The 60,059-nt window shown below is 40.7% G+C and overlaps 2 protein-coding genes across 2 annotated transcripts; both read left to right on the forward strand.

Moving 5' to 3' along the window:
• The first annotated feature begins 17,555 nt into the window (after positions 1–17,555).
• On the forward strand, positions 17,556–24,689 carry LOC308056229 (uncharacterized protein). The gene is made up of 5 exons (XM_080371249.1): positions 17,556–22,535; positions 22,691–22,801; positions 23,481–23,549; positions 23,838–23,978; positions 24,092–24,689. The coding sequence occupies exons 1-5, from the start codon at positions 22,464–22,466 to the stop codon at positions 24,185–24,187; spliced, it is 489 nt and encodes a 162-aa protein (XP_080227375.1). The 5' UTR covers positions 17,556–22,463; the 3' UTR covers positions 24,188–24,689.
• A 158-nt stretch (positions 24,690–24,847) lies between these two features.
• On the forward strand, positions 24,848–56,377 carry WDR36 (WD repeat domain 36). Its single transcript, XM_080371252.1, has 23 exons — positions 24,848–25,047; positions 26,192–26,219; positions 28,476–28,576; positions 29,063–29,180; positions 30,079–30,211; positions 31,875–31,929; positions 32,749–32,881; positions 34,425–34,600; positions 35,161–35,281; positions 37,245–37,310; positions 38,281–38,364; positions 39,823–39,977; positions 41,107–41,221; positions 42,498–42,660; positions 42,999–43,107; positions 43,522–43,601; positions 47,355–47,462; positions 48,584–48,681; positions 50,173–50,315; positions 50,966–51,082; positions 51,320–51,401; positions 53,701–53,888; positions 55,572–56,377. The coding sequence occupies exons 1-23, from the start codon at positions 24,901–24,903 to the stop codon at positions 55,719–55,721; spliced, it is 2,670 nt and encodes an 889-aa protein (XP_080227378.1). The 5' UTR covers positions 24,848–24,900; the 3' UTR covers positions 55,722–56,377.
• Positions 56,378–60,059: the final 3,682 nt, after the last annotated feature.

Genomic DNA, 60,059 nt, shown 5'->3' on the forward strand with positions numbered 1-60,059 from the left:
TTATAGCAGCTCATTCAAGAGGGGAAAAATTATCAAATCTTTGTATATTAATATTCTAAGAAAAGGTAATTGAGAAAGGAGAACACTTGTTCTGTGGGGGGAAAATGGCTTTGTCATAAAACAGAAAAAGCTTAAGTGTCCTGAGGCACCAGGTCACAAATCAACTCGATTAAATCTTTGCTTATGATGCAAAAGCCAGAATATGCCACTGTTGATACAATGTTGATGTTACAGGACTATATTGTGCATGAAATCATAGAAATGTTACCTTTATAGTATTGAGAAAAGAATGCCAAAACCGTTCTTCTCACTGCCTTCCTTAAGAGGAACAGCTCTTTTAAAATATCAAAAGGAGAGACTCTTGAGGTGGGTTGTGTTGCACAAATAGTTTGATGCATTTTAAAATTACTTAATAGCTGTAGGCATTTGCCAAGAACTTGTTTAAAATTTTGACTTATTTTCAAAAAAATTAAATTTGGAATCCAGAAAAATGTAACACCATTGTTTAAAAAGCACCCCCAGGAACCCTTAAGAAGAGGTAAAATAATGAAACCACAGTTGTCCTAACACAAGGTTTTGGGTGCTCTGGAGAGGTATGAGGGCACCACCGCCCGAGCACCATCCTGCGACAAATGCTCCTGCTTGGCCACAGCAAATGCAGTGCCATGTGAAGTGTAGCGGTCTTCTGCAACATGGAGAAGGCAGCAGCCTTTAGCCCTCCAGGTCTGGGGAGTTTCTGGTGAGAGTCTGATTAAATTTGCTGGCATTTTCATTTCAGAAACACACAGATGTGTTTGTTTCTTGTGTTTGTTGAATTCTTCTCTGCTGATGTGACTGTGTGCTCTCTCTCTCTCTCTGACTGACTCATGACTCTAGAAAGCAATATGCATCACATAGCTATGTTTTCAAAATTAGACTTTAGAGAAGCACTGACTCATCAGTGGGACAAATGTCCAAAGTTTTCTCAATGTATTAAAATATTTTCTTTTATACAGGCAAATTTTGAGCAAAATATGTCTGTGGTTTCTTCTGAATCAAACTCAGAATATGCTGGCACTCCTGCTGCGTTTCTTTGACCTGGAATTTTACTTGGGTTGGAATTTTTCTCTTTGGTTCAAGGCAAATATTTGCTTTTTCATAGTTGTACTCTGTATTACTAATTGCTGAAACCCATGAGACCTAAAAGACATCCTTCCTGATTCCCAGGTCCATCCCATGCACAGCTCAGAACAAACTGCACAGAATTACAGGTGGCCGGCTGCTGAGAAACTTCCAGCTTTTTCCCAAACTCAAAATACAAAGGTAATTATTTGCTCTCCATGCCACTGGCTGCCAATTGCCTACTGTCCAGCAAGGAGGTCATCTCGCTACACCATTGCTGCCTTCCCAGGCATATGCAACTTCTCATTTCTCTGTCTCAGTATTTCTCACTCCCTTCTCAGCCTGTTGCTTTGCTGATAACCACCCCAGGTTTTCTCCTCTCCCACCTCCCAAGCCTACCTGTGAAGTCCTCGTCCCTCTAACCCTACCTGCAACAGAGGTGGGAAAACAGGTCTACAGATCCTTCCTCCCTCCATACTTTGCCAGGTTTCCTGATGGGGAAGAATGGGAGATCGCGGGCAGAGTGGCATTTCACCCTTCTTTCACAGCAGCATAACACAAAACCATCAGGCCTCCCTGGTCTCTCTTACACTTGTGGAATAATATCCACATGCCTTTATGCCAGAAGGCAGAGAGGCAGGAGAACAGTCTGTTAGGGATGCTTTTCCCTTTGCCAGAAAAGGGAGATCCTGCACCTTCAAGTAACCTCAGATCCTCCGAGAAACACACAGCTCTCAAATACCAGTCTCCTCTGTACCTCAGGCGTTCTCTATTTTCAATGCGATTTTTTTTTTCTCCTAGTCAGTGAGGCAGGGTAATAGATTATAGGACTCGAGTCTAAATTCATGTCATCTGTATGTCCTAACAGAAGCTTTATTAGATGCTCCTACTGTCTCAAAACCTCACTCTCTCATTCTTCCCTCTCCTTCAGTGTATGATAATAATGTGGTTATTGAGATAAGAGCCTTGTAATGCCCCAAGAGAGCTCTGTGTTCATGTGATGTAAGTGTGCATGTCCTTTCCTATATACGGGGGGCGGGAGAAGGGGAGAGACAGAACCTCTGAACACGATGCTAAGAAAGCAGCACAATGATTCATCTCACCAAAACCACACGGCTTCTGACCACGGGGCTGAAAAAGCATGTGTGAATTTTTGAAATAATGTAACCACTGCGACAGCCTGACAAAGCAGAATGATGTGGGGCTGCTGCCCAAGCCTTTCAGTACAGAAGGTTCAAATTCTGAATTTGCCTTCATTCGCTGTGAAAAATTACTCAAAAAAGCCTACAACTTTTGAACTAAAGACATGTGGGGTGCAACACTGTTGGCTCCTTCATCACTGAAAAAGAAGCTTACCATCTGTCTCTGTGGTAGATGCCCCATCCCTGGAAACATTCAAGGTCAGGCTGGATGGGGCTCTGAGCAACCTGATCTAGTTGAAGATGTCCCTGCTCATTGCAGGGGGTTGGACCAGATGACCTTTAAAGGTCATTCCCAACTAGTCTATGATTCTAAGAAAAAAACATGGGGTTTGCACATGGCAATCTTCACACATAACTGATTAAAGGTAGACAACTCAGCTTCATATATTTTATTAAAGCCTAAGGCCTGGAGAAGTCTCAATTTACTGTGCTATGATGATCTCAAAGAAATGCTTAAAGAGTCTGTAAGACTCTTTTCTTATCAGATCAGGTCATGCTGTAACAAGTCTTTTCTATTTGAGAGAATGACAATAAGAAGTGTAATTTGTCAGCAAGGGACGCTATAGAAGTATACCACCAAGACATTTCCGTATGAGTTCTAGATTCAAGGGAGTGATAGCACCTTTTTTTTCTGAAGATGTATAGTCTGCATTTCAAAAAGGAGGTATCACACCCAGGGACAGAAGACTTTCAGGTACAGTTACATTGTTACACTGTTAGTGGCATCTTATCAGCTCTGTGCTGCTGCCAAACATAGTTAATATATTTAATATTTTCTTTCTTGTAAAATTTGAAGGTATTTTTCTATTATTCATAGGATTGCATTATAAATTGTTTGTTTAGCAGAACATATGAAAAATTGCGTGAACCTCCAAAATTTATGGAAGGTTGCATCAACAGCTGAAAAAAGAAATTATCTGAGTCCAAACATTAAGCCTAAGAGTATTTTGCTGCTCTTTGCTTCTCAAAGTGCACTTGTTTGCCAATTTCATAATAGAACCACCAATTCTCTTCACAGAACTGGCTCTAGTGTGCTCCCACAGCCAATAGTGAGACAGACCAGAGCAGAGGAGAGGATGTGTTGGAGAAGATCCAGGTGTTTGGTAGCCCTGTCTAGGCTCTTCACAGCACTGATATGAATTTCTGTTGTCAGAAATACAGAAGTCTGAACTTCTCAGATGGAAGGTGCCGTACCATTACAAAGCATTATTCAGTTTCTTGCTGTAAAGTATCAGAAATTTTCCCTCTTAATGTTTACATACTTAGAACTTTGTAAGGCTCTTGTTTCCAAGCATGACATTTATTGTAACAAGAATTGAATTAAATTTTATTCTAAATATTTTTAAAAATTGGCCTAAGAGTTGACTTACCAAGAGAGAAATGACTCATCATCATTACATTATTCAGGGGCCCATGATGCTGGTGCCATGGCGATCTGTGCTGCACCCAGACAATGGCTGGTATTTCCTTAAGTGTATTTCTTGTTAGTTTGATGAGATGTTGAATTGTATTGAGTTTTGTTAATGGCATGACTCACAAGTATGACTCAAAGAATTAAAAACTTTCACATGCACAAGATGGTAACATTAGTAACAGTCTTCTCATTATTTTTAATCTGTCTCATAGCCTTTCTGCAAAAAGATTCTTTCTTGTTTCTACTCTACTATTTTTTTCCTGAATTTGTCATGACACCATGTCCCAGTTGCCCACGTGTTATGTCTCATGAACATTTCTTCAGCTACCCTGAAGACACTAATTCCCACTTCCTTGTAGGCTCCTAGCTGTTCATCAGCATGGTGAGATCTGATATCTGATCACATCACATACCTGATCCCAGTTCAACACATGATTTTTCAGATCTTCCTCCAAATTGATTTCTTAATCAGTTCATTACAATCGCTTGCTGTGGTTCCAGCTGGGGTGCAGTTAACTTCCTTCTCCGCAGCGGGTGCAGCTGTGCTGTGGCTGTGCTGTGCGAGCAATGCTGACAGCACACGGGTGGGTTTGGCTGTGCCCGGGTGGTGTCTATACTCAGTCAGGGACTTCTCAGGGTCTCAGGCCCGGCCAGCGAGAGGGCTGGGGGGGCACAGGGAGCTGGGAGGGGACACAGCCGGGACAGCTGGCCCGAACTACCCAAAGGGATATTCCACACCGTGGGGCGTCATGCTGAGTATATAAACTGGGGGAAGAAGGAGGAAGGAGGGGACACGTGGCATTATGGTGTTTGTCTTTCCAAGTAACTGTTACAGTTACAGTGAATGAATTCCTCACTTTGCTTTGCTTGCATGCGCAGCTTTTGCTTTACATACTAAATTGTTCTTATATCAACCCTTGAGTTTGACATTCCTTTCCGATTCTCCTCCCCAGCCCTTCAGGTGAGGGGGGAGTGACCGAGCGGCTGCCTGGGGCTTGGTTACTGGCTGGGGTTAAAACACGACAACACTCTTGGAAGAAATGTCTTTAAAAATTTGTGTAGTGGGGTAATTTTAATTTGCTTTGGTTTGGGGATTTCTTGTTTGTTTGTTTTTAATGTAACCTTAAGGCCTCAATTAAATCTCTTAGGTAATTTGCCTGTTTCAGCCTGAAGTGAAAATTTTTCCAGCTTCTTCCCAGATATTGCTGCAGATTTTCTGCAGAAGTTCCATGAAGCTGACTTTCTCTCTTACAATATTAATCAAGCAGACCTGCCCTGCTAGGTAAAGAATAAAATGCAAGCACCTATGTTAGCCTCTGTATTCTTTCAGATACTGTGTTGAGTAAATTTAATTTTACATTTGTAGTTCTGACTAGTGCTTTTAAGATAACACAAACAAAATATTCTCCAGGCTCGCACAGAGTAGGAAAGCTCATAGACCAGCTATGTTGCTTCCCCCTGCTCATTTCCAGAAAGAAAGTGGTCTCTCGTTGACTTCCTCTTTTCCAGGCTACATTACATATATTACAATAGCTTTTCTTTTGTTACTTTCTGTGATATAAAATCTGCATTATCTATTCTTACGTTCTGTATAATTTTGCACTTGAGTTTCCACAGAAACCATATCCTATGTAACCATGATGTTAACAGTTGACTAGGAAACAGGGTTATCACATTTTCTTCTTTCTTGAAATTTGGGCCCTTGCTTCTCTGTTTCTCAAGTAGCTACATTGATTCTGGTCTACTAATCAGGCTAACTTTAAAATCAACTGTCTAACAACTGCTAGCAAATGATCAGGAGTATCCATCTTCAGAAAGGATGTTCAGAAGAAAAACCCACAAAGCAAGAGAACCAAGACTTTAGATTTGTTGATCCTGTAATCAAATAGGCTTCAAACTCCAGCTGCAGATTAATGCCCAGAACTGCTGTTGCTTCTAAACTTACGTTAAACATTGCCCCTGTTTGTCCTTTTGAAAAGTAGTTCCCACTGCACTTACTCCAGGTTAGCCTCCAAATACCACTAGGTCCTCAGTGAGAATAGCATAACTTTCTGTAGCCAAAGAAGGTCTTTGCTGGTCAATAAATACACTCACATAAATGTCTGGTAGGGAATATTAACAGCAATGCCTATTCCTTCTTTCACAGACTGTAGATTAGTATCTGTACATAGTTTGTGTTAAATTTTTTACTACACTGCTATGAATGTCTCTCCATCATTCAGCTTTTAGCCAAAGAAGCCAATGATTAAGCAGATCCAGAACTTGCACCTTAAGTGATAAATTAATGGTCAGTTCACATAAATGGAGGTAAATCATCCAAGGTTTGAAGAGCGTAAGGATGCTCTTGGTATTTCCTGTTGCTGAAGTATAGCTAATATTATGGTTATATGGTCCAAAAAACCCGCAGTGTGTCAGTCTGGCATTATGCCTATCCTAGGAAGCATCCCAAAAAGTGACATGGCAGTGCTGTTTCTAGAAGCCTGCTAGTAGTTTGTACGGATTCAGGCAGCTTTGCACAGGGTTGGCTTTCTGACTCTCACCTCCAATAACTTGGAGACCTCTGCATCAAATACCAGTGTAAGCAGCAATGTAATCACAGCTGTTTGGTTATGAACAGTCATGTCCAATGTAGCGTAGTGCTTTTCATGAAATAAGGATTTTTAAAAGTGTGCAATTCCTTCCCATTTAATTTTAATGCCAGCATCTGCAAAATGTTGAAATAATAAAAAAAAAATTAAAAGCTTTTTAGAGTTTTGTGTAGCTCTTCATTAGAATTAGAGATTTGAGTAAAGAGCTCAAGAGTACTTAGTGGTTTAAGCACATTTTCTCATGGCTTAACCAGCCTAAAAATTTGTTTGCCTGCCTGTCATCAGCAGCCTCTCTGCTCTTTCTTAACATGTTGCAGTTACTCTCTCCATCCCAGTTGGGTGGGCAGTACTACACTTCTAATCCTGTTCAGGCATGGGATTTCAATCCACTGGGATTCATTATTACCAGTCTGACATAACTCTCTCTGGTGTGTTTCCTAACATGATGGAAAGCAGCTGTTCCAAGAGTATATGGTGCAGTGTGCCAGCTCTGGGCAGTCTGGGAGCTACCTTTCTGGTTTCGTGATGACGCCACTCCTAATTCAGAGTTTCTGGGATCCCGATTTTGTACCATGAAGAGAACCAACAGATCTTGTGGTAGATAAAGCAGAAAGTCTGAGCAAGTTATAACAGGCCACTTACTGAATTATTTCCTGCTCGTGAATTTTCATATTGTTGAGAAAATATTCTAGCAATGGAATGCTTCAGTTGTTCCTCTGTCACTGTTTGAACAAGGGAAATTCCACATTGGTTTATGATGCAGGGACTGAAATTTTAGACATTGTAAATTGTTACCTCTTGAATCAATTTGTCAGAGAACTCACAAGGAGGGAAACAAATCTGGATTAGCTATAAAGATTAGCTATTAGTCTTAGACTTCTATAGAACTTACCACAAGATGCTCAAGTGCAGTATATTTACAGAAGGGGGAAAAATCTGCTGAATTAACATTTTATTTAAATGTGCTGTGTGTGGGTGCATTGATCAACATAAAACTAAAAGAACTTCCTAGAAGGAAATTTATAACAGGCCAAAATATAAAACACTTGCAAACATCATGGATATGTTATTTACTAAACCAAGTAAATGTGTATGGCAGATCAAGAAGGACTGTGAAGACAACACATGCATGCACACACAAAAGCAAATGGGTTCAACAGGGAGGGATGGTTATCTATTGTAAGACAAGGAATTTTTTAACACAGGAACCAAGCACAAATGGGAGACAGAGTAGCCAGTGAACTCTTGAGAAATTAAACACAAAACCACTATAAGGCAGACAAAGAGCAGAACAACTACCTAAAGACATAAAACCAAATAACAAACATATTTTCATTTATTCTGGAAACTGAAAACATGCCAAGGAAGCTGTGGCATTAACAGACAAAAAAAAAAAAAAAAAAAAAAAAAACCAAAAAAAAACCCAAAGACATAAAGGAACCCTCTAGTAAAAAATACCATAGCAGTTAAGTATTACATTGTTGTCTAATGCAGATTCATACACCAGAGACATTTTTGGCAGAGGGAAATTCTAGAGTTGGCTCAAAATAAAATTTCAGCTTACTCAAAGAACTTCTTTGAATGATAAACTGAACAGCAACGAATGGTCAGGTCCAGCTGGTATTCACCCAAGAGTTTGAAAGATGTGAAACAGCTGAGACAGCAGCAGCAGTGTGTGACTTTGGTCAAATAAGCCCTGGCACAGAAGGACTGGCAGGTCTCAAATGAGGCTCCAGGAGTGGACCAGAAATCTAAATACCAGTAAGTCTAATTACAGTGCCGGGTGAATTTTTAAGTGCAGTAATAAAGAAGAGAACCTGCAGATAGAAGAGATAAATGTTATATTGAGGAAGAAACAGCATGGCTTTTGTAAGAGGGATCATGCTTCACCAGTGTACTAGTTTACTCTGAAGCAAGCACGTATGTAAGGTGTGTCAGCTCATACAGAATAGTCAGATTTACAAAAAGGTTTTGACAAGGTCTCCTGTGAAAGTCTCTGAAAGATGTTCAGTTGTCATGGGAAAGTAAGTTTGATTAACAGCCAGCTAAATGTTGAGAAATAGATGCCAGGAGTAAAATGGGAAGTTTCAAAACAAAAGGACATATTCAGTAAGATGTCTCAGGAGTTCATGTTGACCCTTTCACACACAACCTAGAAAAAAGGGTTGAATGGTGAGATGATAAATTTTGCTAATGGTATAATAATAATAATTGACATTTTTCAGAGCAACTTCTGGCAACTAGTCTTATGCTTGTCTAAGGTTTGCACAGTACAGAGTGACAAAGTGCTAAAATGACAGGTAATATTCAGTAGTGATAAATGAAACATGATGTATATTTGAAGAAACTGCCCCATCTGTGTTTTCTAGGTTAGGTATAATTGTTCAGCTCACAGATGTTAGAGCCATTAGCTCAATATGCACAAGCATTCAAGAAGGCAAAAGAATACTGAGACCCATTAAGAAGCCAAGGTTTATGGATAAAGTTAATGTCTTTCAATAGCTCACCAGGTTTTAATCTAAAGCTTCCCCTCAGTGTTGTTGGCTGCAATATTATTGCTGCAGTACCATGAGTTGAAAAAGAACTGAAAACAAATTAAATATATGATTCTGCAATTGTAGATTCATGAACTGCATCATGGATACCAAGTCCAGTTCTGGTTCCCTCATCTGAAAAAAAGACAGATGGGAAAAGAGTGAAGGATGGAGTCTCTGTGAAAAGAGACTTAACAGCTCTTCTACCAGTAAGAGGCAACTGTGGGGGGTAATTGATGAAATTCCCAAGGGATGGGAAAAGGGTTGACTAAGGAGTGAATATGCACTGTTTCTCATAGCAAAAGGCACATGAAACTCTCAGGCATCAGATCTGAAACAGACAATGGAAATGTTTTTTCACAAAATGCATATCCAAGCTGTGGCACAAATGGCCTTAGGAGCCATGGAAACCAAACGAAGAATTAAATCAGGCAGGGCGTAGAGCAATTTGTGCAGGGTTGGTCAGCTGAGGGCTGCCAGATGTCACTGCCTGAAAGAAACCTCCAGCTGAAGAAGCCCTTGAACCACTACTGACTTTCAGAAACTGGCTTAATAAGTCTAGGCAGCACCCATTTTCTATATGAACTGTTTCTAGAACTCTTCTGCAATGTATTAATTACTTGGGACAGAATAATAGAGTAATTGCACTGTTATGGACCTCGATCTTGATTTTTCTGTTCGCCTGGGTCTATTTCAAGCTTGTGCCAGGCAAAGGTACCACCAGAAATTAGGTTTGGTCTTGGCATGAGGATAAACAAAAGGGTTCATCCAGGTAAGAAGTAAAGCAGCCCTCAATACAGTCAGTCCTCTAGGACTGTAGGAATAAGCTCAAAATTCAGAGATGGCCATATGAATTCAGTCCACTCCCTAAGAACATTATATACCATAATTTAAAAGTGTATAAACATAATTCATAAGAGGAGTGTTAGTGTCATAGAGCACTATCTTCCCACATAACTTCTGTTGACCATTCTGTTTCCCACACTCCTCACTGGTCTTGTTATATTAAACATTATCTTTCGGTTCAGACGATTCAAAAGCATTTATAATTTTGTCCTTGTAATTTCCAGTTCTGGAGGCACTTTCCTCCAATATCAAAGCTTCTTACATGTCTATGATAATAACGGAATTATTCTGAGTTGGAAGAGGAAAATGTCAAATCAGAGACCCATTTTAAAAATGATAAAATAAGAGTTAAAAACAAGATTCAGATGGGGGAAATATGGATCATTTCTAAAGCAAAGAGAAATGTTTATGAAATTTGTGGAAAACTCAAAATGTATTTCTTTTCTGCTAAGGAATTGAAACAGCTCTCCTTTAACATCCTTGCCATTGGAGGGAAGGAAAGTGATAAACATGCTACTTATTTTTAAAGAACCTTGGAAATTACCTTCTTTCTTTGGCCTCTGGTACTATCTTCACTTCATTTCAATTAAATTAAACATCTAGCCACAGCTTAAATTTTCATTTTTAGGAATGAAGCAAAAAATGCTATTAACCTGAGCATGATTCACCAGTGACAGGCTGCAGGAAAAAGAAAAAGCAAACAGTATAATGCATGTGTAAACTCAAAAGTCATTTTCAAAGGCAAATGAAACTGATAATCTCTCAGCTGCAAAGTTGAGTCTAGTTTCTGCCAAAGAAAAATGTTGACCGCAAATGATCAGAAGCCTAACTGACCTTTAAAAGTAGTTTGAACAAATTTTGGCTATTCAGTCCAAATAAAAGAGGGGAAAATAACATCACTCAAGAGTATAGAAAACATCTGCAAAGAGCAAAGGATTGGTGTGTTCTCTTTCTCCCAGGTAGGGAAGGTAATGATTAGTGGCCTTAAGCTATGCTATGGGTGGCGTAGCACAGACGTTAGAAACCATCATTTGATTAGTAGCACTACAGAAGCTCGTCTTGAACAGTCATGTTATTTTCATAGCTTGATGTAATCACACACATGCTGACAGCTCCTCTGTCAGAAATAGTTTAGGTATCATTGATTGTGCCTTGAGGAAGGGTTTAAAAGATCACTTTTTGACAGCTGTTCAGCTCCATGTATTTTTATGAGTAACGAAGTGTCACCATTGTTTATATTCCCTTCTTAAGTACATGGGTATACGCTTACTTCCCTCATTCAAACTGCTGACAGATTTGTAGGAACAGCTCCCTTTGCCTGTTGTAATCCCCACCAGTTGTAATTAATTTAGAACTTCACCCATTAAGATTTAATTTTTAGAAATAATCTTATTCCTTTATACTTGTCCTTAGTTATGATAAGTATCAGCTCCAGAGAGACCAAGGCAGAGTTCTTGCTGTAAATAGTACCATCAAAAGAGGGAAGATAGCCATATTACTACTCTTACTCACCATTGACTTTTCCTCTGCAGACAATTTCTATCCCAGCTCCTACATTAAAATCTCTTTGACAAAAGCTAACTGTCTTTTTTTCTAGGTAAGTATTTTATTCGCTACCAGGATTCAACAATGGGGAAAAAGGCTTTCTCAGAATGAGACAGCAGTCTCAAGACATTTTGCTGAAAATCACTCTTCTGGTAGGACAAATATTTACAGAGGGAGATTACCATGACCCCACTACCTAATAGCTTTCTTGGTTTGATTTTTTTTTTTTTTTTTTTTGGGGGGGGATGCTGAAGTTCATGTTGGTTTAATCAGAGATTTCCATATACTCCATGTTAAGCTGTGTTAAATACAGCTTCAGCTTTAGGCCTGTCCAGGGTTCTCCTCTGTTCCCCACAAATGTGCTTATCCTGCACTGGAAAACAGGGTTCCCTACAAGTGCGGTGGTGTTGCCTTGAGGACATACATGAGACAGTGACTACTGGAAGATCTGCGCTATTCGGTCTGTGGTTTCCTCTTTGTTGCTCACCTTTTCTTAACACGTAGTCAATAAAGACTAGGTGGGGTTGGCTCTCTTCTCTCCTTTTTGTGCTCATCCACCACTACAACAAAAAATCGGGATATTAGGGTAGAATAAAATAATCTGAGAGCGTGTGGCTGGAGCTTGTATGACACTTCTTTTGGTGGGCTAAAATGGTTATACAGAAGTTTATCTGTGGTTAGAAAACAGAGAGCTTTCTTTTTTCCTCTCACTTCTAACTCTGTTTTACTGTATTACTGAGATTTGTTTTACTTTATACTTAATTAGGAGGCTGAAAATACGTGTTTCTGCTGAAGGGCAAGTCTCAGTTTTCATTTTGACACTGTGATCTAATCAGACTTATGAAAAGTACTTCAGCAAATGAAACAGGCATAAGCATGGACTTTCTCATTCATGTGATGATTCTGTGTAGCCTTGATAATGCCAGCTTCATAGTGTGTGCTTAAAAAAAATCAGTCCTTGCCGTAGCTGCATGCGTTGTGATGATGCTACTGCAAGTAGCCAAGGGAGTTATGTTAAATCCAGCTCAGGAACCCTTCTGCAGCCACCTCAGGAACTGCAGTGTGACAACTTTATAAACCAGTGCTATAACTGTGTACTCAGCTGTGTCTTAGGGGCAAAGTCAACTTCAAAAAATTACTTTTAGGTCTTGGCTTATTGTTCTCTGTGGTAAACAACAAAAATAAAACAAAACACACAGGGACTACGTTTGACTATGACTGAAAGTGTAACAATAGGCTGCAGTAACACTGAGGTCACTATAGTCTGGATGGCTATACCCAAATAAGCTGTAAGTTAACAAATAAAAGAGTGTTTACATAGTAGCAATGCAAACAGCACTGAATACAAGTCATTTTACAGCCCATAGGAACAATGATCTTACAGGCTGCATACGTATGCATTGGACGTGGCATGTGTAAGCATCTTCCAGAAGATGTCATGGCAGTGCAAGTCTCCCAAGAGGACCAAGGCCTGTGATCTTGAAGCTTCTTCCCACTGTTTATGGAAGGTTTCATCCAATACTACTTCTTGATGGGGTTGTCTGTAAGGGACACCCATCAGGTTGTCCTTCCCTCTGGTTTTGACTTCCAGGCTCTCAACCAGCCACCCTCTACCCAAGTTTCATGCATTTGAGCCATTTGCTTTTACACAGAGTACATATTCAGCCATATATGTTGAGTATAGTAACATACTGCTTAGATGGTTAGTCAAACAGGACCAAAAAATAACATATTAACACCAGAAAACAAGCACTCAGTCACGAGGGAGTGGGAATGGCTTGTATATACTTCCTTACATTACTATTTCTGTTGATTTCCACTAGGTGTTAGCTTTATTCTGACACTTCCTAGAACACAATAGCTGTTATTACTATTGGAACAGGGCACTTGCCACTGATTTCATTTATACTGGTGACAGGGAGAAAGTGCACTATGTATTGGCATGGGTTTAACCCATGTATGGGTTAGATTCTTTTCTAAATTGAAAAGGTATGGCAAATTCACATAGAATTAAAGATAAAAAGGAAAACAATATCATGAAGAACCTTTTCCATTAATCATATATGTATCTTATGCTAAAACAACTTTTTGAAGAAATTAATGGATGCCTAATATTTTCAGTACAGTAACCTGAGCTATTTTATAATCTCAGTTATTTTAAGAACCCGCTTGGATTCCACTCCTAACAAAAATTAGAGTTCAAATGGTACGCTTTCTTTTGCAATCTCTGCACAAAAAGTTTTGGAAGATCTGTAATCAGAGTTATTTCATAATCTAGACTTGTTAGGGGCTATTTTTGTTCCTGTTTCTGACAAATGACAGCTTGAGAATGGTATGCTTTCTTTTGTAATGCCTTCCAGAGAAACTTTCTAAGATCTGACTGTCCTTTCAAATAGCGGATTTATCTGTTGAGTGGTGTTAGGAAGTGGAGTTGAACACAGTCGTTTGAGTGGCTGGGGTGTAAGATACCTTGCAATTTCTATAAGTATGGGGTCCTCAACATTTTTTTTCCCCTTCTGTGCAACTACAAAGCAAAAATATCATAAGAAACTTATCTGAAGTTATCTGTAAAAATGCAGTTAAGTCCTCTTCACTGAAGCAGGTTAATTCCCCATTCATTTTGATACCTGCAAGTAAGAAAGTACAAGTCTCCTTCAGAAATTGTTAACACATAGGGTGCAGAATTTAAACATTAGTTCTAGGAAAGTCAAACTTCTCATCTCAATTACTTTGAAAAACCTCATGAAGCAACATTGTTTCATGGACTTCACAGCCTCACAAATGAGCTGTCTTGTCCAGATCCAAGAGTTGTGATGCTCATACTTTCGTTTCTGATAAAACCAGCCATATCTGGAAAATGATGAAAGGCAATGTCTAGACTTTTTAAATTTCTGATTTATTTCCAGTATTTGGCATTGGATACTTGGATGTCTGTCCCAACAGAGGAATGGGAGAATGTCTAAAACTTTAACATGTGTGCTTTCTCTCCCATGCAGCTGCATTCAGGTCAGCAGTTGCTCAGGCATATACTTTTTTCTTCTAAGTTAAAAGCTAAAGGAAGGCTAAGAAATGATACCTTCAGTTAACTGCATTTACATCTAAAATATGAGTGGTGAAAAGTATTCCAGAAAATACTTGTTCATGCTGTGCAGTTTATCTGAAACATTTCTGTGTCAGTTACACAGCAAAATACCGTATATTTTTTCTAATTTGCTATGATAAGTAGTGTTTCATTGTATAAACATAACCTGCACACAATACAAGTGGTTTTGCCAAATTTTGTCAAAATTAACAAAGCATTTACCAAAACCATAACAAATACTCTCTCTGTCAGAAAGGTATAATCTATAACGGAATCCTTTCTAGACACCAGTGGAGGTTTTTAAGCGTTGGAAACAGATAAAGATCTCTGGTAACAGGGATTAATTTTACCTTCTCATTTCCTGCTTTGCCTGTGAATTTCTGACTCAATGTATTTTAAAATATTTGAAGAGGCTCAAAAAGCCAAGTTTACAAAGCTCAGTTTAGTGTGATCAGACACCCAACTCAGACAGCAGTGTTATATGCTTGCTCCTGAGAGAGTAATTCAGTTGCCTGGTATTAAGTATTACCTAAGGGCAGTCCACGAAACCAAGCTCCCTGTTTTAAAGCTCAGATTCCTTTAGATGTTTAATGCTGACTTGGAGGTGTGCTCAGAAGCGTGTTAGGGAAGCTGGGGTTAAAGCCGGCCACCAGCCCAAAACTGGAAAGAGGGGCTGAAGTTCTTCACTGGTCTTGAGGCAGCCTGGTTTATTAGGCTGACTCGAAAAGCAGTTGAACAGAGCTTGCTAATCAGGCCAGCACTGACGCTGGAGGAGTGCAGAGCGTGAAGAGGCAGCAGACAGTGTTTTAATGTGCTGTTCAGGTGGGGGCACCTGAGTGAGTAGGGTAAATACTTAGACCAAAAAAGGTTGGACACTTTGGCCCCCCTCAACTAGGACCTACTTTAGGGCTTAGGTAGGACTCATTCCTCTGTCCCATTCTTGACAGCCTGGGTGGATAGCTCAGGTGCTTTTCATCTCTCTGACAAAGTGAAGCATCAGGTTTTAGGTCTGTGTTGTAGTCCAGACTAAGATGACAACTACCAAAATCAGTCAAAAAGACATAAACTAGCATGTCACAAACTCAGAAGAATTCAGCATTTTCAGGGTGTGCAGAGTTTCAAAATGACTGAAACTGGCAGGGACATCTGAATAATATCTAGTCCAACCTCTCTGCTCCAGCATGGCCACCTGTGTCCTCTTACCCATGACTGTGTCCAGATGCCTTTTGAATATCTTCAAGTATCAGCTGCCTCCCCAGGGCCCAGGGTAAACATGACAAGAAAACTCACTATGCTGGTACTGCCCTTGGGTTACTATCCGTTATTGATTTTTCATGTAGGCAGTGATGAAGTTGCAATAAGAAGTCCAAAGGCGATCAAGAAAGACTTCAGTGCCTAGGGACAACTGGTTAAGGGATCAGAAGCCCAAGTGGCATTCTCCTTTAGCCTTCCCGTTGCATGGAATGATGAGGAAAGAAACAGGATAAACCCAGCAGATCAATACCTGGCTCCATGACTGGCGTCACCAGCAGAATGTTGGGCTTTTTGATCATGGGTCAGACCATGACGCCAGGCCTGCTGGCAACAGATGGGGAATGCCTGTCTCAAAGGGGAAAGGGATAAAACTAGGCTCACTTAGAGGTAAGTGTGGGGGTGGCACACCAATATTAGAGGGACAGTGTTCCAGAGAGGTCCTTTGATGTGCTCTACACTGTGCTGGAGTGCATTTGAAATGTCCCTGCACTAACGTGCGCAGCACCTTAGCCATCTCAGTGGAGACAGAGGACGGAGATCCACACAGCAGCAAAGGCATAAGGGTCGTTGATGTGTTAGAAAACACAGAAACACCTGAAAATAATCACATAGAAGTTAGGGCTTCTCCAGCTTTCTTAGCCTCACACAAGCTACAGGTTACTTTATCAATGTAATACTCAGGTGGCTTTTGGGCTATATGTATCTTGGAGCATGCTACCAGGCCAGCTAGTGAAAGAAGGACCAGCAGGAGGGGTGGGGGCATTCTGTCAGGAGGCAAAAGCTCCATTTCCAGGCTCCAGTCCTCCTGGGAGTGATGCTAAAGAAGTCATCACCTCTGGAGGAGAGGAAGCAGCTCCTCACACCGCTGCTCAGGGCTCCCGAGCAGGTGGGAAACACCACTGCCCTCCCCAGGTTCGGGACAGCCAGCCTGCCTCTCTCTGCTGTTGGGCTGGCGAGGGAAGGAGCCATGAGCACAGGAACAAATCAACAAACTGCTGTGCTTGCAGCACAGACATTCCTCCAGCTCTCCCAGGCTGACAAGTAGGGCAGTCCAAAACAGTGTCCTGTAAGGTAGACTATTAGAAGAAGCAAGGAGTCCCTGGCATTACTTGGGATGTTATTAACGAAGACTGATGGGTAGAGGGCTTCCTATAGGGAGTGAGTACCCCTGGGATATGCAACAGCTAAGCAGCAGCACTGAGGACTGCAGATCTGAGTGAAGGTACTTTAAACCGGGAGTGAAGTGAGAGTTAGACATCTGCTTGGTTCTAGTTAGCAGGAATTTCCTTTTGCTTTCCCTGAGGCTGTACTACAGCTGTCCATTACTCTACATGGCAATCTTTCCTGGCAAAATATAATTAAGCATTATTTACATAGAGCAGATTTTTGGCACTTTGCTCTTTTTGAGAGTAGAGGGAGACAAAATGTAGCTAAATGCCAGGTTCTTCCAATAAAAAGTAAAGCATATTGTAGCTGGGTATGAAATAGATCAAGTGATTCTGAAGAAGTTTAATTCTGATAATTTCTGCAGCCCTGAAAATACAACAGCATAATCCTGTTTTGATCTGAACCTTCCAGCACTGGCTAGACCTGCTCCAAACTTTTACCAAAACAGCACAAAGGCACAAGCTTGTCAACAGTGTGCTTCAGTCAGGAATAGCAAGATAAGAAACCGTTTTGTGGCAAGCTGTTTGTAATAAGCCTACATTGCTCCCTATAGTGAATGCAATATCTCAGTATTATTACTGGTTAGTTTAGAGTTTATCATCTCATTCAGTCACATGTGATTTAAATCATTTACTTTGGTGATACCTGTAAGAAAAAAATCTTATAAACTTATGTTTTTCTTTACAGTACTTTGATTATACTGATAATGTCAAATTCATGGTAGGTTTGTCTGGCTATGTTCCTGTTAAATAGTATGCAACTGAAATGTTTAGATACATTTTATAATATCACTGCATGAAGTTAAAGTAAGCTACAAAGTGCATGGAAGCTACAAAGTGCATGGAAGCGCAAGTATAGAATACTCATGGGAACTGAAAAGATGAGGAATAGAAGAAAACAAGGGAGAAGTTTAACAGCAGATAGACTCTTCTCTACCTAGGAAAGATAAAAACCTTAAAACTAAGCATTTAAGGGTGGACTTGGAAAATGGTCAGTACTGGATAAGAATAGAAGACTAAAAGATTCCATGACTGACATTGGAGATGTGAGGCAGAAGGTCCTTGGACAGATGAAATGGAGATGGCAAGAGAACGGGGGATGGCAGTGGGTAGGGCAGCGGGGACAACAGTGTTTAATCCAGAGACTGCGATCCCTTAATGGCCTTAATATTAACTGCAGGTGTGCTGAGTCCTTGCAGTCTTTCTTCTTTGGGCAATGAATCAGTGTGAATCCTCCTGGGAATGTGTATTTTCTTCCTTCTACCAGGTGATCTGCGCAGAGAATAGCAGATCCCCACTGCTACGATTAGTAGTCCTGGATGGAAAGGACCTCAGCTAAGAGTCTGGATCCTGCCAAATCAATGTGACTGTTAGTCTGGCTTCTGGTGCTGAAGCTTCTCTTCCTGATGGGTGTTCACTTTCCTAAAGAGCCAGGAAGATAATTTTAGAAACAAATAGTCCTGAGAATACTGTTAAGATCTGTATGAAGTTCTTGAAGGAAAGGATGTACCAGCTGTTGATGTTGTGGGACTTAGTGTTCAAACCTGAGGAGTTCTACATGCCACATAGAAGCCACCAGCGTTGGGAGTTTTGGGAGAAAGGTGTTCTGTATTCATCTCAGGATCCACATGCTTGAGTCCTGTTGATGTGCTGATGGTCTAGTCAGCAGCTACTCAAACTAATAACATCATAATAGCCTGTTAGATCAAAAGATTTTTAGATTATTTTTTTCCAATAATGTAGACTTACTGCTGTGTTTTGCTGACATGTCTTTTGATCTCTGGGGGAAGCTGAAGAGTAGTGAAGGCAATTGGCAGCTACACTCTCTCAGTGCTGTTTCTTTGGTTGCCAGCCACCAGTCAGCTTCAGGCGCTCCTTAGGGGGATATACACACCTCTTCCAAGTGGCATTTGAAGGTCATCACCAGCATTCTGCTGCTGCCTATGTGCAAGAAGGTAAGCTCCTAAACACATGTAGGGACAACCAGCCAGGCTTGAGTGTCTGGGACAAGGAAGAGCAGTGTCCAGGCATCAGATGGAAATGTGGAAAAAAATGTGGCCAACAGTCTGAATTTCCATTATGTTGGAAATTATGATACTCAAAAAAACCTTCTACATCATGTTCTGAAATAAAAATTTAACAAAAATGTGTTTAAAAATGTAAGGTCACCGAGCTTTTAACACGTTTTGTGCATGAAGGGTATCTCTAACATTATCTTCATCTTTGCTTAAGTACTGGTTTCTTGGTGGTGACATTCGCACACCCAAGCTGCTACAGGCAGGGTATTTTTGGTTAGCTGGCTGGGTACTGTCACCAGTGAGTAGATGGTGCTGGGCACCATAGAAGCATGCAGGGCCTTCTGCACCTGCAGAGGGACCAGCAGGGAACTCTTCAGCCTCGCTCGGCCTGATCCATGAGAATGGAAACCTGAGCAGTGTTTGTCCAGGCAGATGGAAGATTTCCTGCGCTTGTGCCTGCTGGGAGGGGTGGGCAGGTCACGGACAGGCTGTGTGCTTCTGCCTCACCCTGGGGCACCCTGTGCTGGGCACTGGGGCTGTGACATACACAGTGCATGTCCTCAGCCACCAGCATAGTTTCTTCCCACCTCCCCAGCTTCCCTCACGTAATCACTGTCTCCCCCCACCTCTCTTTTCCAAGTACAAATTTCATAATTTAAGAAATTCCCAAATCCTACATATCCAAAGTATAATTACGCTAAACATCCTGGATATGATGGCATTTCCGTAGCAATGTGGTATTTTAGGAAGGAATGTATTGCTCATGTATACAAAAAAAAACCCCAAGAACAAACCCATAAGGTTTGCTTTTCACCTACATATACCAAGGCTTAACAATCAAAAAGTGTCTCAGCAAATACAAGCAAACTGAAAAAATATATCACTAATAATATAATATTGATCAGGAATGTCTACCAAAGTCAGTGACTTCTTATTGGCTTCGAACTCTTCCTCCCACCGTGAGGGCTGGCAGCAATCCCACCGGCACAGATATTGTCTCAACCTGCAGCAAAACAGCAACAGCTATTTCTCAATCCTGTATTTTTGCTGCACAAGCACAGTCACAAAAGTGAGGTCATCAAGGCAACCAGGCAGCAGGGATTAGGGGAGAAAGTAGATGCACTATGGGTATAAAGCTCCATCAGAAAAATGCCTCTTGTCACGAGTTATTTCTTTTAACGGAAACCACTTCCAAATCCCTCAGATCTGGCCAACAGCTCAGGTCAAAAGCTGCTGTCAGAAGTGAGGCCTCAACATTCTTACGGATGAAGCAAAGTTAAGAGTTTTTAATTGCTATGGTTATAAAAATGGACAGATTTTTCTAAATTCCTCTTTTTTCCCCTTCCTGCCTCTCTGACACATATGTCAATAATTGAACCTGTATCTCTGAAGAAGTTAAAATAGAAAGCAAACTTTAAAACGTATTCATTGTAATTTGCCATTTCTGAGGTTGATGCTGGGTAGAAATTAGAGACTAGGAAAGTTGTTAATAGGTACTGTTTGTTCAGAGAACTCTTCACATACAAAAAAGTGATTGTAGTTAGTGAATGCTTTTTTTTTCTTAATAATCTTTCATTTGAACTTATTTACAAGCGTGTTTTGAATGTTCGATTGTTTCTATAGCCATGTCATTTCTGCTGCCTTTAAAAAACACATTTTTCATTTGCTGCTCTGATTATATTGCCAGTGTCTGATGCAACTTTGTTCTACTGCTAAATTCAGAGACACAACTTCAAAAGTAAAAACATGTGCATATTAACAGTGATAGGAAAGAATTTTGATCCAGTGTTATTTGCATTTAGAAAGTTGTACTCTTTACCTATACTCAGGATTACTATGTCCTGTTTAGTACGGACAAATAAACACCTCTCTTTAAGTATTCACCGATCTTAGAACTATTCACTTCCTCGGATCAGTATTACACTGAATTCATGTCAGGAATAGGCTTTTCATCAGTTATGCTGGTTTTCAGGAGTACAGTAAAACTCACCTGAAGTGTCTTCCTTTATGCAGGGGTGCACCTTTGAAATGAGAAACGCAAAGCTGCTTATTAACTTTATGTATCTTTATTAACTCACTAATTGTTATGAAGCCTGTCAGCAACTTGAAAAAGCTCTGGAGAAAGATAAAGAAGATGAAGGCACACAGCTTTGCAAATTAAGAAAACCCCAACAGCTTTTGGAATACGAGAACGAGACATTCTTTGGGAAACTGTGATGTTGCTGGTTTGTTAGGCGACACTGAGAGCGCGATGCGGGGAGGCACCCCGGTAACACCGTAAGCGCTAAGGGCTGCCCGAGCCCGGCTGTAGCGCGGTGCACCTGCTCCGCAACTGCAACCCAATCAGTCCAATAGCTTTTAAGGCGTCGAATTTAAAACGTCGGGTTTGACTGGAATTAGATTTCTATCCCTACACACACACACAACACGGTCAGAGGGCTGCTGCCACACTCGGGACGAGCGGCCGGGAGCTCCCAGAGCTGAAGCCGGGGAAGCGCCGCCCGGGCCGGGCACCTCCCGCCGCGCCGCTGCGAGCCCCGGGCAGGCGGAGGAGGGGAAGGAAAAAAGAGGGAGAGAAGGGAGCGACCAGCAGGGGGCGAGGGAACCCACTCAAGCGGACAGGCACGGTGTGTTGACTCACCTGCTTTGGCTCGTCCCCAGCTCAGCCGGCCGAAAAAGCCACGACGGGGGCAGTCCTCCCGGGTTTCCCTGCTGACTCATGCCGGGGAAGCGTTCCCTAAAAACGAACACGAGCACTCTCTGGAACTGGCCTGAGGCTGAGCTTAAAAGCCTGCACAGCCGTGTCGCTGCGGGACGGGCGGCGCAGCTGGGCTGGGCTCCGCAGTGCGAGCCCCGCGCCCCCGCCGGGCCGCGCCCCCGGGGCTTCCACAGCGGCTACCGGGCGCTCATCGTGAAACACTTTCGCGGGACCAGGGAATACCCGGAGGGGGGGCCGTGGCAGAGGAGTCGGCGCCGGCCGCCCTCGGAGAAAGGGCTCCAGGTGCTCCTCGGGGCGAGGGAGTGAGCGGGGCCGTGCCTCCTTTGGCCAGCCTTCCCTGATGCCCCGGGCATCCCGGTCCCCGGTGCCCGGGACAGCCGGCTGCCCTGTCAGCTAGGCTGTCCCCACGGCAGAGCAAGTGCCCCTCATCTGCGCTCCCCTCAGCCTGCGCAAGCAAAGGGGCTCTCTGGGAAAAGTTGTTTGTAAGGTGAAACGTTCACCAGGAAAAATCTGTAGGTGGAACAGGGACAGTGGTGACGGCTGTCCACCAGCTCCTGCGCTAGGGTGTTAAAACGATGCACTAGAGATGCCCCTGCGACCTGGGTATGGAGGGTACGAGCGTCCACCCCAGGCAGTCCATCTGCAGGTGCCCTGAAGCGCCTTGCCTCGCCTTTGAGAGAAGAATCGCGTTACAGCAATAGCTTTTGCTGAAGGTGTATCCCACACAGTCATGGGGAGGGCTATTCACACTTTTTTCTTGCAAGATTAGCTGTTTTGGAGGTGTTTTGTTTGGGGTTTTTCTTGCTTCCATTTGTTTTGGTTTAGGTTTGGATACCGCGTTTGATTATGCCGGTTTTCTTTTTAAGTCAGTGACACAGCTTCAAGTCTGAATAATTATTTATTTGCACTTCTGGAAAGAGGTGCATGAGACGTCCAAATAAGCCCCAGTTATGGAATTGGAAACCTTCATTTCCGTAGGCGTACAGGTACATATATGAAGCCAGCAACGATCCGAAGCCCAGCACGAGATAAACAACGTCTAAAGACACCATGGATAATCATAAGGGTAACCAGACAGTTCTCTTCTAGTGCTCCCGAAGCACCAGCATCCCTCTCTTCAGATCTGCCCTCCATGGCTTGTAGGGTCACGTAGCGGTCCAGGAGAATTAACCTTTGGCTTTTTCTTATACAGTCTTTTGTGGCTTGATCATCTTTCTTCAGATCGCCGACTTACCGCGGGCATCCCCCTACAATTTCAGCCTCTGTAACCACGACGAGATACAAGAGGATCTCCTAAACGGTTTGGATCCACACAGGACCTTTAAAAATGAGGTTGGTGGTTTCTCTGGTGGCATCGAAGGGAAACTGTCGGGACGGCATTGCCTCCACGATTTTACCCTTGACCGCCGGCAGCTACTTTGTGAAAATCTCGATTAGCAAGTCGGGAGTTGGCTAGTTTAGTAAACCTGTGCCTGTGAAACAGGACGGGGAAGTTTTCTCCTACTCTCCTCCGGGGACCTTCCTAAAATGTGCTTCGCTGAAGCTGGGACTGGCAGGGACGGAGAGCAGGAGCCCGGGCGGCTGCTGCCAGAGCGCTACCCGACTCTTCCCGGCGGCTTGCACACCCGTAGGACTGAAAGTCGCTTGTGTAATGGTTCACCGACGCTGAGGATGGTGTCACGGTTCCAAAGGTGATAAGCGGTTTAGCAGTTACTCGGATGGTTCACACGCGCAGCCGGCGCTTAGCGGAAAGACCAGGCGGCGGCTGTCGGGACGGCGCACGGTGCGGGCAGCCCCGCCGCTGGCTCGGGCGGAGCGGCACCGCGCGGCACCGCCCCGCACGGCTCCCGCAGCCGCCCGTGCCCCGCGCGGCCCCGAGGGCGACGCGTGGCGGCGCACTGGGGCGCTGGGGACGTTTATGATGGGGTGTTGGAGGCGGGCTGGCAGCCGGAGACGGCGACGCCGGGGTCCGTGGCGTTAACGAGCATCCCCTGTTGTTGTTTCCCTCCAGGAGCTACAACTCGATTTTCACACCTGCGAGGACGCGCCCTCCCCGCCGGCGGGTCCGCAGCAGTCCGAGGTTCGCCCGGGTGCACGCATCCCCCGGCGGCTAGGTGGCATTCCCTTTCCATGAAAAAAAAAAAAAAAAATGGTGGGGGGAGCGTGAAAAGAGAGGGGAAAGGGGGAAAAGGGGGGGGGGGGGGGAGGGACAAACAGTGGGAAGCGGGGAGAGGGGTGCAGGGATGGGGGTCAAAGGGGTGGGCGGGCAGCCTTTTTTTAAGGGTGCGTGGGGAAGCGCTGAAGGGAGCCGGGATCGCGGGCTGGCGGCTCCGGCGGGGCCGGGGTGGTGACCAGCCGTCTCCCGCAGGGCGCCCGGCGGGCAGAGCGGGCGGCCCGGCTGCTGGAGTGCTTCCTGGAGAGGGCGCGGGGCTGCGGGCAGCGGCCGTCGCTGTGGCGGAGCACCCTCCACATCGTGCTGCGACACTGCCCCGGCTACCGGCCGCCACAGGTGGGTGCGGGGCCGGGGCCGGGGCTGCCCTGCCCTGCCGCGGGGAGGCCCGGGGCAGCGCCGGGAGCTCCACCGCGGCTGGCGGCGGGACGCTAACGCGTGTGCGGTGGCAGGGCGCTGCCGCCGGGGAGGCGAGCCGAGGCCCGTGCGACGAGAGCAAGGCCCGGGAGCTGATGGCGGTGTGGAGAAGCTACATCAATTTGGGATAGGTGGCTTCTGGGGGGTGGCTTGTCATTTTTTTTCTTCGCCGCCGGACTTTGCTGGATATTTATTGCCCGCCATCGCAATGAAGTCATCCTGCGGGTTGTTGTTGTTGGGTTGTTTTTTTTTTTTTGGGGGGGGGGTCCCGCCCTATATAATTTATTAAAAATAAACCAACAAGCAGTGACCGTCTTAAGTACAGACGTGGTTCGCGCGGGTGTCCAGGTTGCGCCGTCGGAGGCCGGTGCATCGGGCGCTGTGCGGGCTCTGCTGCGGGTCTTCCCCGCGGCCAGCGCCAGGGCCGGCCGCTTCTGCCTGAGGGGAACGGGGGGCGGGGGCGATCCCCCCGCAGATTAAAAGGTAAAGTCGCGCGGTGGTGGCTGCAGGGAGCCTGTGTGGGGGCGGTCGCGGGTGACGGCTCTCAGCGTGCCCGGGGCCCTCGGGTGGGGGGCCTGGCTGGCACCGTGCCCGCCGGCTGGGTGGCGCGGACACTCCCCTCCTCGCTGCGCTGCGCCGCGCCGCGCCGGGAGTAGCCGCGTTCGCCGCGGGGCCGCACCAGGGCTGCCGGGCAGCACCGCCCGCCCTGGCAGCGGAACTCTGCCCGCCGCAGGGACCGTTTTCGGCGGCGCGCGGCGGCGTCAGGGGGCGGAGCGCCGGCCGGGCTGGCCGGAAGCGGTGGGGGGCGCTTCCTGCGGGCGCACGGCGTGCGCGTGGGGCAGCGATGGCGCGTGAGGGCGGCGGGCTGTTCGCCGGGTTCCGCGTGCTCGGCCGCTTCAGCGGGCACGTCCCACACGTCCTGCGCTACCATGGCCGCCACCGCGAGTTCTATCTGGCCACCGCCGTCGGGCGCAGCGTCCACACCTACAATGTGAGTGCCTGGCCGCCGGCCACCCTCTTGCATGCCCCCGCCGGGCCTGGCCGCCGTTGGGCCTGAGGGAGGCCGGGGCGGGCGCGGGGCAGAGGCGGGCCGCCGCCACGACCCTTCCTTCCCTCACCCCAGGCCCCCTCACCCCGGCCCTCGCCGCCGTGAGGCGGGGGCCTGTGAGGGGCCGCGGCGCCCCAGTAGCGCAGGCCTCGGCGGCAGGCGGGGCTGCTCGCCGGCGGGCGGCTGGAGGAAAGGGGGCGGCGGGGTCTGCGGGCCGGAACGGGCCGTTGGGCCGTGGGGGCACCGCTGGCCAGACGCAGTGCGCCGTGGCAGGCGGGGCGCATCCAGGCAGCCGAGCGCCCAGACGGTCAAGCTTTTCCTTCGCTGCCAGACAAACCAGAGCTCCCCCGCGGTTTCCGTAGCTGTGGTTTAGCGTTTGAGAGCGACAATTTTGGGGAGCAGTCCCCTAGGTCGTATTAAGACTTATGTGTGGGAGCAGAGGAGCGTAATTCCGTTCTGCAAGATATAAGCTTCTGATAATGATGCACCTCTTGCTGTACGATAAAAGCATCTTCGGTGTATAGAAGCAGTAACAAAGCAGAACTGAATCGAGTGATTACAGCGAGCAGCAGACTGCAGACAGCAGTAGATCTTGTACATTTATGGTGTTTTTTTACGGTTTGCTCCTGTCAGCCTTCTCCACAGACGCTGAACTAAAATAGTAGTCATCATCACTAGGCAAAGATGACGGTAACTGAAGCAAATTCTACGTGAACAGAGATAAAAAAATAACATAGTGTGATTGTAGTGGAAATAAAGTAGAAGCAGAGGTGATGTGGAAAAAAAGTTGGCCAAGCGCTGCCGAGTGTCTAAACATGCACTTAGTTTCCTGTGCTTTAGGATAAAGTATATTAAGAGGCACAATTTACTCTTGTAGTATCGTCTTTTGACAGATATATTGTTCCCTTCCTTTAGACCCACTGTGGGCTTTCCTGTAGATATTGTTGTAAACTAAGAGGAATAACTTTTATGTCTTGTGAGGCATGCAAATTCCTTATCTCACCTGGGTTGTTTCCTACAGTTTTGAATTTCTGTTTATAACAAATGCAACCAATTACTAAAAATGTCTTTAACATTTACATTGCAGGTGAAGAAACTTGGTATTGTGGCTGTGAGTAAGTATGCACAGATTGTTCATTCCGGTTTTTTATGTGTTTTTTTTTAATGCATCTGACATCTGCACTTGATTCTCAACTAAAAAATGGAAAATTAATTATATGTATTAATATTTGCACTTAAATAAGTTGAAAGGCGTCTCAGAAATATGGGATATCAATTTGGGAATGAGACTGCTGTTGCAGCTGTAATTTAGTTCTCTTAGGGATATACCTTGTGAACCTCCTGTTCTTGTCATCTTGCTCTTACAAGAGCACCCTTAGGCTTTAAGGACTGAGCAGTGGAGAAAGCTGTTAGTTCCAGATACCTTTTTTTTGGTTGGTTTTGTGGTTATTAGAAGGTTGTGTTACAGGAGGAAAATAATCACAAGAACAGAACAGGTATGGATGGGACCAAAAGTCTTCAGGGAGTGTTAAAAATTGGCTGGACTGCTGGATACAAAGGAAATGAGTTGGTGGCTTGACATTCAGTTGGCAACAAAGCATAGTGCCCTAGGTGTCAACAGCAGTGCCTATGTTGTTCATGTTCAGCACCTTCACCGACAGCCTGGGTGATGAGGCAGTGTGTGCTCCTAGTAAAAATTTGCAGAAGATACAATGTTAGGAGCAGTAGCTCACACCCGAATGGCAGAGCTTCAGTCTGGGGAGGTGTTGCAATACACTAGGCCTGGGCCAACAGAAACCTCGCCCAGTTCAGCAAGGGCAAGTGCAGAATCCTGCACCTGGTACGGAACAAGCTGGGAACTGACTGGCTGTGTGGCATCCTGCTAAAAAGGAGCTGGGGCTGTGCTGGTGCCAGGTTGAGCATGGACCAACAATGCAGTAACTGAATAAGGCAAGCTGTGTACTGAGCTGCATTAGGAATGTGGCCAGCAGATCCGGGAAAGCTGTTACCCTCCTGGGCTTGGTGCTGGTGAGGCCATACCTGATACCCAGTTAGTGTTTGTCCCCCTCCCACTGCTCCTCTTTCAGGAGCGATGCTGAGGAACTGGGGTGTGTCAGGGGCCTGCAGCACACAGCATGAGAACTGGATTTTAGTCTTGCGAAGGGACAGATATGGGGTGACCTAGAGGCAGCCTGTTACCTGAAGGGCAGTTATAAGGATGGCAAGGCTAAATCGGTGGTGGTGGTAGTAGGCAGAGTAACAAGGGGCAACAACCACAGATAGCAGCTTGAGAGGTTGGTTCTCTGAACTTTCTAATTGGGGTGTGCTTAAAACTGTCTTGGCCTAAGCAGACTTCCACACAGCTCATGTGGAGTACCAGGTCTCTGTAACCTGATTGCAGGCCTAAGTCACTTCAGAGGATCTATGGGAAGATGTCTGATGTGTTCAAACAAATGAAACCTCTCATTAAGTGCAGCCTTTTTTATGTTCTTAGTTTAATTCGTCCCATTGAAGTTGTGTTTCAGTACAGCAAAAGGTACAGATTTCTTTGAGAGAGCAACATTGCGGGTAAGGCTGCTGTGCGTTGATGTAAATTTGTATCGTAGATGCACTCCCATGGAGACTGGTGTTTTCCTGTGCAATCATTAAGCACCTTGATTTGCATTTTTATATTTCCCTAAATTGAGAGTATTTTTCCCTAGAGTATTTTTTTTTCATTTCAATTTTGTACCACTTGGGACCAGACCAACAGCCTCCCAATGTGATCTGGAGCTTGGATGCTTTTACAGTTTGAGCTAGTTAAGTAACAGATCTCATAGTACTCTTCCTAAACCAGTCACAAGGTGGGGAATGAGATGGATTCTTAGAGGGTGAATTCCTGATGTCTTTAGCTGTAATCAGGAGACAGGTACAGGAGTGGATTACTAGCTTCCAGGTCTGCAGCATGGCTTAACCTAATAGGCATTGCTAATGCTGTGACTTTTGATTTATCATGTTTCCAGTCCAGTGGCCTCAGGGGCTCTTGACAGTCTTCATAAGTGTTAATGTTGGGATAAATTCTTTATAAGCCTTCATGAAGCTAACATGTGCCTTCACCTACAGTAATAATTCAGTAATTTATTGTTACGTGTTTTTCAAAAGAACCACCATGTGATCTGTCAGTCTGATGTTATGTTGTTACTGATGTGATGTTATTTATGGTAATAGTTGCAATCATTTGAAATGTGTGTGTTTCTCCAAGAAATTCAACAACATTCAACAAGAGAGCTTTCTCAGTGGGTCACCTGGCAAAATAAATACATAAAAGACTGTCAGGCTTTCTCTTGTGTTATGAACCTGAAACTTGAACTTTTCTTTTGTTTGATTAACAGGTAATGCTTTGCCAAGAGAGATTACATGTTTGGCTGCAGACCGCATGTTGATATTTGCTTCATATGACAATATTCTCCATGCTTTTGCCAGGAACAAAGAGGTTTTTATTAGTTTAATTATTACTTAGTAGTACAACACAGTTGTGTATGTTTGTGTTTTCAAGACTGATAATTTCCTACAAATGTCTATTTCTGTAGATGTTCAGTAGTTTCAATTTTAGGGAAGCAAAACCTGTGGAAGGAGGAATAAAGAGCTTAAAATAGGAGAATGTAAGAGCAAATTCTGTAATAGCTGACCTGTGTTTTATATATTAATTATAATAACAATGTAGTTACCTAAACATAAGAAAATTGTTATTTCACATAAATGAAATAAATTGACATTAAATCAAGTAATTAAAAATATTTAGTTAAAGTATTTTTACAACAGTTTTAAATTATCAGAGAAAATTTATATTCCACTTAGTTGTATGGCCTTTCCAATGTATTTTATTTAAACTTGTTGCTGATGTGTTAGCTGTGTTATGTTAATACGATATCCTACCTGAAGAGGTTATATTGAAAACATTTTTATTTTGAACTTATAGGTGGTGCATACCTATGAAGGTCACAAGGCAAGGATACACCTTCTGCAGCCTTTTGGTGATCATGTCATCTCTGTGGATGTTGATAATGTTCTTATTGTTTGGAATATACAGTTAGAAGGCAAGCAACACTTCTGTTACTGCTTGATAGGATAGCGGCTACTTTATAGGAATTGTAAACATTCAGTAATTTTTTAAAAAGTTTTTTAAAATACACATGTTCAGAAATAGCTTACTCTTAAGAAAAAAAAATCCTTCTTAACTGTATAATATTCAAACTGTAATGTGAAGTCCTAATCCTGCAGTAATTTTTCATGAATGGATCCTGCACCACATGCACAGACCCAGTCAGATTCCATAGAGTGTAGAGAGATATGCTGATATGGAAATTGCATTTCAGTGTTCCATTTTCTGGTGAAGGCGGTGGTACAGCATCTTTGGCACCATCTCTGAAATCCTGTAGTTCCTTGATATTTACCAGTCTGGGTAAGACTAAATTCTTAGGAAAAATATTTTGTTTATGTCAGCATCTTCTCATGCCATTATAAAGTGCCTTACAAAATCGTGCTTCAGTGCCCTGAATTTTTTTCTTTAGAAAGCATTCTCATTGGTTTGACCAATGTAATTCCCTAAATGCGGGATCTTGAAAGTGGCTGTAGACAGGCTTTAGAGATTTGAAGTTGCTATAACAAACAAAAGGCATGCTAATCCAATGAGTTGTTTTGCTCAGGCAGGAGCAGGAATCCTTCAGAAAGATATAAATCACTATGGTTTTGCCAGCACTGTTGTACTAGGTAGGCTTATAGGGAAAAAAAATATACCTTCAAGCCAACAGATGTTATAATGTAAAGAAGTTTAGCCTGTCCTGTTACACATTAGCTAATCCTTTAATGCAAGAAACACTGGTTATGGGATTTGTACAGAGTAAACATCAGTTCTGCCTTTACATTTGCCAAGGAATAACAAGCCTGCAGATTTGTAGGGATAGGCATGCTAAAATTTTTCTTACTTTTTTGCAGAGGAGTATCTTCAAGTGGATTTTGATAAGGCCACTTTTGCAGTTTCTGCAATTCTGCATCCCAGCACCTATTTGAATAAAATTCTCCTTGGGAGTGAACAAGGGAGCTTGCAACTATGGAATATAAGATCCAAGTAAGATTTTTAATAACTTGGATACACTTCATGTTCCAAGTAGCTTGATAAGCAGTAAATAATACTTTTAAGTAAAGTAGGTTTTGAACATGGAGTCTTTTACTGAAACCTTTGGCACAAGTTTTCTGTTGGTCTGTCTCCAGGAACAAAGAATGCTGCTGCTCCCTGAATGCTGATGACTTTCAAGTTGTGTATTGTCTATTCAACCTGTAAAATGTCAGGAATTGTCCGGGATTTTTTCTTAATTACAGTTTTGTTTGGGTTTTTTTTTTATTTCTTGGAATCACATAGCTTTCCCATGAAAATAATTAAAATAGTAGTAAATGCATGTTCAGGCCTTCTGCCTCCTGTCTTCCAAGCTTAATTTTTTGGTTGTTGTGGTTCCAAGAAGTGCTGGCAGGTAGTGTGGAGGTAATTCCTAGTATTTGATCCTTATACTAAAATAAGAGATGTGTAGACATGTAGTTGTATCTGAGCATGTCCCGGTAGAGCACCATCCGTAATGGCAGTATTTCATGCCTACTGCGATCAGCTCCTTTTCTAACTTGTGAAAGTTACAGCTACAGTAACTTCCCTGCATTTTAATGTACCTGCTGCAAGTAGGTGTTAACTCAGCTTGTGTAGGTCAGTGTTTCATTCTAATAATTGCTGTATACTTTTAGTGATACCACTGCTAGGGTTCTTTTGTTTCATAATCTAATGTATTGGAGATGCTGTATATGCTATGTAAATCAGGAAGTACGAATAACCTAAAAATACAGAAAAGTAAATGTCTCTTCAATGCCTGTCACAGCATCTGAGGCACAGTGCATCCTAGATGACAAAAAGTCTTGCTTAGATGGCTTGGCTTCTCTTATGATTGTGTAAAAACTTATGGGACTGTAACTGCACTTTAAGCAATGTTTCTGGGTTAAGGAATATATTTTTGACTGTTCATAGATAATTTTGTAGATAGGTATGGGCAAAATTAGACAAGTAAATTTGGAAGAACTGAGGGGAAAGTTTGATGGTCTCTGGGAAGAAAAGGAGGGGTGGTAACACATGGCTGCTAGCAGTCATTCAAGAATGGCAACCTATGTCTGTGGTGATGGAATAGTTTTTTAATCATGTCTGTGCTTAAGTACTGTCTTCATAATTTCACCTCAAATAAGTACTGCATGACTGCCTTGTCGATGAACAGTCTTGCTTCACATTTTGGCTGTTACCATTTCTGAAAGAAACAGTATGGGGTGTGTTAGTAATATGTGTTAGTATCTTCATTTAACTTAATAAAGTTACTCTGCAAATGAAAGATTTGTTTTTATTAAAAGTTGGACCAAGACTGAATTTTCTTATTGATGTTAAGAATTGTGAAGAGATTTGTTCAGAGCAGAAACTCAAGGGGAGCAGCTGACATAGAAGGGGTCTTCTCCTTATTTCTGTTATGTAGTTATGTCACCTTTGCAGTACTAATGCATGACACTAACTTTTTCAATAAAAATTAACCATAAGTTGTATTCTTAACCTTACTTGGTATTATCACAGAGGTTTTTTTCCTTCTAACTGATTTGCAGGGACAGAAAGCTGTTGTACTTTTCTGTGCAAGTGCATATAAAGCAGACATTTTGTTGTGGAAAATCCCTAAGGGTAAACTAACTTACGTGTTTTGTGTCTTGTTTTCCAGCAAACTCTTATACTCGTTTCCAGGATGGCATTTAGCAGTCACAACTCTTGAACAAGTTAGTATTTTTAGCATCTTATTTTCTTACATGACTGGTCAAGAATAGCGTGCAAAGTATCATTGTTTAGAATTACAGCAGTAAAGATGACTTGTGTTCTTTCAGGTAATTTTAATAACCCTCTCTTGAGCATATTAGACATTGAAGAGAGGTAGACTTGAAGGCTTAATCTCTGCCCTTCCTCTAGTCCTAGTTCTGTTGCATTTAGTATCTTAGCTGGTTCGTGTTCATTACATCTGCAGTCTTTAATCACTGAATGATGTAATGAATTCACAGAAACAGTCTGTTTGCAGGACGCATGTGTATCGTGTAACTTCTTGTAGTTGTTTGCTAAATTTATTTTGCTTTGGATGTTAATAAAATACAGATTTTGCTGATTCAAGGAAGGATTTTTCTCATTGTATTTGCTGTATTTTTGTAGAGATAAAAATTAAGTAGAACTTACTGGTAGCATTGACAGCTTTGAAAATGTTCTGTAGTGTCCTGGGTAAAACTTGTAAATATGAGGATGTGTGGCAGGTGTATGTCTACCAGGACTACTGAAAACTTGAAGTGGGGTGTTTTTAAAAGAAGTTCCAGCTTCTAGAAACAGAATTGTTTCATCTAGTGGAGACTTAAGTGCAAAATCTTGCATCTCCCATTTTTTGTTTAGATCAGATGTTTAGTTGTGCATTAAGGTACTATAGACAGAAGATCTCATGTGGGAGGCCTTACTTGTTTCTTTACTATTTATTCTAGACTTAGATACATTGGCGTGGTATTAGAAGTGTAGCAAAAATTTTTTCCTTTTTCATTTCAGTTGTTCAATTTTTATTGCAGGCTCCAGCAGTGGATGTTGTTGCAGTCGGTCTTGTATCTGGTCATATAGTTGTTCATAATATTAAATTCAATGAAACTCTGATGAAATTTCAACAAGACTGGGGTCCCATCACAGCAATATCTTTTCGTACAGGTAAGTCTTAGCATTTTTAGTGGAAGGTAGAAAAATATGTTTTGATAAAACATTTCAGAATCAAAATTTGGGCTGAGAGTTTTAGTTCTGAAAGGTTGCAGATAATCTAGAAAAGTAAGGTAAATCATGCATCTTCATAATACTGGCTGTTTTGTAGCATTTTTTTGCATACTGGCTCAGTGCACAGGAAGTGTGAGATACAGTACTCCTTTTTCAATGAAGAGTAAGACAGTTTGTTTACAATGTGCCAAGAGCTAACAGTACACAGTTACCAGAGTTAGTGCAGAATAATCAGTACACTATAAGTTGGTATCTAAAGCTACCTGTCAGCACTGTCTTCCCCCTCTAAAATGAAGTTGGAATGTTTATAGTTGGGTGAGTACTGAATGGATGTTACTGGGAAGCACTGTTTTTATTCATAGCTTTTTTTTTATTTAACAGGCAGTTACTGATTACTAAAGCTAGTTACTTTAATGTTGATCCTGCCTACAGAGCTGCTGATACTGAATCTAATCTCTCATTTGAATAGACAAACTTGCAAATCTTAACAGAATATAGATTGATGCAGACCCTGTTGAGGTAGAATCCTAGTGGAGATGCTTGTGGAAAGACTTGTGAGAAGTGGAAGTAGTGCCTTTTTGTGTCAGCTGTTTAACTGAGAATATTGGTGTGTTAGTTTAAATAACTTCCATTGCCGACTTGAATGTGTGGCTTTTGGACGTTCCATAATAGCTCTCTCTTCCTGTCTTTATAGTTATGAAATTTAGTGTAAATATAACCTGGTTATTTTGAACTCATTTACTTATTTTAGTGTTTGAGTAAAGTGCTTTTCATTTGAGTTAAAATGAACTTGGCAAATTTCCCTATCTGTGAAGCTTTACCCAAAAAGAATACCCTAGGCCTGTCTGATTTAGTTACCTATGATGTGTATAATTCCAAATTGAGAACTGGCTTTTCCTTTTGATGAAGTGGAAAGATTAGTTGCCAATTATCCAGGACATTCAGTGGAGTTTTATCTTAAAATCATAGAGTCATTGACATTAGAAAAGACCTTTGACATCATCAAATTCAACTGACTTACTTTAATGTATGTGGTATGTTTTTAGAAGTTAGTATGATGATCTTAATATCAGACAGGATAGAGCAAATAGAACAAAATCAGAAATCCTGTGAATTGAGGTTTTAGTTATTGCTTATAATCATTGACTAAACAGTGATCAACTTCTGGAATTTATTTTTGCAAGCTGTTGAGCCAAAAACTTAAGAGGATTTATAAAAAGGACTGATAACTTCTAGAGTGGTGATACAGTATCTCTCACATCTTGAAATATAAAGGCTAGTAAGTTTGGGGAAGAATCTGGGGTATAAAGTAACTTCTGAAAATGGTACAGGTACAGTGTGTCTTGTGCTTTCAAGCAAAACGTTTAGCATCAGCTGCTGTATTTAGATATATTTGTTGTTATCTGATATGAGAAAATCCTGATTTTATTATCAGTACACAAAACCTTTTGAACTTTTTTTTGATATTTTTTTTTTTGAGCAGACGGACACCCTGTAATGGCAGCTGGTAGCCCAGTCGGACACATTGCTTTGTGGGATCTAGAAGAGAAAAAACTAACGTGTCAGATGCAAGATGCCCATTCAACAGCAATAGCTGGTATGTCGTTTGTCCCTGGAGAGCCACTCCTTATTACTAATGGTGCTGATAACGCTATACGGGTAAGTTACTACAGCTGCTGCTATCTGCCGTTACGGTGTTTTTTTTTTCTTTTGCAGTCCTCTTAAGTATAAACGTTTAGTTTGGATTGAAATAGCAGTTACCAGGTTACTGAAGTTGCTGGCCCCGAGCTGGTCTGTATTGAGGCAGTTTAAGGGTTTGCTGCTGTGATGTCATTGCTTCATTTACTGCTTCATGGTAGCCTTGAAGGGCAAAGCTTTGGATCCGCTTTTCCAGAACCACAGGTTATATCCTGCTGCCCTATCTTAAATCTTGATCTATTTCTGTAATGTTCTAGGTCATGAGCAGTTGCTGTTCATAAGTGTCCTTTGTGCTGCCTGTCTTCTGATGCCATTCACCTTTGGTGGAGGGGCAGAATGAACAGCAGGAAACTATCAGCTGCTGTGGTGGAAACCCAGAGTTTTAGGTTCAAGGATGAAAGCCAATGTATGAATTTTGCTGCACCAGCTCCCAGCTATACTTGTTCCACTGCCAAGAGGTGTAATTAATGGCAGGGCAGTGTTTACCAGCTTTGTTTTTCTGCTTGCTTTTTGGGAGGTAGGTGTGGATTTTTGATGGACCTGGTGGTACAGGACGTGTACTGAGAAGCCGAATGGGACATAGTGCACCCCCAACAAAAATCAGATACCATGGGCAAAATGGAGAACAAATTCTTAGTGCAGGTATGAATTCTCATTCTTCTCTTTAGTTTAATTTCCTGCTGTAATAAAGAAAACCTGCAGACCAGAGTGCTGTCTTTGTTTTATTAATACAATAGATTATATTTCAGGTGTTAGTATGTGTACTTATGAAACGTAGAAAGTGAAAGCGTCATTCATTACTGTATCAAACTGTTTAATGATTTCCCTAGAAGAATCTATATCCATCGGTAGGCTGATAAGTGGTGGCAAGCAGAAAAGCTTAGGAGATGCTTTTGTCATCCATATTTATGTGTTTGAACAAGTATTGTTTCGTTATCTCCAGCTATTAGCTGGACAAAATGAAAACCTGTTAACAACTAGGGAGATTCTGTTGTGCTTGGGCAGCATAATGCATTTAGTAACTAGAGGAGCCACTCCACTCTTCCCACTAGTTTGAGGAAGCTTTGTGGGTTGCAGTGTCTTCGTAATTTGCTACAGCCTCATTGTGTGTAATACATATATTCCCAAAGTTGCTTGGTAATAGTCTGAAAGTGTAAAAATGCCTAAGTGACGACCCTTCCTTAGAAACTAGCATATTTTAAAATCTATAGACTCCTTAGGAAATGAAGTGGTAGATCAAACTGTTTTGTGGCCCAGAACACTTTGGTAATGGAATAATAGAGCCTTTTCACTTAATGTTTAATTACGCTGAAATAATGGAATTGTTTACATAGGCAATGTTTGAAAACATTACACTACATATCTAATACATGCTAAAACCACCTGCGCTAAAATCTCTTGCAGGTCATTCAACTAGTTACTTGACAGTAAGTCAGCTCACACCAGATGAACCATAGTAACATCAAGAGTTGTCTAACAAATCCTCACATTGCTTTTGCAGTTTACTGCTTTGTTAACTAAGAAACATGGAAGGCACAGAGGCTACCACTGAAGTGAAAGGGTCTCAAGCTTTGAGATATAAAGTATCTGCAGTGTAAGGAGACTGACCTTTTACATTGCTTTCTGAACCAGTGGTAAAACTTTGTGCAACAGAAAGGAGGTAGCAACGCTGTGGGGTGCTGTTCCAGTGCTGCTGGATTCCTTAAAACAGGCACATCCACAAAATAACTTTGGATAATTTCACCAGTGTTGCTGGCTTTCATCCTGCTTAACATTTCTCCCCGTTGCCGGTATATACATCCTGCCTTACTTCTGTATCATAGCAGCATGGAAAGGTTGCTTAAATACCGTAATTGTTCAGTTGTCTTTCAGATTCTTTAATTTCACTTTGACAAATTTTCTGTTTCCTTGGTTGGCATAGTAAAAATTTTTTGTGATTCTTAAAAGTCATCTCAGTGCCTTTAATTTTACATGCATTAATTTTCTGTTAGTTTCAAGTTCCACCTTGTCCACATCTCTGTCACCAAGTGGACTTGTTTCCTAGTTTCAAATTTGTGTCTTCTGTCTCTCTATTAAATGAAATGAGATTTGTATCAGTTCTGTGAACATTGGTCACTGGGTACAGGAGGGAAGTCCCTTTACTGTGCTGGTTTACAGGAAAGATGGACAACTTGGCTTTTACTATTTTTGTTTGGGTTAGCTTACTGGCTAACCTAGGTGTAGTTCTTAACCAACCATAGCATGTGTGTGTTAGACAAAGGATAAAGAAAGGAATATTGTAGTTGGTGAGGGAACAGCTAGATAATCATGGTGGACAATGGAAGGGGACAGGAATTAAACGTAGAGAAGATACCCATAAAAAAGGGGCCATTCTGATCATGTGTAGGGCAAAGTAGTAGGAATAGGACATAGGCCATAGAAAATCGGGCTCTATTAGTTCCACTGCTTATTGTGTATCTGTTTGGTTTTTTTTCTTGGACCAGAATTTTTAGTAAACACTTTTATTATGGTGTTTGAGGTTTCTTAGTACTTGTCTTCTGCTTTTCTTGCTCAGATAACCTGTGGTTATTTTGCCCTTCACTGCTCTCTGCTAATATTTTGTCAGGTCAAGATGGAACATTGCAGTCTTTTTCAACAGTGCATGAAAAGTTCAATAAAAGTTTAGGACGTGGTGAGTATTTCAGTGGCAGTACAAATATTGGTGAAAAAAACCCTGAAAAGTATTTATGTAAGCAGGAGATAAAACGTTAAGTAGGCCTTATTGTCACTTTTTACTGTTGTATGAAAACTATGCACCTCGGTCGTTCTGCAAACTCAGTCCTTCCTGATGTATATAAAGTTTTGTTAGTACATAAGAAAAGTAATTTCTGTAGCCTTGCAGTGTAGGTTATTTCACTGCAGAAAATGTTGGGCATGATTTTTATATTAAAAATGTGTAACACAGCAGTTGACATTTCAGCATGTGTAATTACAACTTTTTACCCCATTTGCTTTCTATGCAATTTACTGAATTACTAGTTAATTCGTATTTCTTGACTTGACTTTTGAATTAAAGTAGAATTTTATTTAAAAGGCACATGTTCCACACAATGCCATGGTTAAAGGGACACTTTCTTGTACAGTTCAGAGAGCCAGGCTCATAAAGACTAAAATAAATATTTTTAAAATATCTTTATCTATATATTGATAAGCATGTTTATAGATAGATTTGAGTAGAAAGATGTAGATGAATTTATTATATATATCCTTTGGTCATGAATTTGAAATTCCTGACTCTTTGATTGTTGAAAGGGCTGAGTGTCAGGTACTGCTTTATATAGTCACATCTGTGTGACCATGGCTGTAGCTGTGATGGGGAGACATCCTGCCTCAGAATATCGGCATAAGATCCCAGAACAAATGGGTTGAGTAGTACCTCTGTGAATGTAATAGGCTAGGGATTTGCTCAGTATCATGTGAATTTTGATAAGAAAAACTATTAATGTTCTTAGCTCTTCAAACCCTAGATAACAGAAATGCTGTGTTAATGTAAGCCACATTTTTCCAAATTTAATAGGAACTTTACATTTAGTAAAACAATCCTTTTAAACCATTATTCTCAGATCTGTCCATGAGATTAAGACACTTTTTTTTTTTTTAAGGTTCAATTAACAAAAAGAAATCAAAAAAGAAAGGTCTTAAGCTTGATACAATGGCACTTCCACCAATTACAGTCTTTGCTTCAGGTAAGTAGTCTTTGAGATACCTTACAGAGCTCATCATGTCTTTGTTTTGTCTTTTAATCCTCAAGACTGTACTGTTTTGAAAACTCATGCTATATCAAGATGAGATGGTTGAGATTATGTGGCCCTTCATGAGCTCTTGAGTGACAGTTTAAAATGACATTTTACTTCGTAAATTTTCCTGTTACTTCAAAAAAGAGCATTTTATTTCAAATGTCTTTGTTTAATTTGCTCTTTGCTTGAAAATCTCCAGCACAGGAGCCAGAATCTTCTGGTGTACATATTATTCCAGACTGGAGAACCAGCAATTGTGACGGGGTGTGTGTGTGTGTGTTAGCTGAGGAATCTTAGTTATTGTTGTGGTTGATTTTTGATTCCTCAGTGCCTTTGAGCCACTTCTCAAAGTCAAATTTCAATTACTCTATTCATTTGTAATTCAGTATGCAAATAGTGTACCTAACTTCTTGAAGCAGAATTGCAGTTATCTTTGCTTCACCAAAACGTGTTTCTTTAAATTAATGACCTCCTCTTAAGGGTAGCTATTCTTTCGTCTTCTGAGAATGGCTGATTGTTTCATATGTTGAAAGGTTTGGATTTACAATTTTGTGTAGTCATTTTGCCTACATATGGTATGTATATTTGCAGACATCAGTGATACAGACAATTTGTACACACTTGCTGCGCATGTTCGTGTGTGTATATATACCTCGATGTACTTCTGAAATTAATATTAGACCTGCCTGATTGATACAAGGTAGTAGAACTACCTGAAATGTGTTTTGGAGACATAAGAAAACATCTACTTAAGTACATTTTAATTAGAATTATTTCTCTTTGCCTATATTGCCTTTGGTGAATTGAACCAGTTTGTATCTGGTTGTTTTACTCTTTTCAAGTTCTAGAAATACCCAATTTCAAGCTCTCAGGGTTTTTTATGTATAAATTCCAAGGAAAAAAGTGAACTTGCTCATTATTTAGATCCTCATGTATAATATTTGACTACAGAGTTTGGATACTGAACTTTTGAGGAATTATTTTCCTGCAAATCAGGAAAGTATTTTGCTATGTGGAGCAGACTGAGCTTTTAAACCCTGTTAATCTCAGGGCTTCTGCTGCTTCAGCTGCAGCAGATGCAGTTAAGAGACTTAGCTGGAAATGTGTACATTGAGCATTTAAACCATTTAAGTTTAAATGTGCTTTTTAAACTGCATAGACTCAAAATATTTAAGACATGAAATATAATACACCAAAAAAATGCTTGTGGTTTTGTTAGCATCTTAGTTACACTAGTATGCACAGTGGCTTATCACATGGTTTTCCTGAGTGGTAGCCTTTTGACTGTCCAACAAGAACACTAAATATGAACTAAAGGTATTTCAAATTACTCTTTCTTATGAAACCAGAAGAGCTTACTTGACTTTAGAATGATTATTTCTAAAAGGAGTATGTGTTACATTGCAGAAGTGGCTCATCAGAGTGACTGGGATAGTATTGTTGCCTGCCATCAAGGGTATATAACCTGTACAACCTGGAACTATCAGAAAACTTCCATGGGAGTTCATAAACTGAGGCCAGAAGAATTTAGCAAACACAAACCTATTGATATATATGCAACAGTAAGTTTTTTTAGGATAATGTTTCTTCAGCATTACATTATATGCTGATTTGATTTCTGTTTGTACAGAAGTGGTTTAGAATGAAAAAGCACTATCCAGACATGTTTTAGTTCCTTCGCAAAGTGCTTGCTGCCAGCTTAGTGTGTCCTACTAGCTGTTTTGTAAAGCATATGGTCTTTAAGAAATGTGCTGAATACGTATTTTTTCCTTAAACATCCAGGTAAAGTGCAGATTTTATTTTCTGATTCAGATAGGTGGTTAATGTTTATCTTTGATCTGTCATCATGACGTAGAGTTAGCTATATGTCTGTGATGATAAACTGGCTCAGTGAATGCACTTTGTTGAAGATACCTTTTTTTTGGTAATACAGAAAAATGTATTTCCAAATTGCAGACAGGGTATTCCCTCTACAATGTTTTCCAACTTGAGCTGGACACAATGAAAGTCAAACACTCATTTAAAGAGATATAAATGATTACTGAGGCTTATGAGCTTGCAAGACAAGAAGTTGCTGTGGCATACTTCATGTGTTAAGCATTCATACTACTACTGTATCTTGTGCTAAATTGTTTTTCTGACCTTATGGTTAGTAGTTAAGTGGTAGACAAGATCAGTTGTAAATACTTTCTTTAACTACTAAATTCTTTGGACTGTTTTTCAAATACATCTAGATCATTGTTTCTTTGTTTCTTGCTATTCTAAACTCCATATGAATTTACCCTGTTTTGGGGTTCCATTGGCAGTATGGGCTTTGAAAGAGACTTGCAGGTGGCATGCTTGAACTTCATCTTTGGGAATGTGTTTGTGGATGTCTTTTATTATATAGTTTAGTCATTTATTGATATTAGATATGACTTCTGATGGATGTCACTAAGTCAGTGTTTCATTATCCCTCATAAGCATGCACTGCCATATTTATTACTTATTTGCTTATTTTAAGTACTTACTTGCTTATTTTAAGAGCTCCTCTGTCTGCTTTTTTGAGATGTAATCTGTTGTTTGTTTGGTGCAGTTTTGCTTTAAGAAGTCTAATTAGAACATGTTAGTATTTTGTATTCCTGATATGTTATATGTCTTCTAATAACTTTGCTAATTAGATAAAAAATTGTATTTTTATTCCCTTGAAAGGCAGTTGACATTACATCATGTGGAAACTTTGCCGTAATTGGGCTGTCAACAGGACAGGTAGACGTGTATAACATGCAGTCTGGCATTCACAGAGGGCGCTGTGGCAAAGAAAAAGGTAAGAATTGCTACACTTCTAAAATACTGACTCTAACAGAACAGCAACAACGTGGTCTTCTGTTATCTAGGAAATTTAACATAACTTCTGAGTTGATTGGGGAATATTCCCAGTTTCTCAGATTACCTACCCTACACTGTCCTATCTTACACTGTAATCACAAGTAATTTGAAACTGCTCTGAAAAGTACAGGATCCCTGCTAGTTTTAACAGCACTGATGTTAGCATATGTTTGGTTTTAATTAACACAAAATTGTCAGTTACCAAAATGGTTAGCACTAAAATGAGATCCTCTGGCCTCAGCTTTTTTTGAGATAATGACATTTTCAGTACTTGGCTTCTTGTTATAGAGTTCTGTCTCTGAGGTAAATGTTCCCATCTGTTTTTTCCTTCCTGCTTAAAAATGAAAGAATACTTTATATGCATGGGAAATTGAAATCCTAAGCCAATCCAGTTCTTTGTATATGCTACTATTTTCAATTACCCAGCTGCAAACTTGGGACTTAACGTAAGTGAGAGTGTTCAGACTTTCCCTTTTAATAGTTGCATACATACATATTTCATGTCACGTAGCCTCGTGTTTGCTGGTTTTTTAAAGTCTGCAAGTTGTAATAGGGCCCTTGTAATCTGAATTTTTTTGTTGTAGAAACAATGAAAGAGTCATGATGAACTCTTACACCTTACTGGGTTTCTAAAAGCCATCTAGCATAGCAAACATGAAGTGGTGTCCTGATAGCATCATTACTTGATAGTGGGATGAATTTTGTAAGTTCAGTTACTGGCCAGTAGCCCTAGTCATAGATTAAGAAATAAAATTGATCCAAAACTAGAGGAGCTATGCCTTATCTTTACAGCACAGTGTAAAGTAGCCTGGGAAAACTCCCAGACTTTGTGCCAGAACTGAATCTGTAAATTTTGTTTGGAGTGGTCAGGCCTCCTGGAGGTATTCTGTGATTCAAAAAGTCCCTCAAATCTCACATTCAAAAAAAGCCCCCCAAACAGAAAGCACAAAAAAAAGCTAGTATTCAACTTCAATTACTCACAACTTTTTTTGTATTCTCAATGCTTATATGAAAGCAATTTGGTTTATGTACTGATAAAGAAACTTTAAATATTTGAGCAGTCTTGTCAGGTGGCTTTAGAACTGTTTGTCTTATGCTTACTGCTCATTTAGTGTAGTTAGGCAAAGACATATGGAATAGTGTTTGGCATTCTTGCTGATTTCTATGCTATGTTTAAATTCTGAAATACAGCTTTGTTTTCCTTTGATTTGTAGCACATGATGGGGCCATTAGGGGCGTAGCAGTGGATGGATTAAACCAACTGATAATCACAGCTGGTAGTGAAGGATTAATTAAATTTTGGAAATTCAAAACTAAAAATCTAGTTTATTCCATTGACCTTTCTTCTCCAAGTGGAATTCTGCTTCACAGAGACAGGTAAGGAACTGAAGCTATTTCATGTCCGTATTGTTCTGTATGTACTAAGTCTAGGATGGCAACCAAATATTCTAATAAAGTTTACATTTCTGATGCTTTGAAAACAGCTGACTTCTAGTTGACCAAAAAAAAAAAAACCAACCTACAAGATATTTTATTAGACTGAAAGAATGTAGTACTGTTTATCTGAGATTCGTAGAATTATTTATGTTGGAAAAGACCTTTAAGGTTATCAAGCCTCTTCTCAGTATAAAAGATTTTGTGACCAATGTTAGGTTGTTGGGTTTACTTCTTGTCTCTGAGTATTCACTGTCATATGTGCTAATGATTCTTGGCAGTGGTATTCTGGGAATTGCCTGTGATGACTTCAGTATTAGTGTTTTGGATATAGAAACCAGGAAGATTGTCAGAACATTCTCAGGACACCATGGACGGATTAATGACATGGTAATTGTTAACTCTTTTTTTTTGTAACAGGTGACATATACAAATACCTAATTAATTTTAAAGACAGTGGATTTCTCTGTTTTTAGCTTCTGTTCTAATTCTAAGTGCTAGAAAGTAAGCATTTATTTGATTTCTTCAGTTTTATGCTCAGTGTTTTATCATAAATGTAAAAACAAGGACCAAAGTGCTTTTACTAACAGCCAAGTGTATCCTGTGTCCTATATTTAAACCTGTTCTGAAATAGCTTCCATTTTTGTCCTTTCCTCACTTTCAGTAAGGTGGTATCGGTTTTATTTTATGGCCAGACCATTTCATCCTGGTGTTGAGCAGTCTAACCTTGAACTGTGTGAAACAGGACCTCCTGTAGGGACTGACTTGTCAGTTGTGCCATTTAAATTGACTGTTTTATTTCAGACTTTCAGCCCTGATGGTCGTTGGCTAATAACTTCATCAATGGACTGTACTATTAAGACTTGGGACCTTCCCTCTGGATGGTGAGTCAGTTTAAAAACATACAGCAGAAATTTATTAATAATAATAAAAATAATTTTGGTCTGTAAGGGGCAGAAAGCCTTCTGGCTTGATTGTATGTCACCAGCTTGTACTGTGTGATATTCAAAGTTGTACATGGTGTAAGACTCATACTTTAGTTGTGTGCGATGCTAGCAATATGTGCCTTTTTCTGGGCATACAGAATAACAATGTGTTGAAGATCTAATGATGAAACCTGGAGTTTCCATGTAGTGTGAATGGTTGTGAATTTGTTCTTTGTCTGGAAGCAGCACTATAATCTAAATGGAAAGAGACTGTTTAAGAGGATTTGCTTTGTGAGGTGCTGAATTATTCATTGAATGGTTTGAGTGACCTTCAGAGATCTAGTCCAGTCCCCTTGCCATTGACAGGGACATCTTTCACTAGACCAGGTTGCCTAAAACCCTGTCCAACCTGACCTTGAACACTTCTAGTGATGGGCCATCCATAACTTCTCTTGCTCTTGGGAACATGTTCCAGTGTCTCACCACCCTCATCATAAAAAATTTCTTCCTTATATCCAGTCTAGACCTACCCTCTTTCAATTTAAAAACATTACCACTTGTCCTGTTGCTGCAGTCCCTGTTAAGTTTATCTCGGTCTTTCTTATACTCCCCCTTTAAATATTGAAAGGCCACAAGAAGGTCTTCCTGGAGCATTCTGTTCTCCAGGGTGAGCAACCCCAACTCTGTCAGCCTGTGTTGATAGCAAATCTGTTCCAGTCCTCAGAGCAGGTCCAGGAAAATTATCAGACTTCTTGTCTGTCTTGTGGTGGGGGCCTCGGAGCTGGATGCAGTACTCCAGCTGGTTTTGTAAATAGAAGCCTGTTCTCATTTAACGTTCGTTTTAGCAACACAGTAAGGCTTTACTTCAGTTACATTTTTCATTTGTGCATGCTCACAACTGCCAAAAATACTTCTTTATGATCCATTGTGAGTAGTCTCTCAGAATGAATTTTGGCCAAGAAGTACACAAGTACACACAAGGAGTTCAGGAGCCCAGAACTGAACTAACTGAGTTCTGCCAGTACATTCTTTTAGCAGCACATCAGATTGATTTTTGGTAATTTAAATAAGTGCTACACAGTGTGCAGCTCTGGTCATATGTAAGACTGAATGGTTTCATTTGGATTGATTACTTTTGTTGATGTGGTTTGGTAAATACATTTTTATACTGTAAAAATTTCATTTTACTATGAAAATTGTGTTGAATCTCAACAAGCAATTGACCTATCCCTATGATACCAGTCCAGAATAGGACAGGATGGACAGTAACTGTCTTCTTTCTGGTATAAATGGGAGGGAAATTAAGATTATGTTTGGATTTCCTCTTTCTAACACTCTTTCCCTCCCAAAATTATATGATCATGGCATTAATTATAAAACTTCAGAAATGTTACTTGTATTTTCCAGTTCTTTAATAACAACACTTTTCAGTAAGAGTTTTTTCAGAAGTAATCTAACAGTATTTCTTGTTTGCATGTAAATATTTTGTCTCTAAGTGACTGCTAGAAATTCTGATCAAGCTGAAATCTAGGCAGATACATGACAAACCCTGGTTTTGAAAGTAATTAGGTTAAATTGTTCTTTGAGAATTTAAATGAAAGTTTTTCCCATAACTATAGGCAGAGGAGTGTATTGAAAATGAGTAACAGCTTTTAAAAAAAAATCAGATGCTTGATTTACATCTGCTGTGGTATATTTGCTCATAAATAGAAGAACTAAATTACAAATTGTGGATTCTAAAGACTCAGCTTGTATATTGTCCTTATAAAAAGATGCAAAACAAGGTTTTAGATGACTAAGTCCTATGTTACAAAAAATACCAATTGACTTTAATAATGTCATACCATTTAGTTACTGAACATCTGTTTTTACTTGGAAATGCCACTTACGTGTCCTTACATAATGGAAGTATTCCTAGAGCATGTTTTCTTATGTAAGGCTTTTTGAGAATTGGGGAAAAAAATAACTGATTTGTGTAGAGAAAGCTACAAACAGGAACCTTGGTATTATGCAATCTTTTTTCTGCAGCGCAGCTTGCATAGACAATTTAAGGAATCAAGGGTGCAAGCTCACTGTGTGTAACTTGGGTGGAGTACTTGAGACAGAATGGTGTGAGAAACACATTGATATTGTGAGCTCAGCAATTTCATAGTTTCTGTTGCCTCACTTCTGCAGTTAGGCAAGAAATGTAATGGTGAGTGCCTTTAGCACCCAGGCAGGATTCGTTGAGCAATTACTGTATATTCTGTGTAAAAATTACAAGCATGTCTCTCATTGTCCTATAGTGGATTGACACCACCCCCACCCCCTGCCCCCACCACTAGCCTGTAATTTTAATTGTGATTTACGTTTATTAAATAGAAAATTTTAATGTTAACTGTGGTTTGCAGTTGTTCCTTATGGTTGCTTTACTGAACAATATTTCTCAGTTCCTGGTAAAGGATGCGGTAAAAGGATGGAATTGAAACTAAACCCAGTATTTATAGTATATTTTCTAGCCATTGTGCACTGTGTGCAAAATATATCAGGGTGACTGAAACATGTTCTGGCATTTATGGGTTTAGTGTTTGTGTATTTTATGTTGAAAGCGATGAATGATGTGGCTCTTACTGAATTATTTTTTACTTGTAACATGCGTCCAACAGCATGCAGAAGGAATAAAACATTTCATTCAGGGGAGAAAAGTGGCTTTTATTTTTAACATGGTTTGTCAAACTATCACAGGATTGCTCAGTATCTAAGAAAGTACATGCCTACAAGATTTTACATTTTAAACTGTTTTGTTACTTCAGTACTTTTTTGATGGGTAGTGAACAGAATGGCGCTCTAGAATTAGCTTCTTTCATCACTTGTCACTTTGCTTTTGGTCTGTAAACAATAGCAAAGTATTCAAGCACTCCATTTATTCTTTTTGTTCCTCTCAATGAACTAGTTGTCAAACTCAGCTGCTTCTTAGAATTTGAAGTAACTTAAATTTATGTCTCAAAAAGCGACAAGCAGAACCTGGGCTTGAGTGTAAGTCTACTAGGATGGTGTGCATCATCCAGTACTCGGAAGTTGCTTATTGTTGAAGTAGTCGCCTGCTACTGAATATTTTAACTTTATGGGATAGGTTTTTTTAGTTCTCTGCAATAGTGAAATGAATGATCAAGGAGTGGTATATCAGACTGAAGGTACAGTAATGTCAAAATAAACTGGTGCAGATAATAAAATTTTCAGTGTACTGTTCATTCTTTGCTGTAGGAGTATTATATCCTAGTGTTAGCCAGGTGTATATGAAGTATTTTGAGAGGGGGAATTGACAATTAATAGCAGAGCATTAAAAGATGAGGTCAGAGCACCATGGGGCTCATTGGAAGTATGAAATTTATGGCCGCTAAAAAGGTTAATGTTAGGCATAAGGAGTTGTGTGTGGACAGATGGTTCATCGTATTTTCCACAGAATGTGGATGTCCGTGGATGTCTAGGGAGGTAACATAAATGTACAAGCTCTAGCTAATTTTAGAGAATTTTGTAGAAGTGAGTGGTTTGTTACACAGTGTTTGGTTTTCATCTGCCAAGTTTGTATGTCATATTTGAATACTTCTAATACACTAGTTTGTATATATACTTCCAGTGTCCGGCTTGCATTCAGTTGTATTTGTGCTGTAATTCAGATATACATAGAGAATTCATGTTACTGAGAATTTCTGTTGTGTTTTCTCTCTTTAGCCTCGTAGACTGTTTTTTGGTAGACTCCGCAGCTGTAAGCCTTACTATGTCTCCTACAGGAGACTTTCTAGCTTCAGCACATGTGGATGATCTTGGAATTTATTTGTGGTGAGTACATAATTTATCTATTTCTACACAGATTTTCAGATGGGGGAAAATCACCTTTATCACAAATAGAAAATTTTTCTGTGAAGTATCATCTGCAGGGTTTTGTCTTCTCTGGTTCTAATTAAGACACATGTTATGTATTACTGTGATTCATAAATCTTGGAATCTCTTGCAGTTAAGATATTTATTCTGACAATTAAATTATCTCTTCTCTAAATGTTTCTTTCTTACTTTAAAGAATACCTTTTATGGCATCACTAAAGCTTTTCTTGGACTCTACTATTTTTTTTAACCTCTTTTGAAATGTCAGTGCTCATATTGTGTTACTTGCTGAAGGGCTTTTCTTCTTGTCCTGGTATACAGTGTTGTCTGAGACTTCTGAGTAGAATTTGGAAGCTGTAATTATTTCTGTTTATTAATGTGTCATCAGCACAGATGTAAAATGTGCTTTAGTTCAATTTCTTCCTGATACGGTTTTAAAGCAAATGACTGGTTAAGTCTAGCACTGAAGTAACACACCTCTTAAGTGATTCCTTCTCCCCACCCCCACCCCTTGATAGATAGATCCTTCAGGTTAATTTGTTGCTTGTAGTTTTGCCTGAGTTCAATGCTTAAGTGAAAGTGTTTCATCGTGAATAATAACAGATGTATTTCCGTAGCCCTGTTTTATATTGACAGAAAAAAATCATTTGCCAGAATGACTTGTGTGCATGTTCCAAACCTCAAGAAAATTTGCCAAGAGTACCAATCTAAAATTCTGTGAAAGCAGAATGATTCATTTATATTTGCATAGTGCATTGTATGTATCAAGTACAAAGCAAGCTTTTTAAATAGGCAGTTTTGCAATTTCAGGTAAATACAGTAACTGGCAATGATTGAAGTAGTCTTAGTTCATGCCATGTGTATTACAGTTTTTTGACAATAATACTTCAGCATTATATTTCAGGTTTTCAGATGATGTATATTGCTACATTTCATATCTTGTTTATCTGGTAGATGAGGAAAACTAATGTTGAATGGAACCTTTGGTGAATTGCCACAGACTGCAGTAAAAATTATGTCTAAAGTACTTGTTCTAATTCACCTGAAATTTTTTTTAAAATGTCTACCTTATTTTTCAGGTCAAACCGTTCTCTGTATTCACTTGTCTCTTTACGGCCTCTTCCGGCAGATTATGAGCCTTCTGTGGTGACATGTCCTAGCACCTGCCCTGTGCAAGGTAATCTTCAGATGAAAGAGTATTTAATTTTCAGTTTGGTGTTATGTTTCAAATTGAAGATTATTTGCTTCCTTAGTGAAAACTCATTGTGTCTTAGCATTCTTTCTCTAAACTGTTTCTATTGCTTCTACTATTTTTGGTATACATAGTCATACATATGCCAGCATTATCTGCTAAAATCTAGTCACGTTTCTGTATTCAGAGATAAAGAATTACATTGTGATGACCTCCACATCTTCAAGGAGATTTGTAGGTAATAAAAACATCTGTGCTATCTGTTGGCTTTCTTTAACTACAGAATCTCCTGTTTGAAAGCAATGTTACTGTTTGGTGGTGGGAAGGAGATTGATTGTTCTTCATTTTACTTCCCTCCAACATTTTTGTCTGCCTGTATGCCATGGTAGTTTTCCTGCTCTATACTGTGTTGGCAAGAGAATTGGCTGACCTGCCATGTACCTGCACTAGATTCTCAGTGCTTTCACTAAGGCACTAGTGAAAGGCCTAAATTACATTTATTTTTTTTTATATACATTTAATAGAAATGGTTGTGCTTCTGAAGGCCTCTAGATGGGGATCTTGTCTGTCCATGTTTCACAGTGCCTACATTTAGATGTCTCTCTGGAGGAGAAACACACCTAGCTATTGACCAGACAAAACAGCGTTGGAACATACTTGATGATGACTGCTTTATTAAGCACATACTTATTTTAGATACCTAAGTTAGGGAGACAGGGTTTCACCCCACAGCTTTTTATGTTTTAATTTTACAAACTGATTCTGGCTGAATGCTTTAAGTAGCTTTCTGTCTTCAGCAAATAAAATTCCTGTTTAGATGCTCAGATCTTTTAATGGTTTACATTTCTTTGTTGTTTTAGGCTTTTGTATCACATTCATAGTTTTAGCCATGTAATATTTTGCAAAAAGGAAGGGAAAGTAGATGTGTTTGGTGAAGACCACATAAGTAGTTTAGAGAAAACGTAGCAACAAACTGCATATCTTTTTTTGTGGGGTGTTGTGCTTAAATGTTGAGATTGTCTTCATTTTTATGTGCCATTTCAGTCATACCTGTGAACACATGGTGAACATTGTGTGTATTTAAATGCAAAGATCTTACAGTTTTGTAACTTAGAACTGAAGTACCTATGTCTTTATTTTAAAACAGTGAACAAAATTTTAAATGTAATCCATTGTTTTCTTTATGCAGGAATTCCATAAATTGCTTTTATAACATTTCAGCCAAAGCACCTAAATCCTGTTAGTCTTCAAAATCTTGTTTATCCAGTGCTGCATTTTAGCTATGATTGTTCACAATTTAATGTTTCATATGGGTTAAAAAAGATTTTCTGTAGCCTTTCAGCTGTATATTGTGCTAGCACCCATATATATATAGCTGTTACGTGTGTGTGTGTTTCAAAAACTGGAAAGGAAGTAATCATCATGTTTTGATAATGTGGACTATATATGCTCATAAAACATATCTGTTCTTGAAAGCTATAGATGTGGCAGGTGATGAAGAAACATGTGATGAAATGATAGAATATGTCTCACCTGAGCAGTTGGGAGAGCAGTTGGTGACCCTTTCCTCATTACCAGAATCAAGGTGGAAAAATCTCCTCAGTCTTGATGTTATCAAGGTAATGATATTATGCACACCATTGCTTATTTACTGTAGTATTTTAATGGTATTTTTGAAGGAGGTAAAATAAGGGCTATTTCTCCTGTAATGTAAAGCACATCGCTGTCTTAACCTTTCTCTTGGATGTTCAAGAAATCTCGAAGAAACTGTTTTATAACTTTTGCTGTTGCTGTTTCTGCAACATGCAAAATAGCTGTCTGAAGACAGGTATTTCCATGTCAATGCAGCTAGTAAGTGCCTGTAAAGCTGTTCTGGGTTATGTCTCCAAATTGCTGTGTAGCCTTCCCATAACTAGAAAAAGAGGGAATGGGCAAAAAATAGTTGTATACAGCCAGATATGTTTCTTCTTGTTCTTTGAGCTGCATTTACCTGATGACAACATTTGATCGCACTTTTCAGGTATTTCTCAAAATTTTGCAGTAGAAGACGATATGGTTTTTTTCACAGTTTTGGGGATTTTGGAGAGGGGCTGTTTTTCTTCTAAATTGTTGCTACATATTTAGTGGTAAAACATTATATGTATATATTTATTTTTCAGTTACTCCTTACAGTGTTCATAGTATTTTAAAAATTAAACTCTTAACAAAAAATTGCCACATTCTTCTTCTTATGATGATGATATCTTTAATTCAAATATCTAATTAACAGAAAAAAAATAAACCAAGAGAGCCACCAAAAGTTCCCAAGTCGGCCCCTTTCTTCATCCCAACAGTTCCTGGTCTGACACCTCGATACATTGCTCCAGAGGAAGAAAATGATGCACAGGTAAAACCAGGAAATAGATACAATAGTGTTTATCTACTGTATTTTAAAAGAAAATCTTAAGTGTTTTTTAGTGCTGAGTGAAATCTTGTTAAAGTCTTTGAAGTACTAGTTTTTATGCACTTACATTAATGCTTGCTTTCTTAAAGTCTTTTATTCTGTCAGGAGGGAAGGACTCAATTGAGATGTAAAAATATGTTTGCATATTCATGTACACTCTCTTATACTTTCATGGTCTAGTCGAAGGTAGTAAACCTTGGAGTACTGGCACAGAAATCTGACTTCTACGTACATCTTGAAGAAGCCCTGAGCAGTAATGAATGTAAGTTAACAAGACATTTCACTGAAAATGTAGTTGCTAATAGTATTTTGATAAACATTTGATTTCTAATGCCAGAATTGTAATGTATGCAAGGAGAAAAATATGCATAGTACAGTACCAGAGGCAAAGAGAATGACCCGTTATGTATAAAGCTGACCAATATATAGAGTGTCAGTCTAGATCGAAGATCCACTGGTACTGCAGCTTGCCTGCAGCATGGAGCCCAGTTCTGGCTAAAACCCATATGCAGAAAGAAAGTAACATTCCTGAGATGGTTAAATTTTTTTGGACATTGTGATGATCTCACCCAGAGAAGGTGCTGTGTATATTATTTGTAGGCTAAGTAAGGAAGGGAATGATCTGGTAAGGAATAGTCTGGTGATATCACTGAAACATGAAAAACATAATTTGCCTAGCAAGTTCTGTTTTCAAGGGCTGCTTCCGTAAACATTCAGCAAAATTAAGAGCTTCAATTTATTGCTTTCTAATTTAAAACCTAAGAAGAAAGAATTTATATAAAAATAAGCTTTTGGATTTCTTTTAACATTCAGTACATTTTGAAGTTCAGTCACTTAAGTTACCTGTGAAATGCTCCTGCTGTTTTCACTGTTTAACTTTTGCTGCTACAGAATCATTGAAATTCAGATTTTTTTTAAATCGGTGCTAATATATCTTGGCTTGGAACTGTAAATGGACAGTCACTGGTAGCTTGTCCACAAGCTAGTTCTGCTGGGAATTTTTCCACCCCTTCTTAAACTCTTGAGGTGACCAGCTTACTTAGCTTCACTTAGAACATTTTGTGTGCAGAACTTCATTATCTATTGCAAAGTGTGGATTTATGCTGTATTTTTAGTATTTCAATTGATAATATTCCATTAAGCTGCTTCAGAGCTGCTCACAGAAGAGTGAAACATCAGGTGAATATTTAAAAACCTAACCAAGCACCACCTAGAGGCTGGCTGTACCAGGGAGCAAGTACGCTTCATGATGCATTGCAGTAGTGGTCCCATGGGCCTGCCTCAGGCCACCTCTGCTGTAAGGCAGGTGCGCTCCAGGGTCTGCTGTAATCCCAATCCAGGGAGCGTGTTGATCCTGACTCGGGAAGCTGCTGGTGTGTAACATGGCTCTGTGCTTGCTAGTTTACAAGCATCTCTTTTTAGAGGTGACTAGGCTATTCAAATAAATAGTGTTATACCAGAAGCCATCCTGTCTTACCATTGGGGTGGAGACAGGGTTTCATACTTCAGATCAGAACTGTGGAACATAGGTCGAGCTGGGCACTTTTAATGTATAGTATGTGTGACAATTTCATTGTATGTTCCATGCTTGTTTTTTAAACGTCACAGCATAAAAATGAGTTAATGTGTCTGTTTAGCACTGCTAATATCACAGTTACATTTAAAACTAGCTAATGATCTTCATAGGAATCAAATACAGCAGGAAACAGATTTATACCACCCAAGGAATATTAGGCAATGTCTGATACCATTAGTTACCATGATATGAGAATTTAAGAAGTTGCTCAGCAACTTCATAGCAAAATAAATACTAATTAGAAGACAACTGTGTTTGCAACAATATGTATTTTTACTTCTGCATTTTTAAAGCAAATGTATGGAATTCTCAAATATTAGGTAGGATTGTAGAAATCCCTAGGAAGAAAATTTATGAAGAGGGGCTAATAGTTTGTAAATTGTATATATTTTTACCAGGGAAAAGATTTCCCCTGCCCTATCAGCCCTCAGGTCCCATGAAAAGCAGGAGGAATTCACTTAATAAAAGTGATAATTACCTTAGATGCACCAGATGATCCTCAGTTTAGCCTAATGTCTTACAGTAAGAGTAAACACTGTAAAGATTCCTAGTAAAAATAGTAACCTGTCTCTTCTAGGATCTACTTGCAGTGACAGCTTTAAGTCCCAAGTATATAAATTCTTTTTGCCAAGAGATATAAAAATAATTTTATGTGGTTAATAAGAACTTCTGTTGAGCTTAAAAGACAGAGATGGGGGGGAGGGAAGAGATAAAAATAAAAAGATGTTATTTGTCTCTTCCAAGGTGAACTTACAAAGAAAATGCAACTGTATTATTAGATACGTACTTCTCTGTAGGTATGTGATAGGACAGTAAATTAAAGGTAAGATGGCATTTTATGGCAAACAAGTAAGGAAACAGTAGAAACTTGAAACATATAGTCACTGCTTAAGAATTTTAGAATAAATGTGTCTGCATGAAGAACTTGTAAGGTTTCTTTTCTGCAAGTGTTACTGATAAGGTATCCCTCAATGCTTTAACACAGATACAGCTCCACTTAACTTACTGAAAAGCTTGGGACCATCAAATATTGAGATAGAGCTAAGGGGTTTGGCCCCTGAAGGTGGTGGCTCAGTGGAGGTGATGCTAAGCTTTTTGAAAATGGTTGGGATGATGCTGAACAAGAAGTACAACTTTGAACTTGCTCAGGCATACCTTGCACTATTTTTAAAGGTAACTATTTTCTTCTATGATTTTATGTTAGTCTTGTTTAAAATTATGGTTGTCCAGTAAAAGGATGTAAATTGTCTCATCAAAAGAATTATCTTAAGTGATATTTTTTTTTTGTTGTTGGGGGTGATTTTAAAATGACTGAGTGTATTGGATAATTTGATAACTCATCTGGTCACAGTCAGAAAAGCTTGCAAAAAACAGGTAATGGTGAAGAGGACCGTGCCAGACAACTTTTATTCTAGTATTTGTAACTTAGAATTGTTTTTATTTTTTGTAATATATCCAATTTCTTAATGGTTGTTAATTGCTAAGCTAAGATATGCTATGTCTTAAGTAAGAAAAGAATTCAGTGCACAGTATGTGGTAAACAGGCATTTTGTTGAACTTCCCACTAGACATTGCAAGCCTGACTTACTTTCAGTGTCAGTGGGCTGCCTTTCTTCTGTTACCTGTTAAGCATTACGGAGCTAATGAAATTATTCCCAGGTGTGTGTAAGTTAGAAAGTTATTGTGATAAAATATAGTAGCAGTTACTCTTAGACAGAAAGTGGTTCTGCAGAAGGTTGAAACCCTTCTGCTGTACAAATGCTTACCTTGTCAAAGTACTTTGATTTATGAAGCTGTTTAAGCAATTAATTACAGTTTACTAGGAAACATTGTTATAAACCTTCAGACAGATGTAATACTGTCTATTTAACCGACTATGTCTTAATAGCCATAGTGCAGAGGTTGGTTTTAAAGATAGTGTAATGCTGGACAGATATGCTCTTTTCCTTTTGTTGGGGTTAAATAGAATTTGCGGGGTGGCTTCCACAAGAGTAAGTAGTGCAGACAGATTGATCTGTAGAGTGAAGCACTTGGGGTTGAGGTCTTTATATTCACCAGTGACTTTTTTGCATGTCTATTTCTTACTGGTCTGGTCCCGTGGACTGGATATGATTAATAGTTGCAATATTAGATGCTAGAATTCATTTGGTTTCGTACAAAAGAGATATAGCTCTTGCAGTATAGACTAGGGACAGCTAGGTGATTTGCCTCAGAAATGTACTCTCGGTCTGTACTAGAGTAGAATAATATAAACTCACCCTGTGACACATGAACACCAATAACTTTTGTTGTAGGTTCCAAGTAAAACAGCTCTGAGCTTAGTAAGACTCCTAGATTTAAATTGTAGCCAGGAAAATAACTATTTAATCAATAAGAGTGATAATAATGTATTGCCTCTACAAAATTGAGAGGTTGGGATTTTTTATGCTTTGCCAAGGTTACGGTTTATTACACAAGGATGATGGCTCTCCATGTATTAGTATAGAGTGTGCTGGCATCGTTCTTCCTTCTTTATGCAACACAGACAGTTAAAATGATAATCCTTTGTTTAGCCTTTCTAGTCTAAAGAAGAATTTGTGATGTCGGTTGAAAAGAGGAGAAGGTTACTGACTAGAAATACAGCGGCAGTGACAGAAGAAGATCTAGTAAAGCAAGCAAGCACCTAGTACATATGTGGGGGTAAAAAGACTTGTAAAAGGGAGTCAGCATTAAATGGAGGGAATAAATTGAGGGAAAAGAGTCCTTCCCTTGGTTGAGACATTCCTGAGAGCAAAGTATGGAACTGAATGAGAAAACTGATCTTTCAGTATTTTTATTGTCTGTATTTGTTCACTAACTGCTGGTTTTCATTTTCAGTTACATCTTAAGATTCTCTCATCCGAGCCAAACCTACTGGAAGAAGTATCCAGATTGTCAATGCAACTTGAGGAAATTTGGATTCATTTGCAGACTCTCTTCAATCAGAGTCTCTGTGTGTTAACTTATATGAAAAGTGCTTTGCTATAAAATACTTAAGGATTTTGTCTGCATAAAATTCCCCTCAGAATAATAGTACAATTTATTTCTCAAAATACTAGATTCCAAGAATTATACTGGGATTTTGACGCTGTTTTTATACATCTGTATATGGCAAATTATTTTAGAGCATACATAACCGAGTATTTTTATTTACTTCAGTTGGAGCAATTATACGTGCAGCTTAGATATTAATGTTGTGTTAGTGTTTGCTGACAATGAACAACAGCTGGACAGCTGTAGGTAACATAGCTAGTTACCTTATGCTTTCATGACCAAAAATATAAATCAGAATGAAGAAACCAGACAGTGTGTGTGGGGGGGGAAGTCCGAATGTAATTTCTATGCAGGAAACCAAAACCTATATTATGCTTAATAAAAAACACTGTTGATGCAAAAATAAAACAAGTCTGATTTATTTAAAATGTATTAACATTAGTTTAAAACAAATGAATATAAAAATGGCATTCCTCTGTAATCAGTGCTTTTCCTGTAAAGATAAAAATCAGTTTTCTTTTTACTTTGACAAGCTGTGTCCACTATTTTGCCTGAGATAGCTAATTCTGAAAGCAAAGATTGCTAGCTGCACTACAAATAATGGAACTAGGGAAAAAAACTCAACTAAACCAGAGAAACCCCACCAATTCTTTACAACCAGGTTTCTTGCTCTAATTTTGGAGGCTCAATTTCTTAGAAAAATTAGGATTCTTTTCTGAAGGAGATAAAAGATTACCAGAATAAAAGCTTTGAATTGTGAGAAAGTTTAATTGCATCAGGTGGAGTTTTTATGAATCTATGTTTAGGTTTCAGATAACAAAAGTTTGGGCAGAGGCTGGGATTTCATAAATGGGATTGTCTGAAACTGCTGTTTGAGAGTACTGCCTCACAGCATAAGAATCTCCTGAACAAGGCCTTTGCTGTATTTTGCATGCTCCAGCTGCAGACACATACTAACAGAGTAACTAATACAAATGTATGCAGTTTTGATGAGAAAATTTGAAAGATGGGTTCATTGCATTTAGCATAAGACTGAAATGAATAGTGTAGTTCTGTTGTTCTATAGATGTAAATTTATTTTTTTTTAATGCCATCACATTATGGAACTCTTCAGTCGTGTATCCTGGAAGAAATTATCTGCAAACATAGAATGGTTTGGATTGGAACCTTAAAGATCATCTATTTCCAGCCCCGCTGCCATGGGCAGGGACACCTTCCACCAAACCAGGTTGCTCAAAGCCCCATCCAGCCTGGCCTTGAACACTTCCAGGGGTGGGGCATCCACAGCTGCTCTGGGTGATACGTTCCATTCCAGTGCCTGTTCACCCTCACACTAAAAATTCTCTTCCTGGTATCTAATCTAAATCTACCCTTTTTCAGTTTAATGCTGTTACCCCTTGTTCTGTCACCACATGTCCTTGTAAAAAGTCCCTCTCTAGTTTTCTTGTGGGCCCCCTTTAGGCGCTGAAAGGCTGCTGTATTCCTGGAGCTTTCTCTTTTCCAGGCTGAACAATACCAACTCTCTCAGCCTGTCTTACAGGACAGGTGCTCCAGCCCTGTGATCATATTTGTGGCCCTCTGGACTTGTTCCAACAGGCTCATGTCCTCCTTGTGTTGGGGGCGCCAGAGCTGAACACAACACTCCAGGTGGGGTCTCACAAGACGGGAGTAGAGGGGAATCACCTCCCTCAACCTGCTGGTCACACTTCTTTTAACACAGCCCAGGATACAGTTGACTTTCTGGCAGCAAGCACACGTTGCCAGGTCTTGTTGAGCTTCTTGTCCACCAACACCTCTTAGGTCCATCAACTTGGGGCTGCTCTCAATCTGTTCTCCACCCAGCTTGTACTTGTGCTTGGGATTGCCCCTACCTGTGTGCAGGACCATTGAATTTCACGAGGTTTGCACATACCCACCTCTCTAGCCTGTCAGGGTCCCTCTGGATGGCATTCCTTCCCTCCAGCCTGTTGATCACACCACACAGCTTACTGAAGGTGTGCTCAATCCCCCTGTCCATGTCACCCACAAAAGATGTTAAAGAGCGCTGGTCCCAGTACTGACCCTGGAGGAACACCACTCATTGCTGGTCTCCACTTGAACATTGACCACAACTTTTTGAGTGCAACCATCCAGCCAATTCCTTATCCACTGAGTGAAATCCATGTCTCTCCTATTTAGAGACAAGGATGCTGTGTGGGACAGTATCAAATCCTTTGCACAGGTCCAATTACGTGACATCAGTTGCGCTTTCCTTTGTCTACCAACACTGTAATATCATAGGTGGCCTCCAAATTTGTCAGGCACATTGTGTCCTTAGTTAAGCCATGTAGACTGTCACTGATAACCTCCTTGTTTTCCATGTGCCTTAGTATGGTTCCCAGGAGGATCTGCTCTACGATCTTGCTGGGCACAGAGGTGAGACTGACTGGCCTGTTGTTCCCTAGTCTTCCTTATTTCCCTTTTTAAAAATTCAGGTTATGTTTCCCCTTTTCCAGTCCATGGGAACTTCACTGGCTGGCCATGACTTCTCAAATAGCAACTTCATCTGCCAGTTCCCGCCAAACCTACAGATGCATTGCAGGTCCCGTGGACTTGTGCACCTTCAGGTTACTTAGCTGATCTCAAACGTGATCTCCACCTGGGGTGGTTCACTGTCCCACTCCCTGCCTTTGCAACTTGGATGGTGTGGATGGGGCACTTGCCAGTGAGGACTGAGGCAAACAAGTTGTTGAGTACCTCAGCCTTCATGTCCCGGGTAACCAGTTCTGTTTGCTTCCAGAGAGGGCCCACATTTTCCCTAGTATTCCTTTTATCATCAGTGTACCTATAGGAGCTTCTGGTTGCCCTTGACATCCCTGGCCAGATTTAATTCTACCAGGGCTTCAGCTTTCATAACCTGATCCCTGGCTGCTTGGGCAATTTCTCTGTGTTCTTCCCAGGCTACCTGTCCCTGATTCCACCCTCTGTAGGCTTCCTTTTTGTGCTTTATTTTGTCCAGGAGCTCCTTCATCCATGCAGGCCTCCTGGCTTTTTTTGGCCAACTTCCTTTTTTGTTGGGGCACACCAATCCTGAGGTTGGAGGAGGTGATCCTTGAATACTGACCAGCTTTCTTGGGCCCCTCTTCCTTCCAGGGCTTATTCCCATTGTGATGTACCAAGCAGATCCCTGAGGGGGCCAGTGTTGGGTCTCCCGAAGCCCACGGTAGCGAGCTTGCTGTGCGCCCTCCTCACTGCCCTAAGGATCTTGAACTCCACTGCTTCATGGTCTCTGCAGCCAAAGCTGCCCTTGAGCTTCATTCCCCACATTCCCCACCAGGCCCAATGTGTTGGTGGGAACAAGGTCCAGCATAACACCTCTCTACTCATTGACACCTCTAGTCACTTGGAGAAGAAAGTTATCAACACATTCCAAGATCCTCCTTGCTGTGCTGTCCCTCCAACAGATACTGGTGTGTTTGAAGTCCCCCAGGGCTTGTGAACATGAGACTGCTCCTCTGTGAAGGAGTCTATAAAGGACCTCATCCGTGCAGTCTTCCTGGTTGGGTGGCCTGCTGCAGACCCTCACTGTAGTGTCAGCTGTCCCTGCCCCTCCTTTAATCCTGACTCACGAAGCCTCAGTTGGCTCCTCATCCATCCCCAGGCCGAGTTCCATGTACTCCAGCTGGCGTTTGACATACAGGGTGACACCCCCTTGTCTTGCTTGCTTGTCTTCCCTAAAGAGCCTGTATCCTTCCATTCCAACACTCTAGTCATAGGAGCCATCCCACCATGTCTCTGTGACGCCAACAAGATTGTAACCCTGCGGGTGTGTGCATGTCTGTGACTCTTGTTTACTCCCCATGCTGTCTCTTTTTGTGTAGAGGCATTTAAGTTGGGCCCCTAATAAAGCTGAGTTAACTGGGACTGGAGTGGTTGCAATTCCTTTGTACTGCTCTTCTGGTGCTCTCCTGCAGACCTGTGACCCTTTTCTAGGCTCTGGGCATCTGTTGCTGGCACTGGCACCACACTGGTAGGAACGGGATGGATTGAGGTTCCCCCCCTTCTGAGCAACTTTTGTTTAAAGCCCTCTTGGCCAGCTTGGTGAGCCTATGATTAAAGATGCTCTTCCCCTTCTCTAACAGATGGAACCCCAGTAGACCGGGTTGAAGCAAGTGACCATTCCGCATGTGCTATGAGATCAGGATCCTTTTGGCTGCTCAGATTTGCAAGAAAAGTTGTCAGGGTTATCAAAGGAGTGCATAGGTGATGGGAAGTCGGCTTTTACAGCTTCTCTGTGTTGCTATGGCTGCTCCTTATCCATAACTTTGGCTTATGTTAAAGCTTGAAGAGAAC

This window comes from Falco punctatus (assembly GCF_963210335.1).
Source record: "Falco punctatus genome assembly, chromosome: Z".
In the NCBI taxonomy this organism is placed as follows: domain Eukaryota; kingdom Metazoa; phylum Chordata; class Aves; order Falconiformes; family Falconidae; genus Falco; species Falco punctatus.

Bases quoted from the DNA above. Each gene is read 5' to 3' on its own strand.
- LOC308056229 (XM_080371249.1), top strand. From the start codon at position 22,464: ATGAAGCCAGCAACGATCCGAAGCCCAGCACGAGATAAACAACGTCTA. The intron at 22,802-23,480 runs GTTGGTGGTTTC...GTTTCCCTCCAG, and splicing joins ACAGGACCTTTAAAAATGAG to GAGCTACAACTCGATTTTCA. The intron at 23,550-23,837 runs GTTCGCCCGGGT...CGTCTCCCGCAG, and splicing joins CGGGTCCGCAGCAGTCCGAG to GGCGCCCGGCGGGCAGAGCG.
- WDR36 (XM_080371252.1), top strand. From the start codon at position 24,901: ATGGCGCGTGAGGGCGGCGGGCTGTTCGCCGGGTTCCGCGTGCTCGGC. The intron at 43,108-43,521 runs GTAATTGTTAAC...GTTTTATTTCAG, and splicing joins ATGGACGGATTAATGACATG to ACTTTCAGCCCTGATGGTCG. The intron at 51,083-51,319 runs GTAAAACCAGGA...TTCATGGTCTAG, and splicing joins AGGAAGAAAATGATGCACAG to TCGAAGGTAGTAAACCTTGG.